This window comes from Dermacentor variabilis, chromosome 4, assembly GCF_050947875.1.
Source record: "Dermacentor variabilis isolate Ectoservices chromosome 4, ASM5094787v1, whole genome shotgun sequence".
Lineage (NCBI taxonomy): Eukaryota > Metazoa > Arthropoda > Arachnida > Ixodida > Ixodidae > Dermacentor > Dermacentor variabilis.
This window is the reverse complement of record NC_134571.1, coordinates 125,834,153-125,906,241: the sequence shown is the minus strand read 5'-3', so window position 1 is coordinate 125,906,241 and position 72,089 is coordinate 125,834,153. Positions and strand designations below refer to the sequence as shown.

The window sequence follows — 72,089 nt, the reverse complement described above, 5'->3', positions numbered from 1 at the left end:
GCTACCTTCCAGTCACTTCTGGCGTACCGCAGGGAAGTGTGCTGACACCATTACTCTTCCTAATATACAAAAATGACATTGTTGACATGATAAGTGAACCAGTGCAGATTAGGCTTTTTGCCGACGACTGTGTATTGTTTAATGATATTAGGTCTTCTGAAGATCAAGTCATCCTTAATTCTAACCTTCGGAACATTCATTCTTCGTGCAATCGATGGGACATGAAGCTTAACAATGACAAAACAGTCTTCATGAAAGTTACCAATAAAAAGGGTAGCGTATCATTTTCATATAACCTTCCATCTCACCGGCTCGAGGAAGTTAATGAATACACTTACCTAGGTGTTACTATAACCAATAATCTTAGTTGGAATAAAGATGTATCAAACATATGGCCGTCAGCTTTTAAGAAACTTTGCCTCCTGAGGCACAAATTAAAGGCTGCCCCTACTAGCGCAAACTTCTTAGCCTACACCTCAATCATCAGACCTAAACTCGAATATGCATGCACCGTCTGGGACCCTTACACAAAACATAACACTGAAGCGTTGGAAATGATCCAGCGAAAATCTGTTCGATTTATCTTTAACAAATACCGCTCTACTGACTCCCCCACCACTCTTATGGCACAACATAACATACAGACATTGGAAATACGAAGGAAAATTCATATTGAAGTTACTTTTCTTAATCAAAAATAACAAGCTCTCCGTGAGTCCTGGTCCACTTATTAAGTCCACCACAACACACCTCACAAGAAATCATCACGCGGAATCCCTAACACCGTATAACGCTAGAGTCAATGTTTTTATATACTCTTTCTTTCCGCACAACAATAACTCAATGGAATTTACTCCCGACTGATCTACTAACCAGTATTGATGCCTTTGACAAAATGACTTATTGACAGTTGTAGAGTTAATGTTTTCTGTTCCTGCTACGTGCCATTGTTTATATATTGTTACTATAGGAAGACACAGATGAAAAGCTATATACAAGCATATTTACAATGGAATACGCCGCACTTGGCCAAGAGACAACAGCTCGCGCTAGCCTCCAATCGTCGTCGTCGTCGTCTTCTCACTGCTCGCCTCTTCGTCATTGTAAACACTGTTCCGCAGCACTACCCCCGGCGGCAAAAGCGCCATCCCGGAGCGACTACAGGCCGGACTCGGAAGCAGTGTAGTAGGCCTTGAGCCTACTGACGTGCACAGCATCACTAGATGCCAGAGTAGAGAACGTTCATGTTCTTTTAGACGGGTGTTTAAGAACATGAGAACATGAACGTTCTCGTGGTAAAGAAAATCATTCGCACTTGTCGAACCACTGCAATCTATGTCATTGTGATCCGGTATTTTTTAACACTGACATTTTGTTTTCAGATAAAGATAAACTAACACGTAAAATCACAGAAGCATTTCATATCAAAAAGTGCGCTGAAAGATGCATAAGCCAACCATCGGTTGTAATCTCTGAAAATGAATTCGCTTTTTTAAATACTGGTTGAACCTTCTTAATCTGTTCTTAATCTGTTTCTGTTTTGCTGACCACTCTTGTTGCACATGCTCAGCGCTGATAGCTGAGGTATATGTGTTCTGTATCTTTCCAAAAATAAAATAGTTGTGAGTAAGCGCTCGTGTGTCCCCCTTCACTGTGTCCTTGTCAATTGTGCGCGCAAAATATTTCACTATGAATTACGCTTTCCTTTTTGGTTCGGGCAAATTGTCATTTGCCGTCTTGCGCAGTTTGCTCAGTAGTGTGTTGTTTGCTGCGGCACTGAAAACATGATGGAATACGTCTTTTGCAGAGTGCCCATGATGAACAGACATCAAGGTCCCCAAGGTCATCGAGGGCACCACGCCTCCTTTCGGCTAGGTAGGCCAGAGAATTTGGCGGAAAGCAACTCACCCCAAAGCTTATCTTAAACTATGTCAGTACAAGGACTGTAATCACAGCTCCCGCCTATTGCTCCCGCAGACCCACGAGGACGACGCGGCCGGGAAGAGCGGTGGTTCTCTCCGCTGCGTCCGCGCGTCGCACCTCTACCCCTTCACATTCTCTCTCTCTCTCTCTCGCAGCTGACCTCACGAGGATGACGTGTCGACTGGGAGTCTGGGCGCGGCGGAGGCCTTGCAAGATAGTCTAGGTGGCGTTGGTTAAAGCTGATACGGAAGTGTATCTCTTCGACGAGACGTTACATGTGAGCCGTTCGTACATTTTATTTTTCAACTTGGAGGACCGGCGCAAGCTGGTGAACAAGGTCCGGGAAGCAGCAATGGCCAATGGCTGCTGAACTGAGGAGGCTACCCCCCTTGGGTGAAAAAAGAAGCATTCTTTCTGACTGGTTCAGATCATTTACCGTTTATTCTCTCTCTCTCTCTCTCTCTCTCTCTATATATATATATATATATATATATGTCGCATCCTTCCCAATGCCCGATTGGTCGATTTGTGGGGTGGATCGTGGGCATATGATGATTGATTGATTGATTGATTTGGGGGTGATTAACGCTGGGGCTTTGAGAGAAGCAGTGCCCTCTAAAATCAGCTTGCACGCTTTGAGGCGTGTCTTGGTCCTATAACAATAATAGTCATCCATCTTGCGTGCCTTTGCATTTTTTAATGCTGCACGTCCGGTGCTTACAGGTCAAGAACGGCATATCATTCTTGAGAGGAAATTAGCGCGAGCGTTCCAAGAAGGGAAATGCAAGCAAGGAGGCTTACGATTATATTTTGTGGGACTCCCTAAACGCGAAGAAATATGAAATTGAAGAGGAAGCCAAAGGGCGCTCGAGCGCCACCAGCGAATGTTTAACGTGGACCCGAAGGAAGCTGAATCATTGTAGCATATAGAACGCACGCCCATTAAGTCACATGGCACTGCTAGCGCGACACTTTCTTTGTCAGACAAGTGCACTGATAAATATAGCTTTCTAGGAAAAGAGGTAACAGCCATGGGGGGGGGGGGGGGGGAGGGGAGGCAATAAAGCAAGAATGCAGCAGCGGCCACAAATTAATTACTGGACTCCATTATATCACCCAGTGAGCATCTGCGTGTGTTCTACATTTCTTACATCAATGCGTTTCGCATGCCGATCGCTGTTTGGTGTGCGATCACTCACGATCTTGCTTTGCGATCGCCGTGTTTGTGAGACCGCGTACACTTCCTGACACAATGAAAACAGACATAATTTCCGTCGTTAATAACCATTTTCCGAGCCATTAGCGTGTCAGAATTGGTTGTTATAGCTCAGTACAATTTATTTTAAGTGCAGCAGCGCCGTAGCCACTGCAGGAATAGAAATGGCGCGCTGCAGCCTGCCCGAAGTGAAACTCAAGCTTCAAGCGATGTTTCTCAGTATATGCTATTGTTTGTACAGCACGTACGGAAATTTTGTTATGGATGCTTTCTCGTGCCCTTCTGAGAGCATTAGTAAATAACGCCTCCCGCACTTCCGATTAAAATTACGATGAAAAAAAAAGGTGGGGGGGGGGAATGAATGCGCGCGTGGCGATACAGTCAAAACTGGCTCAACTATGGACTCGGATTCTTTCTGCTCGCGATTGCCGCTTTTTGTAGCTGCACATACCCAGCACTAATTCTTGATTCTTCTCATTTCACATTCCGTTAAGGTATGTACAACACAAATTTATGAGGCTCAGCTGGAGAAGCGGTCCTGGTAGAACGAGGGACAAGACTTGTCCCTCGTCGTTATTGCGCCGTGTTGCTTGTGTCGCGATGAATAACCAACCTGCTCAAACCTATTCTCTTCTGACGTGAATTTCCCGTTCCTTGGGCCTTTCCCCTCCCCTGAATTCATGTTCCTTCGTGTCATTTGCTGCATTTGCTGCCTTTGCTGATAGCGCTTGTCCTGTCTCGACTTGTCCCTCGTCCTTACTGCGCTACGTTACTTGTATCGCGATCAACTTTTAGAAGGCTGTCAGCAGTAAATGTTTTCCACGCATCATCGCAAGCTGAAACTTGCTACACGGGTGAACCAGCCACAGCACACCATCTGCTACGGACAAGTCTTCGCCGGTCCTCACTGCGAAGAACCTGCCTTGCTAGGCTACAGGGCTTAGTCGTTACACAACTGGGCTGGATCCTTGCAAGAGGGACCCGGTATACGACAGCTGGCCTCTCTATCTTATGAGGAGTGAAGCAGTTAACCTAATCTAGGCACCTCGCCGGAAACACCACCGGGGTTGGTTCCTTTATATTATATATGCACATTTTCTTTTCGTTATTAAACGTCTCTCTCTCTCTCCCTTCTCTCTCTCTCTCTCGCACGTTGCAGTTCGCAAGTCTGCTTTTTTTTTTTTTATGACGGTTGCTATGACCCCATATGCAATGTGATGAAGTGCCAGATTTTGTTTGCTCCGATATTCGAAGTCTTATCGTGTGCGGCGCTAGTGTCATTGTGGCTAGTTTCAAGGACGCGTCCTGCACTTCTTCAGGACTGGTATCTAACTCTCTGGAATTCGCATGCTGACTAGTTCGATTGAGTCATTAGTGTTCTATGTGTGAAAGAGGCGGCACACATATTCGGTATTCGGTTTGACATGCACCTATTTTCTTATTCTTTTCTTTCTGCCTTAATACACCGAGATTCCCGGAACCCGGAACATTTTCTCTGATCATTTTCTAACCACCTGTTCGGTCGTTTCTGCTTATGTAAACCACTATCATATTATTTTTTACCTTTTTGCTTAGAGGTCTGCTCAAATCTCCGACTCCTGATAACAAGCCGAACTCCGCGCTTAGCTAACTAATAAATTTAATGTCGTCATCTGTTAATGCTCTCTCCAAATCTCTCTCCCGTACCCATTCTCTACAACACCTCCCGCATTCATAATTTAAATATCCTTTCCCGTGTTTCTCTTCTTCTTCTTCGTCTTCTTAATCCTTTTTTTTACCGAGGCATTCTGTGGCTATCGCGCGAAAGCCGTAAGACCGGAACGAATCTCTCTGTCAAAACAAAACACGCGCTTAGAGTATAAGCTGAGGGATCGTTAAGTATTGTCGCCTTTCGCCAAGTTCGTCCCTCGCTCTTCTTGTAGCCTGCACCACAAAGCTTTAAGTAGCACGCGTTCATTCCTTCCCCTTCTTTCTGTCCCTCTCCTTTAATTCTTTCCCCGCGTTTCGCAGTACGTTAGCGCTGCGGGAACTCTTTGTTCGACACCACCGCACAACACGTGCAAACGCCGGTTTCGACACGGAGCTCTTTCGTTCCTCGAGTTATGTTGTTGTCATCTGTCCTCCGTCTTTTTTTTTTTCTTCTTTAGTTTCGCATTCCTTAGACCCTCGTATTCAACGCCATTGTCTCCCCAGACGCACACGCCGCATGCGACGCGGCGGCAGCTTTCACACAAAGAGCACTCCTGATTTGAGTTTCTTTTTCCCCATGTTTTTTAAGCGCTAAACCGTGCTCGCACCGAAGACGTTTTCGCGAATTCCAGAGCGTCTTTTAACGCCACTGCGAATGATGGCGAACGTCTCTGCCTCTTTCATCTCCTCCCACCTCTCTTTCCCCCTTTATACTGCAAAAAAATGTTCAGTTTTTTTCCCCACCATTGTAATGTTTTTTTTTCCTTCTCGCGTTAGACAGCGTGAGACCACGACGTGACAAATATGACTAGAAAATGCTAAGAAGGAAATTTCTCGCCTCGTTCGCATGCGGCACCACAAAGCCGAATGAAGTTGGCACCAGCGAGAAGTGCCGAAGTAAGAAAAATAATTTTAAAAAAGACATTAAGAAATAGCGTTTGTCGTCGTCGCTCTTTGTTCAGAAAGCGGGACTTTGACGCGCTCTCGCTCGACTGTCTTGCGAGAACTCTTTTCACACTTTCTGTTTCTCTTTGTCATAGCCACGAGCACGATGCGCCGTTTCCTTTCGCCGCCTTCCAAGTCAGTCGCTTTGTGACTGAAGGACAGGCGGCTACGACGTCGACCCTTCTTGCGTTTAATTGATGTTTTAAGCCTCGTCGTCCATACATGGTCGTCCTTCATGCAAAGGCCGCTAAACTTTGCATTTCTGCGCCGCACGCGGCTCGTGAAGGCTCTACAGAGTGAGAAGATGTGGAACGGAACGAAACGATGGCGCGCTTCCTAAACTTGCGCGACGGAGCGTGTAAGAAGTGCCGCTCTTTTCGGGCCTGTAGCTCGGGAGCGGCGCTCTAAAGAGGCAGTCACATATTTTCTCTTCGCGTGCGTTGTGCACAGCTGCTGCCGCAGAGAGATGCGCCGATTCTTTGTTGCTTCTCTCGTCTCCCTCAATTTTTTTTTGTGTATATATGCTTGCGTGTGCGCGTAGGTGCACAGACACACATATGCGCGCGCGCGCGCGCGCACTCACTCACTCACTCACTCACTCACTCACTCACTCACTCACTCACTCACTCACTCACTCACTCACTCACTCACTCACTCACTCACTCACTCACTCACTCACTCACTCACGGCCAGACGCACGTACTCACGCAAACGTCGAGCAATGCACCGGACTAGCAGCTTTGTCTGCTTGCACGCCCTACGCTGCAAAAACATAGGTCGGTAAAATGAACGGAACTCACTCAGGCTCAGTCGCAAAATAGGTATTTATCTTAGGCTTAACTTGGACGCGGGTTCACCTGAATCAGACTCGATCGGTCAGGTTCACTCAAGCTCACGGTCTTACAAGCAAACATACACACTCGAGCTCACTCTAGGTTTTCAGTCACCGACTCACTAAATTAAGCCCCCCAACCACTGGCACGCGTAGGCAAGCCCGAGCACGCGCCTTCGCGACAAAAAGCGTCGGTCGCGAACAGGGCGACGCGCCGCGACGCGTGGAGATGTGGATATCGTGCGACGTGTCGCCGGCGTCCACAAATCAGTGGCCGCAATGACTCCGGCTGCTATGCATGTATGCCTGTATGATGGCAGTTGATGCGAAGACGCCGACACGCACCAACGATCACCCGAGTTCTCCGGAAGCATGACGTGCGCGACAGTGTCCCTGCAGTGTTCCTGAGCCGCGACTCAGACTCGCATTCACCTCGGACTCACTGGGGTTGGCTCTGACTGAGGTTCACGGGCGGCTCTGAGCCTGAATGAGTGTGGACATATAACCTCTAAGATAGTTCGAACAAGGGGATGTGAGGCTTAGTGAGCGGACCCACGAGCGAGTTCATTGACATAAGCCTCTAACAGAGCACAAAAGAAAAAAAATTGGAGGACGCTTAAGCTTCGCAAGAGTGGAACGCCCGATAGCATTCAAAGATCCCTGACTGCTGCTCATACTTCCCGGTGTTAAGAACGGCCAGCTGCAGTGCAAGTTTGCCAGCCAGTTACGCCAGCGGTGGTAACCTCATCTTGGAATGCCGCCGCCAACCTCTAGCCTCGTCGCCGTTGCGAGTGAAGGAGTTCTACGAAGCCCCTCTGACGTCGGCTCCGGACCTTTACACCTGTGTGTGTGTGCGGCACGTGTATGAGAGTCCTCATCCTCCAAAAGGGCGGGTCATCTTGAATGACGTCGAACTATGACGTCGAGCAGAGAGCTTATAAGCAGCGATTGTCGGCTGCTGGGGGTGCTCGTTGCGTGCTTGTTGAGTGCTCGTCGTAGTGAGCTATGTGCTCGTTGTCGCGCTAGAAATGTACTAGTGAGCTGAGTGCTCGTTGTCATGCTCGAAATGTACTCGCGAGCTGTGTGCTCGTAAGCTATTTGCTGCATGTTAGTCTTGCGGGCTCCATATGGGAGTCACGCTAGACTGTCGATGTATGTCTTGTCTAAGATGTAAATAATGTAAATAAATGCTGTTCACCGAGTTCATCTCTACGACCTTCAACTCCTTCAAATGGTGGCAGCGGCGAGATCGTCCGACGACTCCTACATCTGGTTGACAGCGGTGGGATCGTCCGACAAATCTAATACCGGCAACTGCAGCGAATGTAACCGTAATGTTTACCGGGAAACGCAAGCGGAGAACGCTATGCACGAACTTTCTGGTATATGCACGGCATCTTGCGTGGGCCGATCTGCTGTTACAAAGCCGATAGCATTAAGGCGCCCGTGTCGCAGAAAACTCTGCGTCGTCGGCGTTGTGCTTAGAAAAAGTTTATTTCGACAAGAGACGATACGAACACTGAGTCATAATCACGGCACGATTCCACCCGGACGATAACATGTAAGAAACGAAACAAAGCGCGTTGTCAACGTAAGTAGTGTCCGAGTCCTCACGCACCAACATATAAACACGTATACCCACGGAAAGGCACAGTTACACAAAAACTAAATGCCACATGTACAAAATGATTTTCAATATATACAGCGTACACAATGGTTATATACAATGATGATGTGATAGAACACTTTAACGTCGCTTCTCCAAGAAGAACTTCGAACCAAACCACCAAACTGCGAACCGTGCATACCCAACCACTTCTCTACCACAAAAGTTGCTCATACTTTGGCTTTCATTCTTTACAAAGCAATTCCTAGGAGTTTTGAGAACGGCAGCCCACAAACAAATGTAATGAAAAAAAAAAGATCGACAGCGCATGCCCTTTATGTTAGCTCTTCTCAGACTGAAATATTAAAAGTGCGAATCAATAACGGGAGATCGACTCACGCAACAGGCCGCGTTTCTACCAGAAAGCTCGCCTTCGTGCATAGCGTTTGCAGCCAGCATTTCCCGGTAAACGTTACGGTTACATAAGCTGCAGTCGCTGGGAAGCATGAAAAGCAGTAGGAAGTCTCTGAACGCTATCGGCGTTTCGCTCTTATAGGCGAAGCTTAAGCGTCCTCATTATTAACGCGATAGCGTTAAGGAGCTCGTGTCGCAGAAAAGCCGGTGTCGTCGGTGTCGGCGTCCGCGGCGTTGGCCGTGAGCGATAAATCACGGCAGGCACTTCATAAATAAAAAGCGACTTCCAAGATGGGCTGGGTGGGAGTCGAACCAGGGTCTCCGGAGTGCGAGACGGAGACGTTACCACTGAGCCACGAGTTCCACGCTTCAAAGCGGTACAAAAGCGCCTCTAGTGAACGCGGTGTTGCCTTAGAAACGAGCTGTTTCTAAGGCTCAGGCGTGCGTCGCTTGCTCAGGCGCACATTTCGTTGTCGCGCCGAACGCTGCGTTGCTCGACGCTCACCGCGTCCGATGCGGGGCGCGTAGTCGCTGAGCCGTAGCCCATTGTCTTACACCCCTTGGCGGGTCGACGGGAACGCTGTCGCGTTCCACTCTTGAAGGCGAAGCTTAAGCGTCCTCCAATTTTTTAGAGCGCAGCTCTTTGGCGTCCGTTCCTGGGTTTCGCGTCGTCGTCGGCGTTGTCGTCGGCCTCGTAACCAGCTCCGCCCCCCTTTCATCCCCCCAGCGCTAGCAGCGACCGACTGATACCGCTGGATGCCGCTGACGCCGCTAGAGAGTCAAGATAACGTGACTGCATAGAACACCGTCGCCGCCATGCAGAAAGAGGAGGAAAGGGTCCCCCCCCCCCTGTTCTTGTGTGGCGGATAGGGTGCTCTTCAGTTGCCGACGCGCCGGTTATTTCACGTAGGCCCCGGCACGTCGACGAATACGTGACCACCTTCCCACGGCTAGATCTGGTTCTTAGCGCTGCGGAAGCGAGGGTATCATATTGTTTGTGTCGGCATCGGCGGCGTTGTCCCTGAAACCAACTCCGCAGCTGGGGTTGACTCACTATCGGCGTCAGCGGCATCAGTCAGTCGCTGCTATCTCTTCCCTCCTCCCTTTATCGTGTTGTCCGCTTGCTGCGCGCGCTTCTGCCCCCATCGTTTGCCGCTGGGTGTACACGCCGCCCCCCCCCCCCTCTTCCTGCGAGTCTCCGGTTGTCAAAGCGCCGGCTCGAACTTAATTCCTTTCTTCGCTCCTCCTCCAATGCAACCCCTGTGCGGTGGCAATCAGAGAGCCAGATCGGTGGCGGCGGATCTGTATATGTGCACCGCCCGAGCCGAAATTGCCGCTGCCGTTCGCCCTGTGCGGTGGCAATCAGAGAGCCAGATCGGTGGCGGCGGATCTGTATATGTGCACCGCCCGAGCCGAAATTGCCGCTGCCGTTCGCCACTGCGAAATTATCTGCCAGTTCTTTCTGAGCCATGAGCGAGACGACCGATGGAAGTCCTCCGTCTGCTGCTGCTGCTGCTGCTGCTGCTAAACGAGCTGCCAGAGCAGAGGCCCAGCGCCGTCGCCGTCAGAATCCAGAGGTGCGTGCCGCCGAAGCAGAAGCTTACCTAGTGGAGTCTTTGTTAAAGGAATACGTGTGAAAAATAAAAAAAAAATTCTGTGATAGCGCATACATGTGTTGCTCGATTTCTTTGCCTCAATCTATCGAAAAGGTGAAACAGCTTATTTGCTGCGCTCAAATTTCGCATTAGGAAGTAACGTAATCGTCGGTAATTTTTTGTTTCGCGCATATAATATTTCGGTCTGAGAAGCTTTAAAGTAAAATGCAGGCGCTGTCGATGTTTTGTTTAATAACATTCGTTTGTGGGCTGTCCTTCTCGAAATTCTGAGGAATATATACTTTGTAAAGAATGTAAGACATGGTTTGAGCAAATTCGGTGCAGAAGAACTTTGGTGCCATACATAATATATACGGAAACTTTCGCTCACAGGACGAGTGACGGTGGACGCCGAAGCTGGGTTTTCTGCGATACGCGGGGCGCTTAGCGCTGTCCCGCTAAAAATATTCTCATCACATGAATACCCTGATGAACTAAAATTCTGTTCGTTGCGCAGTGTACTGACCATAGAAGGGATTAGCCCGTAGGATATCTTGCATTCCCTCTAATGCTTTCTTGCTATATGGCAACTTTGCACTCTAACTGCCGTATTCAAAATGCATCTTCACTTGAAGCGCATGCTTGACTTGATCTAAATTACGCCTAACGTGAACGCGCCACATGCAGACGCTCATTACGTTTTCTTTGCCGCGTTCATGGCAGGCGTCATTTAGGTCATGTCAAGCATGCGCTTCAAGTTAAGATGTATTTCTGAATGCGGGGGCAAGTTACTCTTTGCTTACTCTGCGCGAGTAGACTTAAATGATATCACGAGTTTATCACTCATGACAATTTTATTGCCGTACTCAATAGTAATGCTAGAACATCTTCCGTCCCTTCTCTCTCGTTCGTTTTCCATGCACACATCAGGGGTTGGATTGGTGAAACTGTAAGCACCAGTTGCTGTTGCTCGTCGTTTACGACTTCTTTTGTTTCTCCCTCGTTTTCTGTTTTATACACCCCTTTTGCGGTGTGACTAAAAGCTCACGCAATATGTCAAGCCCATAATGGACATTGGAGAACATCTCACGTACATTTAGCCTTAGATGTCATGTGGTGACACTATCGGGGTGGGCCTATACCCTCACGATGACTGGCAAGCCCGCTACAAAGAAGGTGCGCAGAGCATTTGCACATGTCGTTAGCTAAATATATAATACACAAAATATATAAAATTTGTCGAGAAAGCACTGCGAGGGCAATAAACACATCTGAATTAGATAACTAAAAATCACCAATTACAAATAGAGTTAGAATTACAAATGCAACAATACAAAGCTCGATAAAAGATATAGCAGTTTTCCAGTACTTGCACTCCCTGCAGCACCCCCTGATCCCTCTACCCCCTTCCATTTTTCTGTGTGTGTACTGGAAGGCCAAAAAAACCCCGTTTCTCGCGTGCTGGAGTATCATTGCGGATAAGTAGAAATAGATTTGTGCAAAAGAATAATACTAATAATTAATATGTACAGAAAACGAAAGGTAAGTCTAATCTTGTGTACAGCTTTGTTTTTTCTTCGTCTTATAGCCCACTGCAATCTTTACTGCTTCCTCAAAAAAGGCGAGCTTGACTCAGCTCGGAACTTCGCGGTGCTCACTGGCTCGGAGCGAGGCCCCACTGTGCTCCTTTATTCGTCATCATTTTTTGTCAATAAACACTTGTTATTGCTTACAGCCAGAACTGTGATTCACATAAGCGAATACTTCTAAAAACCTTTACTAGAGCCGCAGCTGTGTCTTGCGCCAAGAAAATCTTTGTATTCCCAGCTCTCGCACCTCCATTAGAGTTGTTCCCGAAGAAAAGAAAAGTGAAAGGACCGCGTACAAGGTCGACAAAAAAAAAAAAAAAAGGACTTGCACACATCCTCTGCGTCGAGTTCTCTTTTCGCAGACATCGAATCCGTTCCAGAAGTGGAACATCTAAACAGTTCCTCGGAAGGCATTATGCTGCAAGACAAGTTTGCTTATCTTGAGCCTCACGACTATCTAAGCGGAAACACGAAAAAAAAAAAACGTTCATAAGGATGAGTTTTCAAAAACGGCACTGTGGCGAAGCATCGTATGTTCGTATCTGCGGGCGTTAGTGCGGCGCGACGCGGTGACGTCATTTGTGCCGTGCAGAACAGGCTTCGCGTCAATTGTAATGTGTTAGTGCGGAAGTTCTGAATGGGAATGTTCTTCCTTTCTTATTTCTTGTTGTAGGGAGTTGGAGCACGAATAATCATTCAAAGACGTCTACGAACAGAGATAGAGCGAAAGAAAGAAAAATTCGCGGCTCGTCCATTCTTTGAAGATGATTGGCGGCGTCAATGTAATTATCAATCTTTGCTTGGATGGGTGTGCAATTGGTGATGGATATGTTTCAATTGTTACGATGATTATTGTAATGATGATTATCACGATGACAGTAAAGAGACAGAGTTGTGGTATGTACGAGAGAGAGCTTGACGTGCTATCTCTTAATTGTTTTATATACACACATACCCAGTGACCCCCACCCATGTGTCCCATGTTGTCTACAAGGCCAGACAGCAGTCAGCAGCAAGTTGTCTGTTAGAGCAACATAACTAGTAGGCCGTGTTGTCCGCTCGGCAATACAGCAGTCGACACATACCTAGCGGCCCAAGCTAGTAGACAACTTGAGTCACTGGGCATGCAAAAAATGTTAGACATGAAAGGACACAAAAAACATACTGCAAAGTGGATGAAGTTCACTAAGAGTGCTAATCAACCATTAAAATTCCGCAGGGATCATCGGAGGATGGTCCTCTAGGTGATATCTTCCCGGTATATGTCAGCTGAGACAGGCTGCGGGTGGCACTTTTTGGTTTGTTCTATTGGTTAATGCCGTGAGGCGTGTCGGTGAGTTGACGTTACACTGCCTCTACGGGCGACCCGCATTACAAACCAGGTTCTCTCGCAAGGGTTTGTAACCCTTGCGAGAGAACATTGTGCGCTGGTATGACGCAGGATATGCCCACGCAAGTCACCACGACTGAATTGCAGTCTTCAGAATCGGCCTAGTCTGCTCAGCGACGCAGTCGTCCAAGCAAATTGGGAGATAATAACCAAATTAAGCTTAACACTGGTCTACAAGGAAAGACTGGTATCAGTGGTATGTCAGCCAGACGGTTGTCAGTTTGGCTACCCCGCGTTTCTTAAGGTGGATTAGCGATCGCAAGATAGAAGAAAAATGAATGTCTCGCACGGTACAATGTAGTACGTGCTCGAAGCTTCCCAGACTTTCATGAACCAACTAGTACGCCTGAGTGAGTGTTCGCACAGCAAAGCCATCTTAAGACGTGTAGGTAACAGGCCACCTTCACACTTTTATGCAGCCCTGAGCAATCTTCGAGTCTTAGGATTACGTTCCTCGAGACAGAGGGAAAAAGCAGACCTATCCTGGGTATTCGAGGATATAACATGCAACTTAAGAGTATGCCTACTGCAGTCAAAGAGCTGCATTCCAGCTGCAAGAGCCAATTCACTAGTTCTTGATCATTTGAACACGACTTACTCGAATCACCTCCAAGTATACGCAGATGGCTCTGTCAAAGTAGACACGAAGATCGCTGCGCAGACGCGTTCTTTATTCGCTCTCTATAATATGCGTGGTCTGGCCGTCTGGACTGTATAGCTTCGTTGACAGTCATGGAAGGTGTGGCAATAGCTGCTACTCTACGCAAACTAGAGACATTGCCTACACAAAATGCAGTCCTCCTTATCGACTGAAAGGCCGTGTTGCAATAACTCTACCATGGCCAACCGTCCATCAAGTTCCCGCGCAAATCCCTAGCCCTCGTGAAAGAACTCGGCAACAAAGACTTTATGGTAAAGTTTAAGTGGATTCCCTCCCTCACTGGCATTGCTGGCAACGAAAAAGCTGATGCTCTTGCATACGCAGCGCTCCATCATCCTCCCAAAGTCAAGGGCCCAGAGAACAATCAAGGTAAGAAATCTGACATTCGAAATCACTTTGGGTCACTTTGAGTTCCACCACATATGTCATGCGTGACCAAGAGATTTTGTCGAGAGGAAGCCTTCCTTCTGTATCGAATGAGGGCAGGATCTGCTAGTACAGCAGCATAGATATTTAAGACGGGGCACATCAATTCTCTGAACTGTACGACATGCGACGAGACAGGAGATGTTGAACACTTTCTGTGTTCGTGCACAAAATTTCGAGACGAAAGGGACGCTCTCCGGAAAATCAACGAAAACACCTTGTGTTTCCCGAAGGACCAGTTATAGCCCGTAAAGAAACTTCACGTGTCCTTATCGGATTCTTAAGAGAGATTGGTCTGATGGACATGGGGTGAAACACCGCAGTGATGTTGTAAGAGACGCTCGGGCGGAGTAATTGCCGGCCTTGATCGCTAGCATGTAGTCAGGGACCCCCCTTTGGATGGGCCAGTGTACTCGTTGTTCGGTAGCGATCGACGAACAAAGATATACCTCGTGCCAGATTAACGCTCCAATGTAGCCGTCCCGTGACACCGAAACACTGAACGGCATTTACCTTAAACAAAAGCCATACAAACAGAAACGACAGCTCCGAAGAGCTTTGCCCGACCAGCGGTCCCTTCCGCGAAAACAAGAAAGTTGTATTTCTTCGGGGGCGTCGTCATTGCGACATCAGGCCAAATCATTGCACCGCATTGCATTCATCGTCCGCCATCGTTATCGCGGCATTATCAAACCGGACCTGTGTGCCGCTCAACATCCGCGGGCGTGAGGTCGAAAAAACAACAATCAAACAAAAAGAAGTGGGCGTCTTCTCCAGGTACACACACAGCAGACTGCGAGACAAGAGCGGGAGGAGCGGATAGGCGGTCGGAGAACCATTGCGTCACCCTAATTGCACATCACGTCAGCGGCGCCTTCCAGATGCGACGACTAAACGCGACAGCGCTTCGGGTGTGCAGAGGAGCGCGCATAATTACTACGTCCTTAATTCCCGCCTTCTCTCGCGCTTTGCGCGCGCCTTCCGAGCCCCCTTAACGACACAGCAGGCATTTCCCAGATCGTTCGTTCACTGCGCGCTGGAATCTTAAGGATCTTTGGGAAAAAAATACTGAGCGTCGTGTACGCTAACTCACCGGAAGAGATTGGTTCTCGATCGTCGGTAAACGTTTACCGGGAATGCCCGTAAATTGTTCGGCTCGCAGACTCGAAGAAAGTTTTCGAGGCGCTCAGTCAGAGGCGCGTACGTTGCTATAAGCTGCCAAACAAACAAGAGGCAGCGAAAGCATTAATCAGCGAAGAGCATGTCCCGAGAAGTGTTACAACTGCGCTTTCATTCCGCTTCTCGACTCTACAAAGTTCGTCTGCTTCGGGAGGAGTTCGCCGCTTCGCCGCTTTCAGCTCACAGACGCGAACTTTGAACTTGAACTTGGTCTCGGGTGTACCGGCCGTCTACTGAAAAGTCACTACGAGAAACGCGATCCGGCACAGGTGCAAAAGCCAACACCGGCTCTCCTAACCTCGCAGTTCACGCTCCGACATACGCCATGTTCACCGAGATACACGTATCTGCGTGACCTCCGCGCGTTTCGCTCTCGCTTTCGTGTCCGTTTCTTCTTCTTCTCCGTCTGTCTCTCCCCGGCGTTCCGAGTAGGCGTTTCCTAAATGACCTTTAATTGCCTAATGAGCCCCCGACCGCCCCTCCCACTGTCGCTCAACGCTCGGCACGGTTCTCGTTACGTACACGCCGGCTGCCGAAGGACTTCGTAGAAAGAAGAGAGCGGTGGCCGGGAATAAACGCCCGCTCCCTCGCTATTGCGAAGAAAAATTAGCGAGCACGAACTCGGAGGTTGGCCTCGAGCAAGAAAGAGAAACCAAAAGAAAGAAAAAGTAGAGCCGCGGAGCCGAGGCCTTACGGATCTGTTGCCTCCCACCGATCCGTCCTTGCCTCTTTTGAGCAGGTGACGTGCCCGGCCTAAAAATCGCATCGCTTTGTCCGCCCTCAGTGTATACTGCGCGCTACTTTCTGAAGCGCACGAGCTGCGAATTGTTTCCGTTGCCTCCCACTGCCATTCCCAGAGTTCAGCGCCTGCCTTTCTTCTATAGATCTTAGGTTTGGTTCTTCTTCCCAAAGAAAAAAAAAAGGAAAACGATAAAAGAAAAGACAAGGGAGAAGAAATCCTGCGTGTTTCGTTTCCGCCCCGCCTTTAATTGGCGGGTTGCTGTCGTCCATCTCGCAACGAGCGGTTACCGTCGTTATAATACCGGGACCGTTTTCCGCGAAATCGCGCGCTTTTTCTCCCGCTTGCGGAGGGCCTTGTATAAGCGCGTGTATGAGGAGGCACGACGGAACGGTCTTCGGTCTTCTGCAGCATATTTTGAATCGCTCGCCGCATCTCTCTCTCTCTCTCTCTGTCTCCGCGACAATACCCGCTACGCATCGCATGTGGCGGCTGCGCCCACTAGCTGTTCTCGGAAACGGATGCGACAAGGTGAAAGCTCTACAAGCGAGCTCAGTCGAGAGGAAATCAAACACAAGAAGAACATGCGCGGACGTGCATAATTCTCGTACATGATTATGCTTCACCTTATGTAGTCCTCTGTTAAAAAAAAAAAAAAAAGCGTATACATTGCTGCTCGTTTGCTTATCTTTTTTTGTAATCTCGTCCTCCTCATGTCTCGCCCTCTTCTTTTCCGGCTGCTTTCTTTTTTTTTTTTTTTCACCGCTACTTTCTCTTTTTCCTCGTCTCGTCGTTCAATATGGCGTGTCTACACGCGTGGCTCGTATAATGCAGAGATTTCGAGCGCGTCCCGCCAACGGCGGCCGGAGTTGCGCGCGACACGCACATGCAGTGCTCGCGTGCCTCCACGCAGTGTTTGCGCGGGAGCCGGGTTCGACTTCCGTTCGCCGAGGTGCGGCCCTTTTGTTTTCGGACCGCGTACACGGGAGCGTGGTGGCGGCCGCTGCGGCGTGGCGCTCCCTGGCGCGCGTAATTGATTGCAGTGTCGAGTTTCCAGGAGGCTCCTCCCCCTTCGGCACTCCTGACCCTGCCTCCTTCTCTTTCTCTCTCTCTCTCCCCCTCTATCTTTCTCTCTGTCTCCTTGTCTCTCTCTCTCTCTCTCTATTTGTTTTCTTCTTCCTAGGCCTTTTGTTCTTGAATCCAGGCAAGCGAAGGCGTCCCGCTTCTCGGCATTTTTGTAGCTGGAGGCCTCCACTACTTGCTATGCATGCACGCACCGTATTTGTGCGCCGTTCTGTATCGCGAGGTCTTGCGTGTCGTGCCGGCCGTTACGAGGCGTGGCGTGTTTGGAGTGCGCTGCAACGTAAGCGCTGACTGCAGACCGTGGTTAGGCTGCTGCGCGACATCATTTAAAAAAAAAATTGTCCAAGTACCGCGCCATTCCCTTAGTAGTAACTGTGCTAACTATAACTATGGTGCCGGTGAGTTACCTACACCTGAATATCTCGTTAACGCGGCCTCGACGTAGAGCCTAGGTCGATCCATAATCACGGGAATGAGAGAAAGAGTGGTGAGTTAGGCGCCGCCGTTGTAGGCACCGACATCAACGAGGCCTCCACGCGAGGAGGCATCGTCGAAAGGCGTGGGCGCGCGCACGCGCACATACACGAACGCACAAACACAGACAAGCGCTTCTCTGTGCCATTTGTTCCTTCGTGTCCTTGTTTTATTCGCGTTGTTCAACCTCAGTTTTTATACGATTCATCACTCGGATACGCATTTTCAGTAGATTAGTTATCAACAGGAACCATTTTCAATATAAGTAGACTCTCAGGTAGATAATATTTTCTTTCTTCTTCTTTTCCTTCTTTTTTGCTTGCTTCTTTCTTGCGTAAAAGCTTTTGCTTTTACGGGGGTATGAGCCATTGCCTAAAGGGATGTGAGCCATTCATTGTGGTATGTGACGGAAAAGAGAGAGATATTTTATTTGAATGAAGGCAGAGAGGTCAGCCTGAGCTAACGCGCTCTAGCCTGCTACTCTACACAGGCGGAGGGGGAACAGGGACATAAAGGTGTGATGAGGGATGATGATGACATAGAAAAAGCGATGCGCAACGGTGAAAGCAAGTTCAACATTCTGATAATAAACATTCATAAAGCTCATTCATGAAGCCACTATCTGGTTCCGTATCTAGTCAGTAGTCATGAAATCAAGTGAACTTAAAGGCGCTAGGACAAAGCTGGTGTGTGGGCCTCCCCTGCGTGAGCAGTACAAGCACCAAACAGAAGCTTTATAGCATGTAAAGAGCTGCGATAAGTGGCTCGAGCACGGCGAGCACCTGCAGGGCACTTTTAGTGGCCGGATTCTAGAGACGACCGAGAATCGCGCGCATTGACTCCACCAGGTGCTTCAGCATTTCCTGTACGCTCTACTTCTCATTGTGTCCATCTCCTTGCTTGCCCTTAGTGCCACCGATTTTATTGGCCCTATCATTCTTAGCTTCATGGCGCAGAGGACCACTAGGGCCCGCTGGCATGGCCGTGCGCCTAGAGAGCAGCAAAGGCCACTCCGTGTGTGTATCAGCCGGTGGAGGTGAACGTTTGCCGCGTGCTGTCGTCGATCTTGAATTAGCAGTAGGCGCCGTTACCGTCCTCGATGCACGCACAGGCAGATGTGGTCGTGGCGCCTGTGCCCCGCTGTGTAGTTCTTCTGAAATTGCTTTGCGGCGCTTCTGTCGCGAGCGTTGGTCACTTTGGCGAACAGACTGAGCAGCCTCTTTACGTGAAGATTGGTCTCTGGCCACTTTTCGAAGAATACGAGCTTCTTGTTTCATCTCTGGGCATTCCTTCGAAGTCGCTTCGTGAGAGCCAGTACTGCTGGGACATTTAAATGAATAGGCAACACAGTCGGTGGTATTAAGCTCTCCGCCCCAACGCGAGCAGGAGCCTTTACTTCTACAAGCAGCGCTCGCGTGTCCTATCTTTAGACATTTCCGGCACTGAACGGGCCTCGGAACGAATGGTCGTACATGGTGTACCCCGTAACCCACTTTGACAGACGCTGGTAATGTCGAAGAAGCGAATATTAACTTGATACATCGGGAGTTCCCCAAGCTGTGAATCTCAAGAATGCGCATCGGTTACCAGACACTCTTGAGGTCCGCATGGTTGATGTCAAACTCCACGTCGGAAATCACACCAGTCGTTGTCTCCTCCCCGTAAGTAATAAAGGAGCGGATGGGGATTGCGCTTAACTGTGGAACTTAACTTATCCAGTATTGCGGAATTTTTCACATCTATTGTCAGGATGTTCTTGCGAGCGTTGATCCTGATCTCGTTGATTTGCCCAGGGGCCACACTTTTAAAAAATTCGGTTAGAAACTGCCTGCTGAGGGAGTTCATGCTGTGTGACTTCGAGAGCGGTACGTAAGAAACCACGAAGGATTCCTGCTCAATCTGATTCGATGAAGCCGTGTCAGTAGACATACGGCGCATCTTCTTCGTACGGCGGCCCATGACTACCCTCGCTGTCAGAATCCATGGCTTCTGGCGTTGAGTTCTCCGAGGAATCGAGCTGGTCCGAGCTTCCAAAGGTACGTCGTCCAATAGTGAGCGATGAAGCAGACGACTTACCTTGTTAAGCTGGTTGTGGGAACATCTTCTTGGTCATCTTTCATGAAGTGACTCTCACGAAAATGGCAAAAACATAAAAAAATTGCATAACAGGGAAAGGCCCAGAACGCCAGTGAGCTGTGGGCACTTCTTCCTCGGACAAATTTCTATTTGGGTAGACATGCAAATGCTTACGCATTTATTAACAGAGATGATACCAGAATAGTGTGCGTACCTATCGTCACGATGGCCACCAATCAGGACAATAAATGTGTTCGTACCTTTGTTCGAAATTCTGTGTCGCCTCTGTGTCGTGTGACAAACAGCTTCACTGGTCATACGCCTTCAAAGAGCGGAATATGGCTCATGATTTTTTTTTCAGACAATGCACCAAAGGTATTTGAGCTATAATATGCAGTAGTGGCTATACAGTAAAATATACGACACGCTAAGCTCAATTTATATAGCTCCTTCTTGTATCAGCTAAACATGAATATTCCCGTCAATTTGTTGCCAATGCCCCTAAGCGTGCTATAATACTACAAGAAACAATATTATAAAATAATATATTTTAATTGAACGCTTAAAATAATTAAAATACTTAACACTTCATTTACTAAAACAAGAATAAACATAATGTCAGGGTAACTGGTTCTCTTCATTTTAATGAAACACGAACCTCAGAATACAAAAAAAAAAAGAGGGGGGGAGGGTGATATGAAAAGCGGGCTGATTAATTTCGCTATTATGTCATCTCCGTAGAAGTGTTTTAACGAGAATCGTGTTCACAAATTGAGGCAGTGGGATTGTTTAGTGCGTTTATAGCAACAGCCCAGTCGTGTGAGATGAGCGGCCTGTTCGCCACCAGACAATTTCAGAAATTTTAGAATTATATAAAGCAGCTCCTCTCATAACACTTTCTCGAGCTTACTTGTGCAGATGCAGGTACTGCAACAGCTATCACTACATTTCGTAAGTTGCTGTTGCAATATCTATATGAATAGGGCCTCTACGCTACGTGCTTACATGTAATTTCACTCCGACATTACGCCGCGTGGCAACTATACATTATGTTTCAGCAGTTGATGAGCTACTGCTCATGATTAACCTGCTTATAAATTCGTTATTACTATAGCGAAGTAAATGTTATAATCCGCGACGCAAGTAATATACCCGCGTCTTCGAATAAATGTGCTTATGTGGAACAACCGTATTATCGGCAACAGTCAAATTGTATAGAAACATGTTCGGAACAAATGTGTACAGACGGACGGGAATAACTATCTCTTTAATAAAACCTACGTTCAAGACAACCAGCAACTCGAACAAGAGCTTCATCACACCTTGACGCACGCTCCAACAAGTAACAGAAAGAGGAGGACAACTGGAAAAATGAGCGGGCACTGAACTCTATGATTGTCATGCATTTATTCTGGTAGGTGGCTTGACATTCGCTGACCTTACTACGTCGCCAATTCGTAGTGTTGAGATCAACGCTCCAGCTGCAGTTAGCCCTTATTAGCACAAACATATCTCGAAGGCTACGCTTTCGCAGACTGCGTCTGCCGGAAGTAATTGCGGAGCCCGAAACCTGTCATGGCCGCCACGATGGAACTGAGTGCAGCGTGGAAACATGAAAACGCGATGTAGAGGACAGTAGCGCCAAAATTGACCAACTAAATCTGAAGGTGAACGTTACGAAGGCTCACCCGCGGACAATGGTTGTTTATGTCGAGAACGGCATGCCTCCACGTCAGGCTTGCGAACGCGCAGGAGAGCATAAAGAAACAATCTGTCGCAGCATGTCCCTAACATTGCCAGCGGCACTAAGCGAACTACCCGCGTCGCGACCGAGCGCGAGCAGTGAACTGAGCCACCGAGAAGCAATGAATGGGAGACATTATATCAGCGCGCAAAGTCATTGTTAATGAGCTGGGCCTGCGTGGGATAATAGCGATTCTTGCCTTCTCACGCTGCAGGAGATCACGAACGATGCTTGTTTTGCCGGATGCCTTTGGATCGACGTGAACATGAGGGAGAAAAATTTCCTGCTTTTGACGTGGGTAAAAAAAAAAAAAAAGAAGAAGAGCAGCTGTGCTGAAACTGTGGTTGATAGTTCCGAGGGTCCGCCTGCTGCACTTTAATATAAACAGTTCATGAAGTAACTAATCTGCAATATAACTTGCACCCTTAAAAGTGAATAAGAGTCTATGTGTCTATAACTCGCCCACTGACACCCTTTTTTGGGTGAAATTAAGGGTGCGAGTTATAGACAGATTTTAACCCTTATTCATCTTTAAGGCTACAAATTACTTTACAGTGTACCATACTATTCGTGTATTATGGGAAGATATAATGTAAGAGTCGCTGCAGGCACGCAAAACCAGTTGCAGGTAATTGAGTCAAATAGGTCTACTTTATCCTTTTGCGGGACATGTAATCCACAAGGTTGTGCCACTGTTCCAGTTGTTCACCGACTGCGCGCCTTATGCTTTTCTCCATATTCATGCACACATCGTATCAACGAGTTTCCGGATGAATGTAAAGCACAACTACACGGTGTATATACAGGAAGCACTCAAAGACCGGACTATGATGAATTTTCGTAGACTGAAGAAATCGCTAAGAGCTGGTCTTCGACAAACTTACCCTTTTATCACGTGAAAGAAAAAAAAAGAGAGAGAGAGAGAGAGCGAGAGAGAGTGTGGGGTGAAGGCAGCATGGATTGGCACAAATAACCATTCAAATAAATGGGTGGATGCTATGCGACGGGATTGATACCCTTGGTGCTCGTCTCCCATATTTCGTTATAGCACGCACAAATAACGAATAACGTGCCGTTACCGTCCGGCTCAAGTGTCTAAAAATGCGCGTTACTCTTACTGCCTGCGTGCTATCTGGAGACTTCTCACGCCCATCTAACCTAAGGGTCATCACATTTGCACGCCGAGGTGTCTGCCTTGAGCGAAGGAACCACGATATCCGCGGCGGTAGAGAAGGGGATTGCGGGGGGGGGGGGGTAGGTATAATGTATTTTCATACTCTACGCAGCCGCTGCATCTTCCTCCATCACGTTTCCGCGGATATAGGCGGGTCACCCTACGCACCGGCATTTCTTGGCCTCGCGCATCGTGCATTATCTCCTGCGTCCTGGCTTCGGTCGGAAGACGTCAGATGCATTGGCTCCGCCTGTCAGGGCGGTACGTATTTTCTTTCTTTCTTTTTTTTTTTTGTTCCGGGCACCGCATCGCTGGCGGCACTGACGTCTCGGCGACGATCGTGCACTCTGGAATACGAGAGGCCACGAAGCTTTGCACAGAGGGTTACAACAAGGAAATGGGGGTCGCGGGGGGGGGGGGGGGGGGAGTGTAGTGTTTCAGCCAGGAGGGAAACAGTGTCGGCTTGTTCGATTAAACTGCATTCAGCGATGTGACTCTGGACGGCCTTGCGTCTTCTTATATTAACCCCCTAAGCCCTTGTGTGCTGTAACGAATTCACCATATGAAAGTGATTGGCCTCGTTTCGCCCGTGTGTGCTGTTCTATCATTCTAGGCTTCGAACGTTCGTGCAGTGTCGATTAGTAGTTAAGATAATTTGCCGTCATACATGAGTTATACGGTAATAAATAGTTTAATTTAGCCTCCGAGAGCTATTATTCCATTGTTTTCAAAGCTCATTCGAAACGAAAACGTCATATAGATGATAAAGCAAGATAATTACTATTGTCATCGTTGCTCAACAATATTACGCAAGTTTACCGGCACACAATCGCAACGAGACCATAATTTAGTTAGCACTTTTCAAATCTCCCCCATGGCTGACTTAATTACAGATGTTGCGACTGGTTGACTTGCTACTAAGGAATTTTGCTATACATTTATAGAATCCAATAGGCCATAGAACGATTACAAATTATTATATATATATATATATATATATATATATATATATATGAGTGGTGGTGCTGGCTAACACTCCCAAAGTTGTAGTAGTAAAAACATAAATACTCAAGAAAGTAGATGGGCGAAATGGCGCCGTGGTAGCTCAATTGGTTAGAGCACCGCACACATAATGCGAAGACGTAGGATCGTTCCCCGACTACGGCAATATGTTTTTTAATCCACTTTCATTACCATTAATTTATCATTTCTTTTATGCAATCAGTAAGTACAAGTAATTTCCCCTACGTTGCCCTTGGCATGTTTGTTTATATATATATATATATATATATATATATATATATATCATGGAAACAAAACCCGTGGCCAAGTTTGAGATTAAAACGTATGTTCAATGCTTTGAAGGAGCCTTACAATAGCACAACGCACCTGAGCCACGAAGATCGATAAAGGTTTCCTGACCTTCTTCTCAGAGAAGCCGCGCTAAATCACGAGCTGGAATCAGAAAAAAAAATCTATTTATACCCAACGATTCTCACGGTGAATGAGCGACAGCGGCGTCGGAGTTTTGCGAAGTGACTTTATCACGAAACTTTATGCTGAACACCAACGAGACTCACATGGTTCGAACTTTTCCCCGTTATACTCCACGTCGCCTCTTCTTTGGAATTCCGCAGGCTACATTTTCTCTCGACTGCGACTGTATGCTTTCAGCCTTCGCGCCCGCCTAAATCGTGAGTGGATTTCTTTAAAGGCAACCGATCTCCCAGATGCACCCGAAAAGTAGGGCGGTCGAAGAAGCGGCGGATCGATGCAAACCGAGTTTTTTGCCGACGACGACGCGCAAACAATACACGATCATATGCGGATTCTTCAATAAGAGAAAGGCCTGCGTGGGGAACAGCGTCTTTTTCATGCGCGTTTCGGCTCAGAAAAATAAATAAATAAATATGGCGAATGGCGTTAGAGCGAATGTGAGCCGAGCGTAGAAGCGAATTGATTGTCCGCTGCTCTGAACACACTCCCCCCGCCACTTTTTTTTATATTTCTCCTGGTTTCATAGTTGTTCTGTTTTCCCAATGCTTCGTCACAACCCAGTAGCGTGAGGCATTAATGATTTCCGCACGCTAAACACAGAGCGATATATAGTAGAAGCTTCAATTGTTTGCGGGCAGGCCATTAAGCGCCTTCGCAGAACGTAAAGCCCAATTACTCTCGCTATAGTGCAAGAAAAACCTTTAAGAGACGCCGAACCTCTTTTTCCCGTCACATAAATGTAAAAGGCCTTTTTTCATTATCGAACGTTCCTTTGTAGTGGTCGCCTGACCGCCAACACAGTTTATCTACCAGCGCAAGGGAACTAGAGAAACAATATTCGAAGGCTGCAGGGGAAATAAGAAATATAAAAAGAAAGAGAAGCTAGGAACAACACCAAGCAAGTTTCGCCATCACATAAAAGCAGAATGTAAATGGCGAGGCGAGGGGTAGTGAAACGTTTTCAAAGCCATTACACGAAAGGACAAAGAAGAGCATAAACCGTATGCTCCCATCTCGACCGCTACAGCCATATATATATATATATATATATATATATATATATATATATATACTCTGCCTCACTACCTGCGTGACTTGCAGTGAAGGCTACAGAGCTCGCGTAGGCCAACCAGTTGCGCGAGCCGGCTGGGTGTTGCCACATTAGGAGAAGAGGACTTCTCCATTGTGCGGTACTGATACTTCCGCGAACCTTACATTTAGTCGGTGGTGTCGCGCTGTGAGCGATAAGGGGCCCATTCTATAAATGTATTTTTTTTCTTTCTTTTGTAGGCGCTCTTTGCCAATAATATGTCTAGCGTCAGGATCGGCTATAATGTTCTTTTACGAACTATTCTAACCCAAAAATGGTTTACGTAATATACGTAAAAATAGGGGCCCTCGGCACGTATTCACAAAATACATCGTACCATCGAATCACTCGTTAAACAAACAAACAAAAAAAAAACAACCATTCGTGATGCTGTCCGTATCCTTGCCCCACAGGCGGACAACGCAGGTGCCCTTGTTCTGGGCCCGTAGTCGTGAGAACCTCTTACGCTAGAATTGTTCGTAAGATAAAATTCAAGCCAATCCTAAATCTAGAGATCTCATTAGCAAAAACGAAGGGCCAATGGCAAAGAGCCCTTACGAACGAAAGGCTTTGTGGATTTGCCCCTTCGTTCATTCGTTCTGGTTCGCTGACGCGACCAATAGCTTTCGCCGAACTCCACAGAGCTGGTGATACGGAGCCATGGTTCTGAGTCATAAAAAGCGGCAGCAACTACCACGTCGGCTGCGAACCCTAGTTCTGACGCAAGAAAAAACACAAACGACAAAGAAATGGAGCCAGAAGTAAAGCAGGAGGACCACGCCCTTTAAGTGAAACGTTGAAAAACCACGCCAGGTGGAAAAAGGAAGAAAAGAAAAACGGAATGCAAGCGCCAAGTAGGCAGTACACGTTGGTGTTCGCGTCGCCGCACTTTGTACTCGGCGCGTAACGTACTGGGCGCACTATTGATAGACGCGGTCACGCCATGAGTCGATTTGGATGGCTCCGGCCATCCGCGCTGTAGCGTTGATGCAGCTGCGCCTCGGGCGTATGTGTGTGCTACAACGGCCGGTCGCTGCCGGCACGGAATCTGCGGGAAGCCTGTTGCTGGCTCTGCACTTTGCCTTTCGCCAACAATGTTTCATTCGCCATTTATTTTACTATTTATTTTTCTCGTTTCGGGTACTTTATTTACGTTCAACGCCATTTCCCTCGTGAGTTAGGGCTGTAAGCCCATTTCCGGAGTTACACGCTGAGTGGCGCACGAACCAGGGGCTGCAGGATGGCAACCGCCTAAGCGGCGGAAACGTCGCGTGCCTGCACTTACGGTATTCCGTGCTCAGTTCGATACGCGCGCGTAGAGTACTGAGTTCGAGGAAGAACTGGCAAATACCTGTGCGGAACTCTTGTGTGACTCCCTCGCTTCGCTTCATTTTGTTTGTTTGTTTGTGTGTTCACTCGGTTTGCTTATTTTTCTCAGCTCTACTTTGAAAGCGTCCTTTTGTCTGCTGCGACAAAAGTTTATTTCTTTCTGTGTTGTCCATATTTATGCGCGCATGCATGTGTTGGGCAGTGGTGGAATATTTGCTTGGCAATGCTATGCCAAGAAGGGATGGATCCATTAGCGATGTTTTTGGTGTTGCGTAACTCTTCGATAAAAACACGTTAGTAACTCTTCGTAATTCGATAAAAACACGTTAATACACACCTTTAGCAGACCGTTCCCCTTCCCGTCCCGCCTTCTTTTCTTTCCCTTTCCCGGTGCCTTCCACTAAGGTGCCGCTCGAGCGCTCAAACGCACATGCGCAGAACGCCCATTCATCAGAACGGCTTGGCCACTCCGCGCTCGCGGCTGTTCGCTTCAGCGCTGCTGCGTTACGTCCGCGTAACGCGTCCCTTGCAATAATAATGCATAGCATTCAGTTGCATCTCAACAGCATGTTTACTGAAGCGAACAAACAGTCAACAGAAAGGGCGAGCTATACCAGCTTTGGCAGTCCAATTCGGAGCGGAGGCGTGTTATTTAAAACTAAATTTATATTTACAATCGCGCGACTCAGTTTTGCGAGAATTGTGCTGAATGCGTTGTCACGTGATAAATGTAATGTCTAAGCTACTTACCTGAACGTGAATAAAAAAAAATAGTTTTTGTTTGTCATAACTGGCTTGATTGGTCACCGCTATATTGCGCCACGAACCAAACCAAAGGACTACATCCCCTGGCAGCGCGGCTCTTTCTGAAACGCTGGGCGCATTGCCTCACCGGTAATGACGAGAGACTATGCGAATATAAGTGGCGGACCTTAAAAGGAAGCTTTAGTTCCACTCCAACTCCGGCGCGGCCTATTCAAATACGTGTAAAACGCAAAAAATGCTTTTCCGAGATAACTGCTCGACCGATTTTAATGAAATTTGTTGAATTTGAGAGAGAAAGTAAAATTCTAGTGCCCGTTGGAAGCGAAATTCAAATTTAGGGCTTCATTTTTATTGAAAGAATTTTCAGAAATACGGAAGCTTGAAAAACAGAAGCACAACGTTTACAAATTAATAGCTTTCCGTCAAGAATAGATATCGCGGTTCTGTAAACGACATCCATTAGATCATTAAAAGTGGATAAGTTCGGTATGTAAATATATATCTTACGTGAATTGGTTACGTTGTGTAAAAGGGTCAGCAAAAGCTGTATTTACACATTACTAATTTTTTTTAAGATTCATGTGTAATCAATCAATTTTGTCCGGTTTAGATGTACTATTAGATGCAGTTGACATACTTGTCATGCCATTTTTCCTTGCTGAATAACGGAGTTGTAAACTTGATAGGGTCATTTTCTGAAAATGCGCGATTTTTGCAAATTCTTAATGAAAGAAAAGACGACATAAATTAGAAATTTGAAACCAACAGTCGCTAGATGTCTATATATTTTTTAAAGGCAACAAACCTCGTCAAGTTTGGTGCAGTGGTTGCCGAGAAAAATGAATTCTCCTTTTACGCGTATTTAGATAGGAGCACCCGAGCTAAAGCTTCCTTGACGAGGTTTGTTGCATTTAAAAGAAAAACTTAAACTTAAAATCTAGTGGCTGTTGGTTTCGAATTTTTGATTTAGATAGTCAATTTTTTATAAAAGATTGACAAAAATCGAAAACTTTCAGAAAACAAAACTATCAAGTTTAGAACTCCCTAACTCGCCAAGGATAGATGATATCACAATTATGTGATTTGCATATGACAGCACACCTAAAGCTGATAAAATTGATATGTTACACATGAATATAATAGAATTCAGTAATATGGAAACACAGCTTTTGCAGAACCCTTGTACACAACGTGACAAATTCACGTAAGATATAAATTGACATATCGAATTTGACCGCTTTGAATGATCTAATGGATGCCGTTTATGGAACCACGATATCTGTTCTCTATGCAGAGCTATTAACTTATAAACTTCGAGGGGTCTATCTTTAGGAACTTCTGAATTCTTGAAAATCATTTTAACAAAACTCAGGCCGTAAATTGAAATTGCGCTTCCAACAGTCACTGTAATTTAACTTTCTCTCTGAAACGCATCAAATTTCATTAAAATTGGTCCATGGGTTATCTCATAAAAGCGTTTTCGCGTTTTGCATGTAGCCGCGTCGGAGTTGGGCCCGAGCTAAAGCTTCCACTTAAAGACAACGTGCTAAGACTGCGTAATTTGTCGCACGCAGCTGGTGGGCTGGTGAACGTCCAGAGAAAAGCGTACAGCGCTTTACTAACACCCACTAGTGCAGCCAAAGAATAGGCTGCTGCTGCCTTTTTTTTACGCTTTCTTTTTTCTCCCCCAATATCGGCGTACCTCAGGAAAATCCACGCATACGTTTTGGAGAGCGGATGCAGAGAGCGTATACATGCGGTGAGGCTTCGTTGGCATAGTTTGTGCTGAATTCCTAGGTTATATCACCACGTATACGTAGAGCTTGGTTCAAAAAGTCACGTTTGACAACGCATCCGTGCACAGGGTCTTCGTCGAAAAAAATACCATTGCACGTGGGTGAACCGCCGGGCTGGCACAGTGGTGCTATGGTGCCTTGTTCCTCTGCACAAGGTCGTGGGTTCGATTCTAGACGGAGGCGAAATGCAAATGCACTCGGGCAGTTAGATCTAGGCGCACATTACAGAGCGCCCACGGTGCTCAAATGTAGTGCCGAGGCCTGCACTCCTGCAGCGTCTGTCATAGCCCAGGTGTTGCTGTGAGGTGCATAAACACCGTGAATGACCACTATTGCACACAGTTGAACCAACAGATTAAGAAAGGGCGCATATACTATGGGTAAATTCAGGAGTAACCCTTCCCCCCAGCGCAGGGTAGCAATGTGGACGTGCGTCAGGTTTGTCTTCTCTCTCTCGCTCAGGAATAACAAAATGTAGAACCACAATAGTGAAATTTACGGGCTTCGAGACAAGCGAACTTGTGCCAGTATGTTCAAGGGCACAAAGTACCGAATTTCTAAAGAGTAATCATCTAATACATCTACAGCTAGAATACAACAGGTACGATTTGGCAAAACTCAGCGGGAACCCTTCATACTTCGACACGATAAGCTTCCCGTTGGCAAAGAGACACACCATTATACGACCAGTCTTTTGAAAAGGTTGTAACCCGTCCTTCAGATTCCTAGCCTCTGGCGCAATCAACAGACCACTCAATCATTTCTCAATCTTGTACACTAATATACAAAGTATTTCGCTCAAATTAGACGCTCCCCAAAATCTACTTGGCACAACAGAATAAAATCTTCTCTCCCTAACTGAAATTTGCTTTAACTCATCGATCAATACCTCAGAATATCTTTCACTTTTCCCAAACATCTGTATCTTTCGATGTAATCGGAAGAGTAAAAACAGAAGAGAGAAAACAAAGGCGGCGTATTAATATGTGATAGCGAAAGTTTTAAGTGCACTGAAATAAAAATGGCCACATGTATTGAAATCATTTTTGCTGTAAGCCACGCCTCCAGCCCAGCCGTTATCAGCTCTATAGCTAGCGCTCGCCCTTCACTGACAGAACTTTCATGGCAGAATTTCACGCAGTACTTCATTCTGTCACATCGCAGTATCCTCAGTCCCCTGGTTTATTGCTCGGTACGTGGCTTTAACTTTCCTGCCATAAGTTGGACTAACATAGCCGAAACTAATCAAAGTAATAGCGCTGAGACTGACTTTGCTAATACTTGTATTACGTTCGGCTTAACGATCAAGTTGTCAGCAATCCCACGCGGAAAAATGTCAACTCGCTAAATCTACTAGACCTTATTCTTGCTTTTCGTCCCGATAAGTTCTCATCACTGACATATCTATCCGGTCTTCGAGACCATTCAGTTCTATACTCTTCGTTTTATTGCGATATCCATACTCCTATATAATAAGAAAAGCTATCACACTGTACCATAAAGGCAACTAGTTAGACATGAGCAGTGAACTCGCAGTATCTGCCAGCTGGTTCCTCAGTAACATTGCAGAACGCTTCGTTGAAACTAATTGACTTCTCTACAAAAAGAAAAAACAAAAAAATATTCCCTGACTTGATAAAAACACACATACCCACTATTTACATTACTGAAAACCAGTCATCACCTGGGTTTAATACAAGGTTAGAGTGTCTTAACAATAAAACGAAACGACTTTACCCTGTGCATAAGCACGCGAACATTGTGTGTGCTTGGCAAATATATCACATTGCTGAAAAAAAGCTTCCAACGTCTCGCAAGTCAAACAAAACGCTCCTTCTCTTCTACAACTCTGCCAAATTTAATATAAAATAATCCGAAGCAGTCTTGGAACATCTTAAAATCAAGTAGCTCTCAACCATTTATCTTCCATGACGACCAGAATCAACGTATATTCCCGACTGTGAAACTGCTGAAGGGCTTAACCATGTCTTTTCTTCTGTTTTTACAAAAGAAACTGATAGCAGTCATCCAAAATTCTTGTATTATGATCACTCAGACATGTCTGACATTACGTTCAACCCATACGGCATAAAAAAATAATCAATTCTTTAAAATTGTCATCTTCATCTGGCATTGACGGCATTCATTCGAAAGTGCTAAAAACACAAAGGAGGTTGTTAACGAAATACTGTCGCACATTTTTCAGCCCTCTCTGTCACTGGGAACGGTGCCGGCTGACTGGAAGGTGAGCAAGAGGATCCCCCCCCCCCCCAAAAGAAAGAAAAAAAAGAAAGAAGTCCATCTTCATGTAGTAGCTACCACCAAATTTCGCTGACCAGCGTTTGTTCAAATATTAATGGAGCATATACTTTGCTCCCAAATTGTAAAATTAACACCCGCCGCTTTCTTCCACCCCAGCCAGCATGGCTTCCGTGAAGGCGTATCTTGTGGTACTCGAGTAACACTATTTATGAGTGGTATAAACTCTAATCGGGACAGAAACATTCTTACCGACGCTCTCTTTCTGGATTTTCAAAAATCGTTCAATAAAGTCCTGCACCAACGGCTCTTTCTAAAGCTTTGTCACTTAGAACGTAACCAACTTGCTTTAGATCGGAGACATAAGTTTCTAACTAACAGACAACAATTTGTGTACGCTAACAACCACTCATCTACCCAAAGTTCAGTTCTCTCCAGAGTTCCCCAAGGCACCGTCCTGTATCTGTAAAGCCGTTAATGTTTTGCATACTTTCAGACCAAAACACTGCAATGTGCCTGCATCTGTATAAATGAATCTGTGATGGTTTTTAACCCACCGAGGACTAGGTAAATGCACCCGAAAGAAAAAAATAAAGATATTTCCTATCTAGATGTGCAAAATACTCCGAGAATGAGCATAATCAGTGAAACGAAAAAAAATATTTTGCGGTATGAATAATTCAATAGAATTTATTGATAGGAAAGACAGAGAGGTCGACCTGAGCTAGTGCGCTCTAGTCTGCTACTCTGCACTGGGGAAGAGGGAAGGGGAGTGAAAGTATTGGGATGGATGATGATAAGAGAAGTGGTGAGTGCTTATGTACATGAGACAGTTGCCTCGCTAGAGCCGCTCGTCGAGCTTGGTGTCCTGCAGAAACTTCAACAATACTTTTGTTGCACGCATTGAAATTGCAGTGTCAGGCCATGGGCCGAGGATAGCTTCCTCCGACAGTGGTTGCCTGCCAACGCTGGCTAGGAAACTGTCTAATGTCCTTCGCTCCAGCATATATGCTGGGCAGTCGCACAGTACGTGTTGCAGTGTTTCGGGCATCTGGCAATGTTCAAAATCAGGGCTGTTCGATTGGCCGATGAGGTGTGCGTAGCGACGGGTGAAAGCAACGCCGAGCCTAATCCGGTGTAGCAATGATGTTTTGCTCCGTGTAAGCTTCGGAAGCAAACAGAATTTACCCTCTGGATCAATCATATGTAGACGTCTGTGAATGTTGTCACAGTGGGCTCTGTAAGCCTTTGTAAGCTCCTGCCTGAGTGCCTTGATCATGATATTTTGCGGAACATTCTTCAGCAATATAGGGGGAAACACTAGGCGGAACACTGCAATTGGGCTTCACCCCAAGCTACCTGAGGCTTCGCTTACAACTTGTACAGACAACTCTCGTCATATGTGAAGCATAGGTTTACATTTGCATTTTCTTTCCATCACGTGACTGATGGCACAGCAGCCTTGCATCGGCGGTCTGTCTCCTCTGACGATGACGATGATGAAGCCTAAATTAATGGCACAAACACACTAGGGGGGATAGGCCACAAATGGGGCCACTGACTCTTTCTGACCAATACTCACGCCGGTTCAACCTGGAAATCAAAGGGGTGGTACAAAACAAAAATGAGGACGTTGTTGTACTCATGTCTAAGTTGGGTGATGCTTTGTCAAAGCCTATTTCACCCTCGGATATTGAAGCGTGCCATCGTGTGCCTACACGCCATGAAAGCCAGAACAACATAATAGTTCAATTCAAGAATCGCCAAAAGCGGGACCGCGTCCTTGAAAAGGGGAAGAAAAAACGCATAAGTAATAGTTGCCTAGCCATGCTCGGAACGGATGGTGAAGCTACAGCGGTTCTGAAAGTCAAAGCAAACCCGCAGATAGCAGTCCAATATTTTTTAATGAGCATCTATGCCCCAGTTTCAAGCGACTACTTTCTGTTGTCGAGTCTAGAAAACGCCAGTTCAGGTGGCGCTTTGTCTGGACGCGGAATGGTCGAATATTTGCACGCAAGGCTGACGGCACTAACGCCGTTCAAATATCTTCTGACGATGACCCGACTAAAATTGCTTAAACTTCAATTTTTCGTAGGGTATATTAGATAGTTCTCTTTTTCAAATAACATGCTTTACCAGGAATTCGTCAAGCCTGAATGTATCAAGATCTGCAGCCAATACGCTCAGAACATTGTGACGGTGCTGCACTTAAATGCGCGTTCACTAAACAGGAAACACGACGAATTCACGTCATTTGCTGACAGTTTTCACTTTAGATTCAGTGTAATTATGGTGACTGAGACATGGTGCAATGCACTTAACAGCGCGTCCACATTAAATGACTACGGACAACATTCACTTTACAGAACAGATCGACGCGGCGGAGGAGTGGCCATATATGTTCGCAACAGAGAGAGCTGTACGACGTTAAATGAATTCACCGAACTCGCATCAGATTATGAGGCTCTAAGCTTGCAAGGTGATGGTGTTATTTTTTCTGTAATTTATCGCCATCCATCGGCAAATATCGCAAAGTTTTTAGGTTTTATTGATGCACTCTTGGAATATGTGTTGTTTAACAGGTGCCGCCTCGTTATTGGAGGCGATTTCAATATTAACATTTCCCCAGAAAACAAATCCTCGGAAGATCTTTTAAATAACATAGCTTCGTGCGGTTTCATTAATATCATTACTACGCCCACTCGAGTATCGCCAACAAGTTCAACTATTTTGGACCTTTTAATCACTAGCATAGATACGCACGTCGTCGCTGCAGGTACAATCAGCAGCGATATAAGTGATCACTGCCCGATATTCAGAGCCTTCGTAAGTTCTGCAACGGGAAAGAAAACTGCTTGCAACCCAAAGCTTGTTCACCAGGCTATAACGCAGTCATCCCTGGATATATTTCGATCCAAAATTGAAGGTACGGACTGGGAGCCTGTTTTAAGCGAAACGACTGTAGAAGCCGCGTACGACACGTTCATAAAGCTCTTCAATGGCCACTACAGCAGCTGCTTTCCAATGAAATCATTTAAGACGGGAAAACGCACACTAAAGCCTTGGATTAATCCGAAACTGAAGCGCATGATCACAGAAAAGCATAAACTCCATGATTCCTTTTTGAGAACGCGTGACGTCAATACTTTGGCGACCTTCAAAAAGCTACGGAACCGTTTAAATGCTTTACTAAAGAAAGGTAAAAAAGAATATTATGAGAACTTTTTCCAAACAGGATCGAATTGCCCACCTGATCGTATGTGGAAAATAATTAATTCCGTACAGGCCACAAGTTCAGTGACCAATGAAGTACAAGAAATTGTCATTAATAACAAATCACTGTAAGGGACGGCTCTGTCAGAAAATTTTAGCGAATATTATGCATCAGCAACAATCAGCCATGCTCCTCCCACAGACATGTCGTACAGACTGGAACGAAATGTTCGGGAAACGGCATTTTTTCCACCCACAGATTCTTCCGAAGTATATAACACCTTCACTGCATTAAAAAACAGTAAAGCCACTGATATCGATAATATCCAGATAACACCCGTAAAATATGTGATCGACATTATCTGCCCGTTCTTGGCTCATTTTCTTCAACCTAGTGTTACGTTTCGCCTACGACGCGCGGTTTAGCCGGCGCGACTGCAACAAAGCGGCAGACATTTTGGCCCGTTCGGCGTCGCCGCTACGCCTCCCCGCCAAGCGCGTCCAGGCATGTTCCGATGCCACGTGTCTTCATGTGCGTGTGTGAGTGTATGTCCATATTGTGCCCGACCGGCGGCGACACGACAGTGTGAGCCACCTTCTCCTCCCCATTGTGCCCGACCGGCGGCGACACGACAGTAGGAGTCACCTTCTCCTCCCCATTGTGCCCGACCGGCGGCGACACGACAGTGTGAGCCACCTTCTCCTCCCCATTGTGCCCGACCGGCGGCGACACGACAGTATGCGTCACCTTATCCCATTGTACAGTCACGTGCTCGTCTATAGAGGGGTTCCTTCTTGCCCTCAACTGCGAGAGTATAAAAACAGCTGCCCCCGGACGCCAAAGGGAGGGCTCCGATTTCTTCTGTTGAGTAAAGTGCACTCCCGTCTCTCTACTTCGGTCAACCTGACCGCCAACTCTTTGCGATGTTAGAATAAACAAGTTGTTTTGTTGTTACCAGTCGACTCATGCTTTGCCGGGACCTTCGGATGCTTCCAGTTGTACCCCAGGCCGCCAGGCCAACGCTACCCTTGGGGCTTGCGACCCAGGTGCAACCACGGGCGTCAGCGCCGAGTTCCCAACAACTCGTGCCGAGCGGCGCGATTACAACAACTGTCTGCCAGCGGTGAGATCGCGACAACGGAGGCCAGCAGCGAAGATATGCAGTTGACTGTATGCTGAACAGCTCAACAACGATCCGGGAGCAGTGCAACGAGCCCTGTGTGATGACTGGTTGCCTGCAGCGGAACGACTGCGCTGAACTCTTGGCTGCGAGGTTTGGTGAGTGCGGGACTTTCTTCTTCTGAGCTTTGCCAGGCTTTTGTGAGTGTCAGAAACGGAGCTGGTAATTGTGGTTGTCGTTGCTGCCCGGTTAGTTTGCGGCAAGACAATATTAGGCAGTAGAGAAAGCAGCATTCAGAGCAGCCATGGATTTGAAGTCGTTGCGCAAACCGAAATTGCTGGAGCTTGCAAGAGAGTTGGGTCTGGATGTCTCGGACAAACTCAGAAAACCAGAACTGCTAAAGGCTATTCTTGAGTTAGAAGCTGAGGATGACGAGCTGTCGGAATGCCTTGAGACCATTGAGGAAAGGGAGACGGCCAAAAGACAGGAGCGCGAAATTAAAGAACAGAAAGAAAAAGAAGAGCGTGAACGTAAAGAACAGAAAGAGCGAGAGCAACAAGAGAAAAAAGAAGAGCGTGACCGTCAACACGCTTTGGAAATGAAGCGTCTCGAGATAGAGATGGAACGCGCTCGTAATGGAAGTCAGGCACACGGTGCAGGAGAACGAGTATTGTTCAAAATGACTGACCTGATGCGGCCGTTTAAGCTTGGAGAGGACATTGGTTTGTTCCTGGTTAACTTTGAGCGAACGTGCGAGAAGCAGGGGTTCTCTCGGGAAACGTGGCCACAGCGCTTGCTCACTTTGTTACCCGGCGAGGCGGCCGACGTAGTCGCTCGCTTGGATAGAGAGGAGGCAGAGGATTTCGACAAAGTGAAATCGAGTCTGCTAAAAAAGTACAGGCTGTCAGCGGAGGCGTTCCGTCGGAAGTTTCGGGAAAATGAGAAAGGCAGAAGTGAGTCATACACAGAGTTTGCGTACAGGCTTATGTCAAACATGCAGGAGTGGCTCAAAGAAGAGAAAGCGTTTGGTGACCACGAGAAAGTTCTGCAGTGTTTCGGGCTAGAACAGTTTTATAGTCGGTTACCGGAGAACGTGCGGTACTGGGTCTTGGATAGGCCAGACGTTTGTACGGTGGCTAAAGCCGCTGAGCTAGCCGAGGAGTTTGTGACGCGTCGGGCTCGCGGAGCTAAGGACGGTCAAAAGGGTGAATTTGGCTCGAAGTTTGAGAGGCCGAAGTTCACACCCATGAGAGCAAAGGGGAACACACGTAGTGCGGATGCGAGTGAAAGCAGTGCGACCGAACCTAAGGAGACGGCGGCAGCCGAAGCCGAACGCAGAAAGCGGTTCGAGATGAGGCAAGCGCGCGTTTGTTATACGTGCCAGAAGCCGGGTCACTTTTCGGCGCAGTGTCCGGAAACAACACCAAAAGTTGTGTTTTTTTCATTATGCAGCACTGACGAGAACATGAAGCTTCTCGAGCCTTACATGCGAGACCTCCTCGTGAACGGGAAAGAGTGCCGAGTGCTTCGCGATTCCGTAGCTACGATGGATGTAGTTCACCCCTCTTACGTAGAACCCCATATGTTCACGGGCGAGTGCGCATGGATAAATCAAGCCGTAGAAGCTCATAGCGTGTGTCTGCCGGTAGCAAAAGTGCTTATTGAAGGACCTTTCGGAGCGCTTGAGACGGAGGCGGCAGTGTCATCTATGCTGCCCCCCCAGTACCCGTACCTATTTTCAAACAGGTCCGATCACCTCCTGCGCGAGAAGGGGCTTTTGTTTGGTGAGGCTAGCGTTCAGGCCTTAACCAGATCGAAGGTTCGGGAGCTCGCTGCAAAGGCGGTAGTTGCGGGGCCGACGTTATCAAACAATGAGAAAGGGTCAGAGGCGCAGCAAGCCGATATTCAGAGCACGCCCGAACTGAATAAACTTGAGTCTGTAACGTTAAAGGCACCAGATACCGGAGAGGAAAATCCCGATGCGGGAAAGTTAGAAAAGCTATCTGCAGATTTGCTCATCGCGCCTACGTCAGACGGACTTGATAGGTTGCTAAAAGTCAGCCGGTCGGCTTTGATAGCCGAGCAAAAGAAGGATGGTAGCCTAGAAAACATACGCTGCAATGTCAAGGAAGGTATCGCCAGGAAAAATGCGCGTTTTGTGGAAAGAGGTGGAGTCCTGTACCGGAAGTATCTAGACCGCAGAGGAGTGGAGTTCGATCAGCTGATCGTTCCTCAATGCTATCGTCAGGATCTGTTGCGCTTGACGCATGGGGGTTCGTGGTCCGGACACCTTGGAGTTAAGAAAACTAAGGACCGTCTCTTGCAAGAGTACTATTGGCCAGGGTGTTTTCGGGACGCAGACCATTTCGTGAGGACATGTGACACCTGTCAGCGGGTGGGCAAACCAGGGGACAAATCGAGGGCGCCGTTGAAGTTGGTAACTATCATTACGGAGCCTTTTAGACGGCTCGTTATTGATACAGTGGGACCTCTGCCGGTAACAGCCACGGGGTACAGACACATTTTGACTGTGATCTGCCCAGCGACAAAGTTCCCTGAAGCAGTGCCGCTTAAAGAACTCAGCTCAGTTGAGATAGTCAATGCACTACTGTCCATATTTGCGCGAGTTGGTTTTCCTGCGGAAATCCAATCAGATCAGGGCACAGTGTTTACTAGCGCTTTGACGACAACTTTTCTCGAAAGGTGTGGGGTAAAGCTGCTACACAGCTCAGTGTATCACCCACAGTCGAATTCCGTTGAGAAGCTCCACTCCGTCATGAAGCGCGTGTTGAGAGCATTGTGTTTTGAACATCGAACTGACTGGGAGCTGTGTCTGCCTGGGGTGATGTTTGCATTAAGGACCGCGCCGCATGCAGCTACGGGGTTTTCGCCAGCTGAGCTGGTGTACGGTCGCTCGCTTCGGTCTCCGCTTCGCATGCTTCGAGAATCGTGGGAAGGCAGGGGCGACGACCCAGTCGTGGTGGAGTACGTGCTTAAGCTCCTCGAACGCTTAAGAAGGGCACAGGAGTTGTCAGGTGAAGCAATGGCAAAGGCCCAGCAGAGGGCCAAGGTTTATTATGATCGGACAGCCAGGGCCCGTCGTTTTGAGGTGGGCGATGAGGTCATGATATTGCGCACATCGCTAAACAACAAACTAGACGTGCAGTGGGAGGGCCCAGCACGAATTGTTCAGAAACTGTCGGACGTTAACTACGTGGTAAGTCTGCCAGGAAAGCGGAAAGCACAGCAAGTTTACCACTGTAATCTGCTCAAACCTTATAGACAAAGGGAAGCAGTGGTGTGCATGATGGTAAACGTTCCTGAAGAGCTTCCGGTCGAGCTTCCGGGACTAGGCTCAGTGACGAACAGGGAAGACACCGGTCAAGTCATTAGTGACTTCGTCAGTGGAGCATCGCTGTCGCGTGAGCAGAAAACCGAACTACACCAGCTCTTACAAGAGTTTCAAGGTCTGTTCTCTGAGAGGCCTGGTAGGACTTCTGTCCTTACTCATGACATAGAACTTACCTCCCCAGAGCCAGTACGATCCAAGGCGTACCGGGTGTCACCCCGCCAGAGCGATATTATGGAGGCTGAGGTAAAGAAAAAGCTACAGCTCGGTGTTATTGAGGCAGGTGAGAGTGATTATACCTCCCCTTTGATTTTAGTTGAGGTACCGGGCAAGGAACCTCGTCCTTGCGTCGACTACCGCAGGCTTAATTCCATCACTAAGGATCAAATTTATCCGATCCCTAACATCGAGGAGCGCCTTGAGAAAGTTAGTAGCGCTCAGTTTATTTCCACCCTAGATCTTGTCAGGGGTTATTGGCAGGTTCCACTTACAGAAGAGGCTAGTAGGTATGCGGCGTTCATTTCACCAATGGGAACATTCCGTCCTAAAGTGTTGAGTTTTGGTTTGAAGAACGCGCCATACTGTTTTTCAAGCCTCATGGATAAAGTGTTGCGGGGACAGCAAGAATTCGCTTTACCGTATCTAGACGACGTAGCGATATTCTCCGCATCCTGGTCTGAGCATATGGCACACTTGCGGGCAGTGCTAACCGGCCTGCGCGAAGCGGGCTTGACAGTAAAGGCTCCTAAGTGCCAGTTAGCACAGGCTGAGGTTGTCTACCTCGGTCACGTGATTGGTCAGGGTCGTCGCCGCCCCTCTGAAATAAAGGTGGCCGCTGTGCGAGACTTCCCGCAACCGCGCACGAAGACCGATATTCGGTCGTTCTTAGGTGTCGCCGGCTACTATCAGAGGTACATCCCCAGGTACTCTGATATCGCGGCTCCCCTGACGGATGCTCTAAGAAAAACAGAGCCTCAAACAGTCGTCTGGGACGAGACAAAGGAAAGAGCTTTTAGCGCCCTAAAGAGTGCCCTAACAAGCCAGCCTGTGCTACGATCGCCAGACTATACAAAAGGGTTCGTTGTTCAGTGCGATGCTAGTGAGCGAGGCATGGGCGTTGTACTGTGCCAACGGGAAAATGGAGAAGTAGAACACCCCGTCCTGTATGCTAGTCGTAAGCTGACCAGTCGTGAGCAGGCGTATAGCGCCACCGAGAAAGAGTGTGCATGTCTCGTGTGGGCCGTTCAGAAATTGTCATGCTATCTAGCCGGCTCGAGGTTTATCATTGAGACGGATCACTGCCCTCTCCAATGGCTGCAGACCATCTCTCCCAAAAATGGCCGCCTCCTGCGCTGGAGGCTCGCTTTACAACAATATTCCTTTGAGGTGCGTTACAAAAAGGGGAGTCTCAACGGTAACGCCGATGGCTTAAGTCGAAGCCCCTAACGTAGGAATCAGCCTCAAAAATTGTTTGTTACTGATGTTTTTCTTCCTGAGGCAGGATTTTTAACATATTGCTTTTTTTTAGTGTTTCAAAGTGATGACATGCTTTCTAGTGCAATTTTCCAATTTGTGGACGCGTTCTAAGTGCTGCTAGACTACTGTAAGGAACTAGGCAGTGGTATAGAAGGGGAAAGAGCCTGGCAGGGCTTAGTGAGGGTTGTGCCGTGCTTGCTGACTGAGCGGTTGAGTTTCAGCGTAGTTCTAACGCTTGCCGGGAACGAGAACATAAATGTGAACTCTCCCGAAGTCACTTTGCAGTGTCCTGTGCGAACCTGAACGAGAGAACGAGGCCTTCTCTGCGCGCTGCGCTCAAGAAACGTCGAGGGACGCCCGACTTCGGTTATGAGCATCATCGAGCGACATCCCTCCGGACAGCGGATGCAGTCCCCTGTCCATCGGGATCTCCTTCCCCCGGCGGGGCGGTCTGTTACGTTTCGCCTACGACGCGCGGTTTAGCCGGCGCGACTGCAACAAAGCGGCAGACATTTTGGCCCGTTCGGCGTCGCCGCTACGCCTCCCCGCCAAGCGCGTCCAGGCATGTTCCGATGCCACGTGTCTTCATGTGCGTGTGTGACTGTATGTGCATATTGTGCCCGACCGGCGGCGACACGACAGTGTGAGCCACCTTCTCCTCCCCATTGTGCCCGACCGGCGGCGACACGACAGTAGGAGTCACCTTCTCCTCCCCATTGTGCCCGACCGGCGGCGACACGACAGTAGGAGTCACCTTCTCCTCCCCATTGTGCCCGACCGGCGGCGACACGACAGTGTGAGCCACCTTCTCCTCCCCATTGTGCCCGACCGGCGGCGACACGACAGTATGCGTCACCTTATCCCATTGTACAGTCACGTGCTCGTCTATAGAGGGGTTCCTTCTTGCCCTCAACTGCGAGAGTATAAAAACAGCTGCCCCCGGACGCCAAAGGGAGGGCTCCGATTTCTTCTGTTGAGTAAAGTGCACTCCCGTCTCTCTACTTCGGTCAACCTGACCGCCAACTCTTTGCGATGTTAGAATAAACAAGTTGTTTTGTTGTTACCAGTCGACTCATGCTTTGCCGGGACCTTCGGATGCTTCCAGTTGTACCCCAGGCCGCCAGGCCAACGCTACCCTTGGGGCTTGCGAACCAGGTGCAACCACGGGCGTCAGCACCGAGTTCCCAACAACTCGTGCCAACGGTACGACTACAACACTAGCGATTGGTTCAGGGACGTTCCCTGCTAAAATGAAATGACCCAAAGTGTCTGTTATATTCAAAGGGGGGGGGGGAAAGAAACAACATCGGAAACTACCGACCAATATCTGTTTTGCCTATATTTTCGAAGGGCCTTTAAAAAATAATTTTATGTCGACTACATAATTTTTTTTGAAGCACGAGATTATGTCCGAATGCCAGCACGGTTTCACAAAGGGTAAGTCGACTGAGTCTGCACTCCTGGTACAAAAAGAAATAATTCTCAAAAACATTGAAGCGGGAAAGTTAACTCTTGGAATCTTCATTGATTACAGCAAAGCATTTGATTCACTCTATCATGACACACTTTTAAGAAAACTAGAAGAATATGGCATACGAGGTGTCGTCCACTCACTTTTGCAGTCGTATCTCTCCGATCGACAGCAGTGCGTAGTTATAGATGGTTCTACGTCATCATTTCGCCCCATTACTGAGTGGCGTACCCCAGGGAAGCATTTTGGGCCCCTTTTTATTTAATGTATATGTGAATGACTTACCTTCTATTGATAAGTGTACAGATTTTGTTTCATACGCAGACGACACTAGCCTCTTCGTTTCTGCTGATAACGAGCCAGACTTGTTTTTACACGCCAATAATGTTCTGTCCAAAGTGTTCGAGTGGTCCTTATGTAACAGCCTAGAAATCAATAAAAAAAAACCAAAGGCCGTTGTTTTTGCTGCGAAGAACAGGTCTGTGTCATGCGTCGATTTAAACATAGGTTCCCACTCGCTTGATGTAGTACAGGAACACAAAATTTTGGGTGTTGTATTTTCTAGTCACATGATGTGGAACTCACGCATAAACCTTGTTGCAAAGTGATTGTCTGCTGCTTTATCTGTGTTATTTAGATGCCGTCATATGTTCCCACCTCGTGTAATGTTCCAGCTTTATCATTCCCTTTTTCGGTCGCATATAAACTATTGCACCTTAGTATGGGCTACGACTACACAACGTAACATTAACAGGCTGTTGCTGCTCGAAAAGAAAGCTATTCGTTGTATTCATAATGTTCACTATTTACATCCTACAAAACCGTTATTTCAAGAAAGTAGAATAATTAACGTCAAAGATCTTTACGCATACCGTCTTCTACACCAATTACAATTTGCAGATAAAAAAAACCATACAATTCCTAAAAAATGTGTCAGTCCTCGTAGAACGACCCAGCACCCGTGTAACACGAGGATCAGAAAAATGGTGATAAGGCACCATCGAACAAATTACTTTATGCAAACCCTGACATACAACGTACCCGCGCAATTAAATCAACTGCAGAAGTGCGTAAATGGAGATACGGTTCTATCACGCATGCTATTGCGCGATATCTTTGTCTTTGATAAATTTCACCTAACTGTTTGAAATTTGTACATTAGTTGGTTTTCATACCTATTGAGAATGTGCTCATCGCATGTATATTCATTTAATTTCTTGTAAGTTGCACGTGCACATTCTTGTTTGAAATTGTTTGACTGTTTGAACTTTGTACATTAGTTGGTTTTCATACCTATTCAGAATGTGCTCATCGTATGTATATTCATTTCATTTCTTGTAAGTTGCACGTGCACATTCTTCTTTGAAATTGTTTGACTGTTTGAAATTTGTACATTAGTTGGTTTTCATACCTATTCAGAATGTGCTCATCGCATGTATATTCATTTCATTTCTTGTAAGTTGCACGTGCACATTCTTGTTTGACTGTTTGACATTTGTACATTAGTTGGTTTTCATACCTATTCAGAACGGGCTCATCACATGTATATTCATTTCGTTCCTTGTAAGTTGCATGTGCACATTCTTTACTGTTGCTTGACTTCCTTTTATTGTTGCTTTTAATAATGTTAATTTCTTAAAGTGTAACAGTACATATTCCCCTGGCGCTAATGTTATTCACCTGAATTTCAATGCGGTCGTATTGATTATGCATGTATGAAGATCTATTCATGCCCAGGGAAGTGGATATATACCACGTGTTGTATTAATGAAGCTACTTACGAAATCTTATTGTTTGTACTGCGGATGTGTGCGATGCTGATGTTGCCTGGTGGTGGCCCCCTGGCCTCGTCAAGCTGTATGTTTACAGCTTTCTTGCCAGGGTGGCCTTCAACACTGTACTTTGTACATGTTGTAAATAAACTTGACTTGACTTGACTTGACGATAGTCGGCCTTGCCTTGATAGGAGTAGTAACAAGAATTTGTTACTACTCAGTATTATTAATATTCTTGTGTCATTACTAATACAAGAACTATTACTGAAATCACTTTCAAGAGAAAGCGATTCAGGTGCCAAGTCTTCTTCCTCGGTCCCGCGTTTTTGATCTAAGCCAACGAATCCTCCTTTCTGCCTGTCATTCAGTGTTGGCCGAAGGTGTTTAGCTAGAAACTCTGTGCTTAATTCAGAGACTGAACAATAATTTTTTTTCTTCTGGTCTGTTGAGTGTAGATAACACTCGTACATAAAAGGGTTAACAATGATAGCACAACAAAAGCCCCGTGAACGCCTGTAACCTGAGTTTCCTACAAAAGTTACCAGAGGGAATTCTGGAAATATACGAGTTGGCGGGGCTACAAGTACGGCAGGTCAACTATCGCGGGAATACGGGGCGTGATGCATACGTGGATTTGCCTCCTACTGTCTTTGCGACAACTTTGTGACTTCAACAACAAAGGAGGTTACCCTAGGGGCCCGATATTTATTAATCATATCATGAGAAGGCCAACAAAGCCACCAAGGAAAACATAAGGGAAATTGCTTTGACTTACTTATTGAATTAAAGAAATAATAAATTAATGGCAATGAAAGTGGATGAAAGAACAACTTGCCGCCGGTGGGGAACGATCCCACGTCTTCGCATTACGCGTGAGAACCAATTGAGCTATACCGCGGCGCGGTTTCTCCATCTACTTTCTTGGGTGTGTTACTACTAGAACTAACCTTGGCACTGTTAGCCAAAGCCACCATGGACTCACCCCTTTCTTCTCGTTCTTACACAACGAGGGTCTAGAATCCGGCAACATTGATGCCTTCAAGTAGCATGTGCGGGTTTGTTGACCAGTTGCCTTCACCCAGACAAATCACGTACTTGTGACGCCTGTGGCAGAAAGGATGTTCCCCATCCACCGCCAAGGTTTCTGAGTGGTGGCGCTCGCTAACACTCCCAAGGTTACTTCTAGTAGTAACACATAAATACCCGAGAAAGTGGATGGGGAAGCCGCACCGCGGTAGCTCAAATGGTTGGCGCACCGCATGCGTAATGCGAAGACGTGGGATCGTTCCCCACCTGCGACACTTTGTGTGCCATTAATTTATCATTTCTTTAATTCAGCAAGTAAACACAAGTAATTTCCCTTATGCTTTCCTTTGTGTCTTTGTTTGTTGGCTTCTCATGATATGATTCATAAAAATGGGGCCCCTCGGTTAACCCCCCTTCTTGTTCTTAATAACGAGGGTTTCGAATCCGGCAACACTGATGCCTTCCGGATAGCATGTGCGGGTTTTTTGACCAGTTGCCTTCAGCCCAGAAAGAGAGCGGATTGGATGAGAGCGCAAACGGGTATAGCCGATATTCTAATCGGCATTAAGAGAAAAAAATGGAGCTGGGCAGGTCATGTAATGCGGAGGTTAGAGAACCGTTGGACAATCAGGGTTACAGAATGGGTACCAAGAGAAGGGAAGCGCAATCTAGGACGGCAGAAGACTAGGCGGGGCGATGAAATTAGTAAATTCGCGGGAGCTAGTTGGAATCGGTTGGCCCAGGACAGGGGTGAGTGGAGATCGCACGGAGAGGCCTTCGTCCTGCAACGGACATGAAATGGGCGGATGATGATGAGGAAGGTCATGTACTCGTGAGTCGTGACGCCTGTGGCAGAAAGGCTGTTCCAGATCCGCCACCACGGTTTGTGAGTGGTGCCGCTGGCTAACATTGCCAAAGTTAGTTATAGTAGTTACGCATAAATACCCTAGAAAGTGGATGGGAAGACGGCGTCGCGGTAGTTTAACTGGTAGAGCGTCGCACGCGTAATGCGAAGACGTGGGATCGTTCCCCACCTGCGGCAAGTTGTTTTTTTCATTAACTTTCATTGCCATTAATTTATCATTGCTCTCATTCAATAAGTAAGTACAAGTAATTTCCCCTATGTTGTCCTTGGTGTTTTTGTTTGTTGGCTTCTCATGATATGATTAACATTGTGACTTGCCACACTGATCACCTTTAAGACAACATTGTTTTATATACTCCACAAATGACAATTATTACATACATGCGCAGAAACGTAAGGCATGCACGCGTTTAAAAATGATATAATTGCTTGGAAATTTTGATGGATGGCGCGCAATCAGTCCTGGCACAAAACGGGCTGACGCAACATGCGCGAAGATCAGGCATTTCCATGTACAGCCCACACTTACTGGCCTTGGTGTGGATTCACGATCGCTGCAGCGACAGACCTTTCTTTATTGAAATCGGTGGGAAGGTGTGTGCCTATAGCCAACGAGAAGGAGTGTTTACCGAAGCGTTTCGTGCGGGCGTACAAAAGAGGAAGCAGCGTCGACAAATCATGCCGGTGTCGTATATACACTGTAAAATAATTTACACCCTTAATAGTGAAAAAGAGTGTAAATGTGTCTATAACTCACAGCCTTAGGGTGTTATCTATATAACGGACACCCTAAGGGTGTGAGCTATAGACACATTTACACCCTTTTTCACGTTTTAAGGTGTAAATTATTTTACAGTGTACTGGACCTCGCACGGAATTTAGTTTTCGCGCATGCACGCGCGTCTGGCGTTGCCAAACACGACGAAGCCTGAGGGTCTTTCTCACGCTACGCGTTTGATCTTTCTTCGTCGGTTCCGATCGCGCACGGGTCGCAGATGACACGGCTTCGGGCGTCTTGGCCCGCAACCATCCCGTCCCCCGCAGCTCCCGCGCGCTCTCCGCATAATCCGGCTGCCGCGACCGGCTCGTCCCGTATTACTCCGAAGCTCGCGTGTTCGTCGCTGCGTGGTCTTTCTTCGCATTCCTCGTCCCTCCCGGCAGCATCAAGACTGATGAGCCACCGTTCGCGAGATCCTAATCAGACCCATGAGCGCCGCGACGAGAGAGAGAGAGAGAGAGAGGCCGCGCGCGGGGACATTCGAAACCGCGTTCGACGCGCCGCTAAATCACGGCCCTCCCTCTCCTTCCATCTCTCTCTCTCTCTCTCTCTCTCTCTCTCTCAATTCTCCGCGAGCACTCATCGGAGGATTTGTCAGATTCTATCACAGTATCAAGTCTGCCGACCCGGAACGATCCTTTTCAGCCTTCTTAAATGATGCGCGGTGGTATTGGAAGTAAGCGAAGGAAAAAGAGAAAGGAAGCAAGGCGCGCGGAAAGAGAACAAAAGTTGCGCGCGGGAAGAAAATATTCGAAGCGGGAAACTACGGCATCGCGCGGCTAACGAGCGAGAGACAGGAGTAAAATGGAAATGAAAGTAGACTCGCGCGATGAACGGGCGCGGCGGGCCCGGAAATTAATGGGACGTGACGACTAAGAAGAGGATGTCGGAAACGAACGAATACAGCGCAATAACGAGAAGATGAAGCTCTCAGAAGGCTGGGGAAGAGGAGGAGGAGGCAATATACAAACCATAAGGCGCGCGCGCGCGCGCATGCTCTCGATTGCATCAGCCCTGCTAGCGCGGCCTGCGTCTCCAAGCCGTTCGAGACGTTTCGCGGAGTCAGAACGTATAAAGCGGGCGCAACGACAGGATAATTAGCAGCCGATTTGACTTTCTGTTTTATTGTTTCTGTCCCTCCTCTTGGGTTCTTGCGTCTTCGTGTTCACGTCGCGTTTCCCGAATGTCGCTCTCCGTCTTATTCAATTCTCCATTTTATTTTTTCTTTAAGAATAAAAAAAGAAATAATTGAAGAAAGCTTGCTCCGAACCCCCACCGCAGGGCAGTTCTCCTTTTTTCCCTCCGTACATTTCCTACTTTCCGCGCTCGCATGTGGTGGCACGGCGCACTGAAGGCACTTTTCGAAACGCACGCCTCGTTAGCTCTGACAAGTCGGCGCGGATTACAAGACGCCGCGCGCGCGACTCCCGCTTGTCTCTCTCGTCTCTCGCATTCTTGCGCTGTTGTGCGCGAGGGAAATAAGGAATAATGTTAATAATGGCAACATTAAGGAGCCAAACAGCCGCCGCAAGTTTCTGCGATGAAGTCCCGGACAGATTTATCGCCCTTCCAAATCGTTTCTCAGCCCTCGGGTGTGTATACCCTGCGTACACACGTGGGACACCGGGAGTGAGGGCTGCGTCGGTGCGTCGCTGATAACTGCGTTACTTCGCGATGTTTATCAGTTTCTATAACGTTCTTTCCTTTTCTTTCGCGTTAATTTTTTTTTTTTTTGTGTTGGAACATGCACAGAGAAGGCGAAACCTGCGGGATATTGGAGCTTAAGCTTGGTTCACGAATTCCAAAGCCGTTTTCGCTTGTTGTGCACTGAGAAACAAACGCCTTACACGTACGTCAGTGTTCTTTGCCGCGTTATTCGAAAAAAAAAGTAGTTCTTTTTCTTTGTGTTTGTTTTACCATGCGTGTACTTTTGCGTGACAAGGAAGCAACGTACGGCAAACCTGCGCGTGAGCACGCAGCTGGCGTTTCCGCACCCGGTCCCTTCATTATCGCCGTTTCTTTCGCTCTCCGTTATTTCGTCGTACCTCGCGTGGCCTATACCGTGCCGAGAAACGACGGACTTCTTCAAGTACGCTCACGCTACGACACCAACGAGCCGCGATACGCAGAAAAACAAACTGAGAAAGGGAAGAAAATGCAATGAACCAACGAAACGAAAGCAGCGCCGGCTGACATAAACGGAAGAACAGATGACCCGCGGTCATGTTTTTCGCGCACGAAAAAGCAGCAACGGTGGCACGGACAGCACGACTCGTCCTCGACATGTAATCGATAGCGCCCTCTGTCGGCCTCGGCGGCCTTTGAAGAGGACCACGGGGTGCCCAGTGCATTCCGAGGGGCATTAAAGCTGCGGAACACGGCACCGGCAGCCACGCGAGTGTACAGCGTGGCACATCTTTCACGTGTACCGCGGGAGAGCGCCTTGTACTTTGATGCGCAGTTAAAGCCACATATAAAAATTATGGTGCCACCCTTCAAAGCTCTCGCTTCGCTCTGGTAGTTTGCTAAGCCGGTTGGCTATAACGTCGGCGCGGTTGTTCGAGCAGGTATAATGGAGAGAAAAAAAAAAAAGAACGTGCGATACGCGAACATCGCTACGCGATAAACATCTCCGCATGCGCGTTGCTTCTTATTTTCCAAATTCTCTCTTTTTTTTTTTTTAATTCGTTTGAGAATGTAGGTTTGCCTTGAAACTATACTTGTCGAAGCATTAATCTTGCGGTTCTGCGTTCCTCGCCGCTTGCCGATTTATCTCCGGACCATTCGTCTATACAATGAGTCATCGGAAGGCTTTTGTCATGCTAAAGGCTGAAATGAACGGCCTTTTCCCGGGAACATGTTTTCCGCAGAGACCGGATTCTAACGAGGCGAGTTCTCCGACGTGAGCGAAATGTTAGTTCCGGCGTCGCAGCGACTAGACGGGGAAAAAAAGAAAGAACCACCGCGTGGTTTTTCGCGCGTTTTTCGCATAATGCCCGTCCAGCAGATGCAACATCTTACCTATAACGTGTAGCTTTTGGAGCCAGGCGAAATAATAATAATAATAAAAGCATTCGACACTTTTTAAATACAAATAACTCTTACTATTATATTCCGGGGTTCTACGTGCCAAAACAATTCGGTCTGCATTATGAGGCACGCTGTAGTGGTGGACTTCGGATTAGCGTTCACCACCTGGCGTTCCTGAACGTGCACCAGCAGGTAGCTATTAATAATTAACTGCGGAATTATTGAGAAAAGTCAATGTGGCTATTCGACAGCAGGCGGATCATATCCTCCACGACATGTTCCGTATATGTTTAAGTATTTCACGCTTTCCTTTCTTTGAACACACACAAACACACACACACACATCATATATATATATATATATATATATATATATATATATATATATATATATATATATATATATATATATATATATTCTAACAAATGCTATCGCTCAGCGCGGGGTGCGCCCGTATGCATCGGAAGTTTCTCGAACGTTAGCGAACGTTAGCTGTCTGTTGTCACCGAAGCTTGTGTAATCTGACTGCATGTGCGACGCGAATTATTTAGAATTTTCCGAAAGACATGCGGGCACCATCGATTACTCTGGAACGTTCGATGACTCATGCATAAAAGCCGCGCTTGACCGCCAGATCAGATTTTCGCCGACCGCCGATGGTGTTCGCCACTGTGGTTGTTCCTTGAGTTCAGCCTGTTTTTGAGGCCACAGGTTCGCCAAATGAAACGCGAGTTTCATCCCTCAAAGTTCTGCTGCTTTCTTCACCGTCACTACTACGTAACAATATATATTATATATACATTCGTAAGAAAAGTCAGTCTCCATCCGGCCGGAATATCGACTATGAACAGTTATATTTCAAGAAGTGCGTCAACCTCTCACTTATAACCTTGCGGTAACCAAAGATATACCTCTACCTTGAAATATATATATATATCGCAAATTGTCGAGTCATTAGGTTTTAAATCCACAGCATACATAAATAAATAAACACGGACCTTTCTTTAAAGCGCTGAGATGCGCCCTACATGAGATCGATTATTCCGGCGTGAAATATTTTATCGCAGAATCGCAGTGCGGTGTTCGATTTGATCGCCTTACATTGCTCTTTCTTTCTCGCCGCTTTTTCACTGCCCATAAAGATCGCTTTTGCAAATACAGGCGCATTTTGGTAAGAAATTTGCATGCCATTACGAAAGCCTTCGCTTCGATTCGACAATCGCTCTCCTTGAGTCTTCACAATGCGAGAAACCTGTTATGCGCAATAACCGTTCCAAAAACTGCAGATTTCGGCACTCGCATTATGACGAAGGACTCGCATCGTTTTTTTCCCTTTAGGTGCTTTCAAAAACTCTAATGTTGACGTATCCTTGGTGAATCCATATTTTGTACGAAAGTTAGCGTGCTTCCGTTTCCCCGGGGCAATTACATTAAACGGGCCCTGAACCGCTTTCTGTCGAAGTGGAGAAAGGCATCTGAAGTGAAAAATAGGCTATTTCAGAAATATTTTGCCGCAGAAGATACTTCTATGCGTTCACCAACCAGAAGCGGAGTTATTGGCAATCAAACACGGACTCCGCTGCGCTTCCGTAGCTTCTCAATGCCTTGCACTGCGAAGGCTACGGCGGAGCGGGCCGTGCCCACAACGCTCGGCCTTCTAAATGTCACCGTGGCGAGCAGTTCAAATCCGGTTTTCCATGTTAACGCGGACGCCACAATTTCCGACTTTGGTGCCTACGATGCGGTTGTCCTCAGCGAGCCGCAGTGCGCTTAACCAGTGGACTCGTGGCGGCACCACGCGGCGGCCGCGGTATCTACGCTACGTAGGAGACCGCAGCTACTAATAGCATCCCTGAACGAGGTTTAATCCCTATAAACCTAGAGAAATTTCCCTAGACTTTGCAGCATCCCTTGGTGGCCATGAGTATTGCAAAGTGGCGCTACGTGAGTAATACGTAAATACGTGAGTGAGGAGCGGTGAGGGTGAGTGAATACATAGCCCAAGAAATATCGGTGAGTGAGAATAACTGAGCATCCGCTTATTCTGCCGACCTATCGTTAAATCCCGCCGAATTATCAAACGCCGTAATAAGCATTTAATTCTTTTACACATTTAACTTGAACAAACATGCGCCCTACGGTTGTACAAATCTAACTTCGATTGGCGTGTTCTTCAACAATCTTTTAAGCAACAATCGAGCGCGTATACGCATCGTAGATGCAGTTGCTGTTCCCTGCGTCTGCATAGGCCCTGCACGAGCAACGCACTTTATTAATTCCACACAGCTTCATTCCTTACAGGGGCACGCGTCCTCGATTAACAGTCTCGCCAGCTGCTGATGTCACGGCTGAATAATCAATGATCGGCACTGGTCGTTGTAAACAAACACGTTCATCAACAAGAGTCCGCAAACTAGTAAAAAATGAGAGATGAAAGAACCGGGAGAAAGGCCCTCCCGAAAACTCCGCAAGGAGACACAAGAACGCGCACAAACACACACATTTCGTAAAGGAGTCCATGCTTCACTCAATGATTCACTTCTCAATCTCATGCTTTTTGTTGGCGTAACGTCCCCCCCTCCCCCCTTCCCAAATTCTTAATGCCGGTGGAGGAGCACTCTCGGATGTGAGAGCGTATACTTTCAGAGTCCTCGGGCATGGCGGTGGCCAAAGCAGCCGTCGAGAGGCTCCCAGCTGTCTGATTAATGCTCAGCGGGCGTCGTCGGAGACAACATTCTTGCGATTCGAGTCGTCTCCCTGCCGCTCTTTGCCGACTTCGGCAAGTAAGTCACGTAGACGCGTCCGCATGGAGCCTCGGCGATGGTGAGTCACGTATATATATATATATATGTGTATATATATATATATATATACCTATAAGGCAACGCCCACCACCGGTTCGCCGCCGTCGACCGCCAACGGCTGGCAAAATAGCGGGCGCGCCGTGCCTTTCTGTCCGATTCAATCGAAATTTTTTCCAAACGGATCTGAGGAAAGGCTTCTATATGCTGCTGAAGTCATTGCAAACCAATGCTCTCCAAAGGTTCTCAACAAGCATTAAGAAGAGATGGTGATGGTGATGGTGATGATGTACTTTAGCTTTGTCTGAATAAAAGCAGCACGATGAGATTGCGTCTGCGACTTCTTGTGCGCCGCAAACGCATTTGACCCCGAGTTCCATCGCGGCGCACATTGCAAGCCACATAAAGATATTATGTGCGCAATTATCCGATATTCCCAGAGTAAGGCAAGATAAGCGAGAAGATTACTGTGTATTCATGCATACGTTATAAGCAACATGGTTTATATACCGGCTAAAGTTAATAAATGCAACGTGAATGACTCTGTTGACCCGCTTTCACAGCGCTGTCTAGGCATTTCAATGAACCAATTTTATATGACTCTGACTGAAAAAAAGAATGTTGCATTTTCGATGGAATGCAATTCATTCTGCAGTCTAACGATCTGAGCAAAGTAAAGAGAAGATTTTTTATGGTCACCAGGTACAGGAAGATGGCTGGGAAATTTGATATTTTGTTTCCGAAGACAGGCGTCCTTGTGATTGTGAAGAAGAATGACTATATTGCATTTAGGCACTAGATGAATTCACAAAGAGCTCTGTAGCAGTTAATCCCCATCACGAAAGTTTCGTGGACAGCAGCATGCCATCGAGGCAAAGCTGTGCGAGTAAACGGTTTTGGGCAAGTGAGCCCCGGTGATCGGGTCCCTCAAGCACGACGCGGTAAAACCCATCCTCCCGATCAATCCATGTGACGAAGGCATGCGTCTACGAACAGTTGTAGAAAAGAATTCAGGACTTACGGAAGGGAGCAACTGTGAAGACTCTGAAAATGTGCCTTGATCAATCACCCATGGCGCACCCTTATATAAGCAATCCTGAACGTACTAATTGGGATGCAGTGCTGCTTAGACAGGCTAAGGAGAATTGTTGTAGAAGCGCGTAAATGTGTAATCTCACTGTCTATTTCGCTCACCGACAGGTCTTTTCCGGGCGCTCAGCAAACGGTTCGGAGCATGCGCACAGGAAGCGCAATCGGTTCCAATAAGTAGAGGATAGTCGAAATGATAACTGATAAAGTTGCATATGTCAGGTATAGTTAACGGTCTCATGTCAGTACTACTTTTGTTTATTTCTTTATTTGTCCATATTTCACCTACTGCGCGTACTTCTTGGAGCATAGGGCGTTTCTGTTCACCATTAGACATCTCCTGCTCTCGTTTTCAATGAATTAGTTGACAGAAGCGCTTCATCGTCTATGCTCGTCGTTATGTCGTGTGTGTGCCTTAACTCTGCAGCGCTGTATTCTGATTACGCTATTCCAACTAGACCAACTGCAAGCCTTACTTTCAGCGTCCTGTTGGATTACTAAGAGCCCCGTGCGTCGTTGTATGGCGTACATCATGGATGTCCACCATACAATGAAGTTCCACGTCTCTTATAAAGTGAAGTGCTTATTCTTGCCCAAGAGCCCTATCACGTTTATGGGTCATTAAGGTGAAGTGTTTGCGTAAAACTGAATTAAAAATTAAAATATGGGGTTTTACGTGCTGAAACCACTTTCTGATTATGAAGCACGCCGTAGTGGAGGAATCCGGAAATTTCGACCACCTGGGGATCTTTAACGTGCACCTAAATCTAAGCACACGGGTGTTTTCACATTTCGCCCCGTCGAAATGCGGCCGCCGTTGCCGGGATTCGATCCCACGGCACTTCTGTTCAGCAGCCCAACACCATAGCCACTGAGCAACCACGGTGGGTATAAAACTGAATTCACGAAGCTTGTAAACATATTGTGCTTACGGAGATACCTGCGCTGCGGCTAGAAATTCGAAGCTGCCTATACTAGAATAGCAAAGGGAATCGAATGGCAACCACATAGTATCAGTCTTATCCGATTTGTGTTCAGCAAAAACTAGCGAACATTCTCGTGCGCCTTGGGCATTAGAATCTACGAAAGCCACAAGAACATTGCCCATTTAGGTGTTCCCGCTCGGGCACAAGGAAGCTTCAATTCGCTTCTAAGCAATCTGTGGACTTGGTGCTGCGACACCTTCACGTAAACATTGTTACGCCAACGAGTCCCATACGCTGGATGTAAAAAACATTGAGCGGTGAATGTCTTCCGCCCCCTTATTTCGTGCTGTGAATACCAATAAAGAAAGCAATCGCAATGGGATACATGTCTCAGACACGGAAGAAGCCATCTTCTCGTAAAGTCGATGCAAGCCCGCAAGGTGAACTTTCGCGGCAATGAAAAAGTGGCTTCCCGTTGCATTTCATCAGACCTATACTGCCGAAACGTGTCTTAAGACATGCAGTGCACAATGCAAAAGGCTAAAAAAACCGAGCCGCCGGATCATCTTGCAGCACGCGCAAGACTTGCCGATAAAGAATATACTCAGAAACTCAGGAAAACCAGAAGATTTACTTGCTTACTTTTATTTTCGAAGCCTTGAACTGAGCAATTCAAGGCCATTGTATATTTGAAAAAACTTCGCGCGAAACACAAGAAATTTTGTATTTTGCAGGCATGGTTTCCCGACTATCCTTCCACAGAAACTGGAGGAGCACGGAGTCCTTCCTGAAGAACTCACGTGCTTCTACAGGGAAATCTACCGAAATGATTCTTTAATTGTTCCAGACAGAGTGTATCTGTTTGGGCCCAGAAGAGCACTGTCCTTTGAAGAGACACTGAGAGAGGAGTTTGTATTCGTAGAGTGTGTCACAAAGAAGTCCCCGAAGAGGCCCTTTCATGACCAATTTCTTCTGAACCCACTCCTTAAGAGGAGCGTCGAGAAGCGCTGCCGAAACGTGCGTAAAAGGACGCCCCACAACCTCAGCGTTTTAATGCTTGGTCTCGACGTGGTGTCGCACCTTAACTTTGACAGGCACCTTCCGGAGACTGCGAAGTTTGTGCGGGAGAAACTCGGCGCTTTCGAACTTCATGGATATAACAAAGTTGGGGAGAGCAGCTACCCGAACCACGTGGCCCTCCTCGCAGGTCTCAAAGACTTCGAAGTGGACAAAGCGGCTCAGGCCGGATTCTACGACAACCTCAATCCCTCGTTGATCTGGCGTAAATATGCTGCGCGGGGTTACAGGACCATGTTTTTCGAGGAGTGGACGCAGTATTCTTTCTTTAGCAGCTTCCAAAGTAAAGGTTTCCGGCGCGCGCCGACTGACTATTATCCGCGACACGCCATGATGCTAATGGAGGAGCTAGCCAAGAACACCGAAGAACTACTGCGGGTAAGCTGCTTGGGACCCACTATGCCGTCCGAAGTGCTGCTAGGCTACCTTGCCACCTTTGTGAACGTCATGTCGGAGCGACCTTTCTTCGCCTATGCCTGGTTCATCGAACTGACGCACGAATGGCTCAACAACGCAGCGTATGCGGACGAACCTTTCCGGCGCCTGCTCGAAGATCTGCACGCTTCCGGCGCGCTCAACCACACGGTTCTCGTGTTCCTCAGCGACCACGGATTGCGCTTCGGTGACGTACGCACCACCTACATCGGAAGGCTCGAAGACATCCAGCCGTTCGCGTTCCTCGTCTTTCCGCCGTGGTTCCTAGAGAAGAACCCCGAGGCTGCTCGGAATCTTCGTGTCAACCAGCGCCGCCTGACGACGCCCTTCGACGTGCACGCGACGCTCGTCGAGCTGATCGACTATCCCGTCCGCAAGCGACCGCGTACTGCGTACGGACTGAGCTTGTTGCACGAGATTCCGGGCGAGAGGACATGCAACGATGCGTCCATTAAGCACAAGTGGTGCGCGTGCAGTGTGCGGGACGTTGCGGCCGTGCCCGGTGCTCTGGCCAGGGCACTGGCTGATCGGCTTGTTGCTCGTGTCAACGGGGCGTTAGCGCGAGCATCGCGAAACTGCGCCGAGTACCGACTCCTCCCAGGGATGGACGTGACGTCGCTGCAGGCGACACCGGCTGAGCTTGAAAAGAACGCGAGTGATTACTTGATCGTCGTCAAGCTGTCGCCCGGCAACGTTGTCTTTGAAGGTCTCGTTGCGGGTTTACGGCGACTACAGCACTGAGCTTATGCATATCAGCCGTGTCAACAAGTACAAGGTACAGTCCTACTGCGCGCACACGCGCTGGCTAAAATACTTGGCAGAAATAAATTTTGCGATAATTTGCGAAACGAGCAAATGTAGGAGGAAGTGTTTCTTCTAAGCATTCCGCTCACACGTGAGCGTCGTCATTACCGATGTTATGGTGCGTTGGCATTAGGCAAGCTGTCGCCCGCGCAGCAACAAAGGATGGCAGAATAGGGTTCGCTTCTGTGATGACGTCAACGATAGGGCACTTCTATTAACCGGCGTTCTTAGCGCGCGAAAGTTTAAGTTTGTACTGCCAAACGTTTCGCATTTATAAACCAACACCCAACACGTCCTCAATACACAAATGAACACACACACACACAACCAACACGTCCTCAATACACAAATGTACACACACACACACACACACACACACACACACACACCCAACACGTCCTCAATACACAAATGAACACACACACACACCCAACACGTCCTCAATACACAAATGAACACACACACACCCAACACGTCCTCAACACACACACACACACACACACACACACACACACACACACACACACACACACACACACACACACACACACACACACACACACACACACACACACACACACACACACACACACACACACTTTGCTGCGCTTTGCTGACCCCTTGTAGCCTCTGCCTTTCGGGGCTATGAGCCATTGCCGATAATTTCTGCTCACAGACTGATACGAAAAATGCCGACCACCGAAAGCTAACAGCTTCGCTGTAAGATATTATTGTAAATGTTAAAGAGAATATATTAAATGAATATTAAGAGTAGTTTAATAAGCATAACGAAAAAGCTTGATGCTCCGAACTATTCTACTAACGTTGTTACTTAATGTAACCCGGTAAATGCTTTTGGCGTGGCAAACAAGGTTTGCATGTTCGCAAGCTCGTTCGGTTCGTACTTGGTGTCACTGCTGCTGTAGTCTGCTGCTATTTTCGCCCGTATATCGGTTGAAATATTAATGCGAAACTTTCCATACGTACCATTCCGTCGTTTCGCCTGGATCGGTCGGTTGCTTGTCCAGGCCTCGGCGAATAGATTCCTCCTCACACTCACAAAAAAAAAAGAAAGAAAGAAAGAAAGAAGATAAGTGCTTCCGATGGCAGGGTCACCATTAGGCCACAATCGCACTTACACTTATATCATGCCAACAACAACTAGCTTCTTCAGAAGAACCCCAAGTTATCGACCATGACGATTATTTTCATACTATGGCAGATACCTACAGCCGGAGGTCGTCCAGGAAGCGACCGGTACATTAAAAAGTCGTACTTCCGCCTGAAAGGCGGAGCACCGATGGCGATGTCAAATTAGTAGACAGTTATACGAAATAAGGATAGTAGTTTTATCGACTGCATGAACTTGTAAACATTCGCTTACTAACTAAATTAACAGTGATAGAATGTGTACGCGCGACTGTAAGAGGACGTATATATAGAAAGAAACAGAAACACAGAGACAGTGCTATCTCTGTGTTGCTGTTTCTTTCTACGTCCTCGTTCACTCGCGCTTACACATTCTATGATGGATTTAAACCAACTATCGCACCAATGTGTTTTAGCTAAATCCACAAGCATTGTGTCACGCGCGCGCAAGGAAACATGAACACATCTGACCCGAGGGACCACGGGAACTCGCTCTCAAAACGCTGGCGTGAGGAAACGCAGCAGCCGCAGCAGCAGCGAGCAAAGTGACATTCGTATCGCTTCAACGAACACTGAGCGCCGAGAACATACAGCACGCGCAAAGCTACGAGCCGCCGACTACCTAGACTGTCCTCAGCGCAGATCGCTCTCAAGATATGGCCGGGCGACCGCGCGCAGCCGCCACATGCGCAATAGCAGGTAGGGGCTTGAGTTGCAGGCGGAGTAGAACGCCGCCGCCCCTCCTCTTCTCCCCTCCGAGGCCCGGCGCCACGCAACGTTGGGTGCCTCCCGCACGACTGAAGACGGCGCGCTTCCTGCCCGCTTCCGTTTCCTTCGCGCAGGCGAGATTAAGCCGCGATTGTCGGCTCTCCTAGCGCACCTTCACTCGCACATACAGCGTAGCACGCGCGGCGTCGGTGTTATCGCCCTTGGACTTTATAAAGAACGTCACGTCGACGGCAACGACGGCGTTTCACTATTTTCGGGATCGGCCCACTTATGGGGATTGCTTGACGCCTGCTTCACCTCCACCGGGGGTCGGGCCGCGGTATTGGACCATCTTCGGGATTGGCCCACGTATGGGGAGTGCTTAACGCCTGCTTCACCTCCGCCGCGGGTCGGCCCGGTATTGCAATAACTTCGGAATAGGCCCACGTATGGGGAGCGCTTAACGCCTGCTGCACCTCCTTTTTCCTAAAATAAAGTTTTTTCCTCCAAAATAAAGTTTCTTCCTCCTCCTCCTCCTCCTCCGCTGCGGGTCAGCTCGGCGTTGCACTATCTTCGGAATCGGCCCACGTATGGGGAGTGCTTAACGCCTGCTTCACCTCCACCGCGGGTCGGCCAATTATTGCACTATCTTCGGCATCGGCCCACGTATGGGGATTGCTTAACGCCTGCTTCAACTCCGCCACGGGTAAGGCCGTGGTATTGCACTACCTTCGGGATTGGCCCACGTATGGGGAGTGCTTAACGCCTGCTTCACCTCCACCGCGGGTCGGCCAATTATTGCACTATCTTCGGCATCGGCCCACGTATGGGTCACTGCCCATACGTGGGCAGTGAACCCCAGATCGTGGGCAGAAGAACCCCAGGTGGTCGGAATTTCCGGAGTCCTCCACTACGGCGTACCTCATAATCAGAAAGTGGTTTTGGCACGTAAACCCCATAATTTAATTTGCGAGTCGTCTGGTAGCTGCTGCCAGGGCACTGTTCCTTCTGCTCAGCAGAAGTTGCTTACGCGCGCTGCGTCGTGAAAGCATGTTGCACCCGAGTAGTACTAGTCAAAGAGTTCAAGCACAACCTTGCCATCGCTGTCGATGTTTCGCTCTTCAAGTGGAACTGAGGGATATTTTATGTAAACAACTCGACTCTTGATCCCTGGGTAGGTGGGTACGCGCACCTAGACGTCGACGTTAGTTTGTGAACGATTATTGGAACGTCTCTAAGCAACTTTGGCCTGGACTCAGTTCCTGTTCACCTTTCGTTTGGAACGAGGAATCGGGGTCATAGTAACAGTGATATTTGTTCAACCATCTTGGATTTCTTTATTCATTCTATCTGCTCTGTTGAATTTCCATGTGTTTTTTTTTGTGATTTTCAGTAGAGGCTCCCTAATTCATTTGCTATATGTCCGAATACTTACATGTAATTTAATATTTAGTACCGTTCCACTCTGTAAAGGCGGCGGATGAACAGCGAATCTGCTTAGCGCACGGTACATAGGTGCCCCAGAATACTGAACAAAGGTACGAACATATTTATTGACCTAATCTGTGGTCATCGTGGCGGTAGAGCGTTGTGCCATGCTGCGAGCACCACGTGGCGATCACGAGGCGAACACGAGGCGACGGGAGCTGCCATTTCTCCGCGACGAATCAAGAATTCGACGTGGGCGAGGTCATCACCCTGCCCCGCCTGGTTCCTGCCGACGAGGGGTGGCCGAAGGGATTTAAGGGAGAACCGGCCCATTGTGAGGACGGAGTGTCGCTTGCAGCCGCCCAGTCGGTCTGATGCGCTCCTACTGCTACCTGTACGCTATCACCCACTACCTATAAATATTGTATAAAGTTTTTCGTTTCTTCTTCCTCTGCGGAAAGAGTCCGTCTTTCGTCCTCCACCCCGAAGTCACAACAGCGGATGGCAAGCTGTGGTATTCGAAGTCAGATAACGCCCGCTACACCGCTCAACGACAGCCACGAGGGCCACTGGCGTCAGCTGCTTCGCTGGGGGTGAGTGCCCGACGTTTGCCTTTCGCATCCCCAGACCTTCGTCACACGTAAATGCTATGGACAAATGCTTAAATATTCTGAAAGGGTTGTTGTGGTTTTGTCTTAGTTCGCCTCAGGCCTTGCATAGATTTCCGGCTTCGTAAGCAAAGCTAATTTAGAGGCAAAACCGGAGAAGAGTCGTTAGATCGCGATGGTGAAGCTCAGGATACAGGACGTTCTTGATGTTTGTTAGGAGATGGGCATCTCGGCTGCCGCGGCGAGGCGAGAGAATGTCATTCTTGACGTTCTGACGGCACAAGAGCCAACTGAGGAGGAAGCCGAAGAGGTTTGGGGAAAAATGCTCGAGAGGAGAAGCGAGAAAAAAAGGCTCGAGGAGGTAGAGGAGCAGAAAAGGCGTGACGAGGCAGAAGAGAGACAAAGGCGTGACGAGGCAGAGGAGAGAAAAAGGCGCGAAGAACGAGGTCATGCTCTTAAAATGAGAGAACTGGAAATAGAGCAAATTCGAATCAGCTCCGCGCGTTCATAAGTCCCCTATGCGGTGGAGACGATACGCTTAAACTGAGAATACAGGACCAGATCTTATCGTACAGGATAGGCGGTGATATCGCACTTTTTCACGTGAATTAATCGAACGCACGTGTGGAAAGATGGGGCTGGAGGAAAGCCTTTGGTCTCAAAAACTTCTTTCGGTTGTCCCAGGAGAGGCCGCGGAAGTCCTCCCACGCTTGTCTAAAGAAGACTACGAGAACTATGGAAAGGTAAAAGCCGCGCTTTTCCGCAAATACCGCCTCTCTGCCGAGGCATTTGGACAGCGGTTTAGACAGGCAAAAAGGGGCAGCGAGTCGCACACTGAGTTCGCGTAGGAGTTAAAGTCTAACTTAAAGAAGTGACTCAAAAGTGCAGAAGTGTATGGCAACCACGACAAGGTGCTTGAATGCATAGCACTGGAGCAGTTTTACCGAGTTCTTCCAGAAGTTAGACTTTGGCTGCAGGACAGGCTCCCAGAGGTAGACCTAGAGAAGGCAGCGCAGCTCGCGGAGGAATATTATACGCGCCGAAACTTCCAAGGAAAGCCTATTCAGGAAGATAGGCTAGAAAAAAGGACTAGTCTTGAAGGTAGTTTTCTTCTCGCAACCCAGTTTCGCCGAAGAAATCATCCACGAGCGACGAGTTCAGGAAGGGAGTATCGACTAAGGCTGGGAGGTGGCGAGGAAAGGGCTAGCAGAGATAGTCCAGTCAGCTGGGGCCGCTAAAGGTAAGGCAGACCTAGAGCGCGCGTTCGAGGCCCGGAGACCAATTATCTGCTTCCGTTGCGGAAAGGAAGGCCATATTTTCCCCAGTTGCAAGGAGCAAATCGCGTTCGCCAGCATTAGCCAGTCCGATGAAAATCTGAGGCTGCTCGAGCCATACATGCAGGACGTTGTGGTAAGCTGAAAAATGTGCAGGGCACTTCGCGATTCCACCGCCACCGTGGATGTTACTCATCCGTCCTGTGTTTCTCCCGGAGAATATACAGGGGAATGCGCCTGGATCAGACAAGTCTCAGAAGAGAAGAGCGCGTGCTTGCCAGTTGCCAGGGTAACCCTCGAGGGTGCGTTTGGAAGGTTGCAAACGGAGGCAGCCGTGGGCCCAAGCTTACCCGCACACTTTTCATATTTTTTTTTTCAAACAAATCGGAGCAGCTTTTAGAAAAGGAGGGCCGGTAGTTCTCTGCCAGTGTCGCTTGCATGGCATTAACCCGATCGCGGTCACGTGCTCTCTCAAAGAAAGGTGAAAGCACATCTTCAAACGAGGAAACTGACAATGTAACGTCCTCACAGCGACAGTCTAGGCCGGGAGATACGGCTGATGAAAAGCAGATGACTCAGACTTGTGATGGATCAATTACCGTATCAGTGACAGTGGGTGCGGAGCCTTTCGAGAATCGGGAAAATGGGTCGTGTTTGGATCGGACTGCTGGTACGATCTGTTGGGAACTCGGCGCTGACGCCCGTGGTTGTACCTGGGTCGCAAGCCCCAAGGGTAGCGTTGGCCTGGCGGCCTGGGGTACAACTGGAAGCATCCGAAGGTCCCGGCAAAGCATGAGTCGACTGGTAACAACGAAACAACTTGTTTATTTTAACATCGCAAAGAGTTGGCGGTCAGGTTTGACCGAAGTAGAGAGACGGGAGAGCACTTCACTCAACAGAAGAAATCGGAGCCCTCCTTTTGGCGTCCGGGGGCAGCTGTTTTTATACTCTCGCAGTTGAGGGCAAGAAGGAACCCCTCAAAAGACGAGCACGTGAATGTACAATGGGCTAATGGTGACGCACACTGTCGTAGCGATGCCGTAGCACCATGTCGAGCACGATCTCGTAGCACCCTGTCGTGGCGCTGCCGGTCGGACACAATGACTGTAATGAGAGGATGGTCCCTGCTTTGGCATCGCCTGTTTCGGGCACAATGACTGGAACGAGATCCCTGCTTTGGCATCGCCTGTTTCGGGCACAATGACTGGAATGAGATCCCTGCTTTGGCATCGCCTGTTTCGGGCACAATGACTGGAATGCGAGGATGATCCCTAGGCGGTCGCATCGCCGCAGTCGCGCCTGGAAACACCTGGCGATGAGTGTTGCGGCGACGACGATCGGGCCAAAATGTCTGCCGCCCCGCCGCAGTCGCGCCGGCAAAACCACGTGTCGCAGGCGAAACGCAACAGACCGCCCCGCCGGGGGAAGGAGATCCCGATGGACAGGGGACTGCATCCGCTGTCCGGAGGGATGTCGCTCGATGATGCTCATAACCGAAGTCGGGCGTCCCTCGACGTTTCTTGAGCGCAGCGCACAGAGAAGGCCTCGTTCTCTCGTTCAGGTTCGCACGGGACACTGCAAAGTGACTTCGGGAGAGTTCACATTTTTGTTCTCGTTCCCGGCAAGCGTTAGAACTACGCTGAAACTCAACCGCTCAGTCAGCAAGCACGGCACAACCCTCACTAAGCCCTGCCAGGCTCTTTCCCCTTGTTATACCACTGCCTAGTTCCTTACAGTAGTCTAGCATCACTCAGAACGAGTCCACAAATTGAAAAATTGCACTAGAAAGCATATCATCACTTTGAAACACTAAACAAAAGCAATATGTTAAAAAAAAAATCCTGCCTCAGGAAGAAAAACATCAGTAACAAACAATTTTGAGGCTGATTCCTACGTTAGGGGCTTCGACTTAAGCCATCGGCGTTACCGTTGAGACTCCCCTTTTTGTAACGCACCTCAAAGGAATATTGTTGTAAAGCGAGGCTCCAGCGCAGGAGGCGGCCATTTTTGGGAGAGATGGTCTGCAGCCATTGGAGAGGGCAGTGATCCGTCTCAATGATAAACCTCGAGCCGGCTAGATAGCATGACAATTTCTGAACGGCCCACACGAGACATGCACACTCTTTCTCGGTGGCGCTATACGCCTGCTCACGACTGGTCAGCTTACGACTAGCATACAGGACGGGGTGTTCTACTTCTCCATTTTCCCGTTGGCACAGTACAACGCCCATGCCTCGCTCACTAGCATCGCACTGAACAATGAACCCTTTTGTATAGTCTGGCGATCGTAGCACAGGCTGGCTTGTTAGGGCACTCTTTAGGGCGCTAAAAGCTCTTTCCTTGGTCTCGTCCCAGACGACTGTTTGAGGCTCTGTCTTTCTTAGAGCATCCGTCAGGGGAGCCGCGATATCAGAGTACCTAGGGATGTACCTCTGATAGTAGCCGGCGACACCTAAGAACGACCGAATATCGGTCTTCGTGCGCGGTTGCGGAAAGTCTCGCACAGCGGCCACTTTTATTTCAGAGGGGCGGCGACGACCCTGACCAATCACGTGACCGAGGTAGACAACCTCGGCCTGTGCTAACTGGCACTTAGGAGCCTTGACTGTCAAGCCCGCTTCGCGCAGGCGGGTTAGCACTGCCCGCAAGTGTGTCATATGCTCAGACCAGGATGCGGAGAATATCGCTACGTCGTCTAGATACGGTAAAGCGAATTCTTGCTGTCCCCGCAACACTTTATCCATGAGACTTGAAAAACAGTATGGCGCGTTCTTCAAACCAAAACTCAACACTTTAGGACGGAATGTTCCCATTGGTGAAATGAACGCCGCATACCTACTAGCCTCTTCTGTAAGTGGAACCTGCCAATAACCCCTGACAAGATCTAGGGTGGAAATAAACTGAGCGCTACTAACTTTCTCAAGGCGCTCCTCGATGTTAGGGATCGGATAAATTTGATCCTTAGTGATGGAATTAAGCCTGCGGTAGTCGACGCAAGGACGAGGTTCCTTGCCCGGTACCTCAACTAAAATCAAAGGGGAGGTATAATCACTCTCACCTGCCTCAATAACACCGAGCTGTAGCATTTTCTTTACCTCAGCCTCCATAATATCGCTCTGGCGGGGTGACACCCGATACGCCTTGGATCGTACTGGCTCTGTGGAGGTAAGTTCTATATCATGAGTAAGTACAGAAGTCCTACCAGGCCTCTCAGAGAACAGACCTTGAAACTCTTGTAATAGCTGGTGTAGTTCGGTTTTCTGCTCGGGCGACAGCGGTGCTTTACTGATAAGGTCACTAATGACTTGACCGGTGTCTTCCCTGTTCGTCACTGAGCCTAGTCCCGGAAGCTCGACTGGAAGCTCTTCAGGAACGTTTATCATCATGCACACCACTGCTTCCCGTTGTCTATAAGGTTTGAGCAGATTACAGTGGTAAACTTGCTGTGCTTTCCGCTTTCCTGGCAGACTTACCACGTAGTTAACGTCCGACAGTTTCTGAACAATTCGTGCTGGGCCCTCCCACTGCACGTCTAGTTTGTTGTTTAGCGATGTGCGCAATATCATGACCTCATCGCCAACCTCAAAACGACGGGCCCTGGCTGTCCGATCATAATAAACCTTGGCCCTCTGCTGGGCCTTTGTCATTGCTTCACCTGACAACTCCTGTGCCCTTCTTAAGCGTTCGAGGAGCTTAAGTACGTACTCCACCACGACTGGGTCGTCGCCCCTACCTTCCCATGATTCTCGAAGCATGCGAAGCGGAGATCGAAGCGAGCGACCGTACACCAGTTCAGCTGGCGAAAACCCCGTAGCCGCATGCGGCGCGGTCCTTAAAGCCAACATCACCCCAGGCAGACACAGCTCCCAGTCAGTTCGATGTTCAAAACACAACGCTCTCAACACGCGCTTCATGACGGAGTGGAGCTTCTCAACGGAATTCGACTGTGGGTGGTACACTGAGCTGTGTAGCAGCTTTACCCCACACCTTTCGAGAAAAGTTGTCGTCAAAGCGCTAGTAAACACTGTGCCCTGATCTGATTGGATTTCCGCAGGAAAACCAACTCGCGCAAATATGGACAGTAGTGCATTGACTATCTCAACTGAGCTGAGTTCTTTAAGCGGCACTGCTTCAGGGAACTTTGTCGCTGGGCAGATCACAGTCAAAATGTGTCTGTACCCCGTGGCTGTTACCGGCAGAGGTCCCACTGTATCAATAACGAGCCGTCTAAAAGGCTCCGTTATGATAGGTACCAATTTCAACGGCGCCCTTGATTTGTCCCCTGGTTTGCCCACCCGCTGACAAGTGTCACATGTCCTCACGAAATGGTCTGCGTCCCGAAAACACCCTGGCCAATAGTACTCTTGCAAGAGACGGTCCTTAGTTTTCTTAACTCCTAGGTGTCCGGACCACGAACCCCCATGTGACAAGCGCAACAGATCCTGACGATAGCATTGAGGCACGACCAGCTGATCGAACTCCACTCCTCTGCGGTCTAGATACTTCCGGTACAGGACTCCACCCCTTTCCACAAAACGCGCAGTTTTCCTGGCGATACCTTCTTTGACATTGCAGCGCACGTTTTCCAGGCTGCCATCCTTTTTTTGCTCGGCTATCAAAGCCGACCGGCTGACTTTTAGCAACCTATCAAGTCCGTCTGACGTAGGCGCGATGAGCAAATCAGTAGATAGCTCTTCTAACTTTCCCGTGTCGGGCATTTCCTCTCCAGTATCTGGCGCCTTTAACGTTACAGACTCAAGTTTATTCAGTTCGGGCGTGCTCGGAATATCAGCTTGCTGCGCCTCTGACCCTTTTTCGTTGTTTGATAACGTCGGCCCCGCAACTACCGCCTTTGCAGCGAGCTCCCGAACCTTCGATCTGGTTAAGGCCTGAACACTAGCTTCACCAAACAAAAGCCCCTTCTCGCGCAGGAGGTGATCGGACCTGTTTGAAAATAGGTACGGGTACTGGGGTGGCAGCATAGATGACACTGCCGCCTCCGTCTCAAGCGCTCCGAAAGGTCCTTCAATAAGCACTTTTGCTACCGGCAGACACACGCTATGAGCTTCCACGGCTTGCTTGATCCACGCGCACTCGCCCGTGAACATATGGGGTTCTACGTAAGATGGGTGAACTACATCCATCGTAGCTGCGGAATCGCGAAGCACTCGGCACTCTTTCCCGTTCACGAGGAGGTCTCGCATGTAAGGCTCGAGAAGCTTCATGTTCTCGTCCGTGCTGCCTATTGAAAAAAACACAACTTTTGGTGTTGTTTCCGGACACTGCGCCGAAAAGTGACCCGGCTTCTGGCACGTATAACACAAGCGCGCTCGCCTCATCTCGAACCGCTTTCTGCGTTTGGCTGCCGCCGTCTCTTTACGTTTGGTCGGACTGCTTTCGCTCGCATCCGCACTACGCGTGTCCCCCTTTAATCTCATGGGTGTGAACTTCGGCCTCTCAAACTTCGAGCCAAATTCACCCTTTTGACCGTCCTTAGCTCCGCGAGCTCGACGCGTCACAAACTCCTCGGCTAGCTCAGCGGCTCTAGCCACCGTACTCACGTCTGGCCTATCCAAGACCCAGTATCGCACGTTCTCAGGTAACCGACTATAAAACTGTTCTAGCCCGAAACACTGCAGAACTTTATCGTGGTCACCAAACGCTTTCTCTTCTTTGAGCCACTCCTGCATGTTCGACATAAGCCTATACGCAAACTCTGTATATGACTCACTTCTGCCTTTCTCATTTTCCCGAAACTTCCGACGGAACGCCTCCGCAGACAGCCGGTACTTTTTTAGCAGACTCGATTTTACTTTGTCGAAATCCTCTGCCTCCTCTCTATCCAAGCGAGCGACTACGTCGGCTGCCTCGCCGGGTAACAAAGTGAGCAAGCGCTGTGGCCACGTTTCCCGAGAGAACCCCTGCTTCTCGCACGTTCGCTCAAAGTTAACCAGGAACAAACCAATGTCCTCTCCAAGCTTAAACGGCCGCATCAGGTCAGTCATTTTGAACAATACTCGTTCTCCTGCACCGTGTGCCTGACTTCCATTACGAGCGCGTTCCATCTCTACCTCGAGACGCTTCATTTCCAAAGCGTGTTGACGGTCACGCTCTTGTTGCTCTCGCTCTTTCTGTTCTTTACGTTCACGCTCTTCTTTTTCTTTTTGTTCTTTACGTTCACGCTCTTCTTTTTCTTTCTGTTCTTTACGTTCACGCTCTTCTTTTTCTTTTTGCTCTTTAAGTTCGCGCTCCTGTCTTTTTGCAGTCTCTCTCTCTTCAATGGTCTCAAGGCATTCCGACAGCTCGTCATCCTCAGCCTCTAACTCAAGAATAGCCTTTATCAGTTCAGGTTTTCTTAGTTTGTCTGAGACATCCAGACCCAACTCTCTTGCAAGCTCCAACAATTTCGGTTTGCGCAACGACTTCAAATCCATGGCTGCTCTGAATGCTGCTTTCTCTACTGCTTACTATTGTCTTGCCGCAAACTAACCCGGCAGCAACGACAACCCCAATTACCAGCTCTGTTTCTAACACTAACAAAAGCCTGGCAAAGCTCAGAAGAAGAAAGTCCCGCTCTCACCAAACCTCGCAGGCAGGAATATCCGCGCAGTCGTTCCGCTGCAGGCAACCAGTCATCACACAGGGCTCGTTGCACTGCTCCCGGATCGTCGTTGAGCTGCTCAGCATACCGTCAACTGCATCTCTTCGCTGCTGGCCTCCGTTGTCGCGATCTCACCGCTGGCAGACAGTTGTTTGAAGTCGTAGGCGATCTCACCGCTGGCAACCAGATGTTTTGATCGGACTGCTGGTACGATCTGTTGGGAACTCGGCGCTGACGCCCGTGGTTGTACCTGGGTCGCAAGCCCCAAGGGTAGCGTTGGCCTGGCGGCCTGGGGTACAACTGGAAGCATCCGAAGGTCCCGGCAAAGCATGAGTCGACTGGTAACAACGAAACAACTTGTTTATTTTAACATCGCAAAGAGTTGGCGGTCAGGTTTGACCGAAGTAGAGAGACGGGAGAGCACTTCACTCAACAGAAGAAATCGGAGCCCTCCTTTTGGCGTCCGGGGGCAGCTGTTTTTATACTCTCGCAGTTGAGGGCAAGAAGAAACCCCTCAAAAGACGAGCACGTGAATGTACAATGGGCTAATGGTGACGCACACTGTCGTAGCGATGCCGTAGCACCATGTCGAGCACGATCTCGTAGCACCCTGTCGTGGCGCTGCCGGTCGGACACAATGACTGTAATGAGAGGATGGTCCCTGCTTTGGCATCGCCTGTTTCGGGCACAATGACTGGAACGAGATCCCTGCTTTGGCATCGCCTGTTTCGGGCACAATGACTGGAATGAGATCCCTGCTTTGGCATCGCCTGTTTCGGGCACAATGACTGGAATGCGAGGATGATCCCTAGGCGGTCGCATCGCCGCAGTCGCGCCTGGAAACACCTGGCGATGAGTGTTGCGGCGACGACGATCGGGCCAAAATGTCTGCCGCCCCGCCGCAGTCGCGCCGGCAAAACCACGTGTCGCAGGCGAAACGCAACAGTCGCCTAGGGCTGAAGTGGAAGGTTCACTGCCTAGTCCCGCCTGCTTTTGCTGGGAGCAGCTTAGTAGTTGTTGAACGAAAGGTGCTTATTGCGGCACAGAGAAGTGACCCTTCGCTATCTGTGCTGCAGACTTATGCAAATCAAGGAGTGACCCGAAAGAACATTTCGTTCTGCACTAGGTCAGGTCTCAAGTACCGGAAATATCAGGATTTCAAGGATCGGACATACAACCAACTACTCGTGCCAGAAAAGTACCGAGCACAGCGTTTAGAGTTAGCGCATGGGAATGTTTGGGCGGGTCAGTTCGGTATCAAGAAGACAAAGGCTAGGCTAGCGCAAGATTTCTATTGTCCAGGATGCTGGAAAGAGGTTGAAACATTTGTTCGGTCAAGCGACGCATGTCAGCAAGTTGGTAAACCCAATGAAAAGCCACAGAATTTCACTCGAAGCGAGACAGGGCAAAATATCAATTTTCTTCGATCGCCTCAGCTGTGCCTTGCCTGCCCGAACGACTGTTAAGAATTCCTTTGCAATCTATTCCTTAGCTGTTAATTCTTTTTGAATGTGATAGCACTATTTATAGAGGTCTGTATCCCGGGCTCTTTATCGGGTGCATGTTTCGTGTTTGGTACAACAACCGTAATAGTGCTGTTGAGAGCATAGAGGGGGGTTAGAGCGTTTGTTTTCATGGAGTTTGGTCTGGCTTTGTGGAGAGCATTGGGAGGGTGCTCACTTTCACCGAAGTGATCGGCGTTGATTTGCGTTCACTCTGTCAGCTTTCTCAGATCCAAGCGAAGGAAAGACCAGCGGATGAAAGGGCGGCAAAGCCATTTCCTTGGCCCCATCACGGACGTCACCCAATCAGCACATCGCATACGTCGAGCCGCGTCGAACAGCTCGACTTCTGGATGTATTATTTGGTGGCGGGGGTGCTATTGTGCCATACTATGAGCACCACGGGGCGACCACCAGACGACCACGAGGCGACGGGAGCTGCCATACTACATGCCACCACGTGGTTACCACGAGTCGACGAGAGCTCACATTTCTCCGCGACGAATCAAGAATTCGACGCGGGCGACGCTGCCCCGCCTGGATCCTACGGACGAGAACTCGCCCAAACCGGTTCTTGCCGACGAGGAGTCGCCGAAGGGATTTGAGGGAGAACCGGCCCATTGTGAGGACAGAGAGTCGCTTGCAGCCGCCCAGTCGGTCTGATGCGCTCCTACTGCCACCTGTACGCTATGATCCAGTCTCTGTAAATATTGTGTAAAGTTTTTCGTTTCTTCGTCTGCGGAACGAGTCCGTCTTTCGTCCTCCACCCCGAAGTCACAACAATAGGTAGCACAGTCATTCGCTTATCACCTTCGCGTATTTCATTCGCGTATTATTAGATGTCTCCGTCACGTAAGAGAATGAATGGCTCACACCAGCTTAAGCAATAACTCGTACCCCCGTATGCGCGGCCTGCCCATTAGGACGACAGAAGGAAAGTGAAATTCTACGCTGGAATTGAGAGTGGCAACGGAGCCAGCTGTGGAAGACGACGACGACGAACGCGCGAGCAGGGGCACTAGCACCTCTGCGTTGCTGGCGCCGAGAATTTATTTAGCAGTCCTTTTCAAAAAAGTTGTACAAAACATTTTTTTTTCAAAAACATCTGTTGATACCGTTGTGCCTGGAGCCTCTTTGGGTCCCACCTGTGACAAGTGTAGTTCAAGGGCGTGTTACAGGTCCCCGAGCCCACAGGGATATGTGCCATTGAGTTTGGACCCTTTCTGCACATCACCAGGTTCGGCCCACTTGATGATTTGTTTTCGTGAACATCTCGGGGAGCGAGGGAAGGAGGGACACATTCTTTTTTTCAGATCCTAGCCATAAACAGCTTCGCTGTAACATTTCTTAGAAAGCTCACTTTTCGCCATGTACTGGAACTTTATTTCCCTATTACCATTTTGAATAATCGATCCATCTCACAGTTGGCCTCTACACGGTTGCGGGTAGGAGTCAGTTGTTTCGACCAAGAACAAGAACAGGGTATTGGCCTCTACTCTTTCCTTTACTTTATGTATAATTACTACTTTAATTTATCAAATCCCCTTTCGTTTATGCAAGGCTGACTACTTTATTGCGACCTATTTAATTTGATTCACGATCGCTTTAATTTTTTTCTTTAACATATATTTCTTAAAGGAGTACTGACAAAAAAAACTCCATCTTGGTTTTCCCGCTTCAATAAGTAGCTAATGACCCAGTAATCACGGCACGCAACATCATTTGCTTCAGAGCACGACAGGTAATTATTTGGTGCCTTGTTTGTAGCGACCAGTCCAAGTTCCGGTTTTAGAGAGCAACGAGATGGCCAAAGAAGGAGTGTAAACACCCCTGGGCACGTGATCGCACAAAACTGTGACGTGTGCTCGCCGGCGCGAGAGCTTCGTGTTGCTAGTTCGTCTGCTACATCTGCACGCGCTTTGCGATGTCCTCGCCGTCATCATCGCCCTCGTTTTCGTCCTCCAGCGGCTACTATTTCCTGCAGGCAAGAGTTGCCGCCGTATTAGACGTGGCCAACCACTTTTGATTGGATCCATTACAAAGCAACGGCTAGGAAAGTGCGGCCAGCGACAGCTATCAATATGCGTACGC

General features: G+C 48.2%; 1 protein-coding gene across 1 annotated transcript; it reads left to right on the top strand.

Annotated features, from left to right (window-relative positions):
* Positions 1–19,743: 19,743 nt before the first annotated feature.
* Positions 19,744–56,665, top strand: LOC142578330 (uncharacterized). The gene is made up of 2 exons (XM_075687728.1): positions 19,744–19,797; positions 55,175–56,665. Exons 1-2 carry the CDS (start codon positions 19,744–19,746, stop codon positions 56,663–56,665), a joined length of 1,545 nt encoding a protein of 514 aa, XP_075543843.1.
* The last annotated feature ends 15,424 nt before the right edge of the window (positions 56,666–72,089 follow it).

Coding starts and splice junctions, on each gene's coding strand:
- LOC142578330 (XM_075687728.1), top strand. CDS start 19,744: ATGGCTTCTGGCGTTGAGTTCTCCGAGGAATCGAGCTGGTCCGAGCTT. Junction 19,798..55,174: donor GCTGGTCCGAGCTTCCAAAG/GTACGTCGTCCA, acceptor ATCCTTCCACAG/AAACTGGAGGAGCACGGAGT.